The sequence below is a fragment of the Phalacrocorax carbo genome, chromosome 6 (genome assembly GCF_963921805.1).
Source record: "Phalacrocorax carbo chromosome 6, bPhaCar2.1, whole genome shotgun sequence".
In the NCBI taxonomy this organism is placed as follows: domain Eukaryota; kingdom Metazoa; phylum Chordata; class Aves; order Suliformes; family Phalacrocoracidae; genus Phalacrocorax; species Phalacrocorax carbo.
The window spans coordinates 49,698,021-49,769,865 of NC_087518.1; the positions used below are offsets into that span (position 1 = coordinate 49,698,021).

Sequence of the window (71,845 nt, forward strand, 5' to 3'; positions counted from 1 at the left end):
GGAAACTCTCCCAGGCTGCTCCATGAGAGGGACAGAAAACATCCCATTACCTCCACAACTCTCAGCCGAGCTCTTTTGAGCCCCTTTTACCTGCTACCGTTGTGTGGCTGTTTTGGGAAAGGCAGAGCCCCCATATTCAGGGCTGCATCCCCCAGGGTGTGTGACAATCACAGCTTTCCCAAAGGCCAAAGGGGAGAAGAGGCATATTGGAAAAAAAATCCAGTTATTGCCTTTCAAAAGCTTCGTCCCACCTGACACTTTATCTCCTGGACCTGGCTGTGGGCTGCTAGCCGGGACCCACTGGCTCATCCCTGTCCTGCACCATGGGGATGAGATGGGGGTGGGGGTGATGTTTGCTCTGGGGATGCTCTGGAGTTCAAAATACTAAAGTTTCCTGCTGATCATCCTTCTCCTCCACTAGGGATTCCTTATTTCAAGTCTGGTGTCAAATACACAACAAATCAGCAGATGACACAAGACAAGATGCTGTAAAATCAACCCGTTGCTGAGCGGTCTAATGCCATGCTGGCTGAACTAAAGGCTGCTTCTGAAAAATCCCAGCCCTGTGCCATGACACTTCTGAAGGGTCGTCGTTACCTGATGAAAAACCACCATTGCCTGGGTCTGCGGAGGTCTGTCCATCAAAGTCTCCTTGCATGAACCAGGGAAGGAGGCTCCATTCAGCATCTGCCATCTCTGCTGCATCCCCTTCCCCTCCACAGCGGCACGTCTGCTCTGAAGGGGATCATGAAAAGATCCCACCTCGCTTTGGAAGAAAGAAAAGAAAACAGCTTAGCTGTGGAGGGAAAGACAGCTACTATTTGCTATTCAAATCAGGAGTCACTTCTGGGCACAGGTCAATGAGAAAGGGAAACTTTCAGGCTGAAAGGATATGGACTTTGGAGATTTTCAACCAGAAATGGTGTTTACCAGCTTCATGCGCCCTCCGCGGGCAAACACACCCCTCAACGCCGGGCAGACTTCAAAAGGGCCTTTTCAGTGTGGCTGAGCAGAGCTGGGGGTCTTGGGGGAGCTTAGCCAAAGATTATACACATCTCTGCTTGAGGACAAAGCTCCCGTGCCTGGGCAGCTGGGGGACACAGAGAAACATGCTCCTTCTCACAGATGCACAGTGGGTCAGGTGTGCCCAGTGGGGTGTAATGCCAGCACAGGGTACCACCAGTTAGAGCATCTTGGAGGCCATCAGTGGGTTTCTTCAAAGGTGAAATGGGGTCCATGGCCATTGGTACAGGCTAGGATGAGCAGCAGCGAGGAGGGCTCTGTGGCATCCCTCATGAGCTGGGTCCATGCGGGATGCTCCAAATGCCTCAGGCAAAGCTGCTCCCCATCTGACTGTGATCAGCCAACACGTGGCAAAAACATGTCATGCTCGACAACCTTTCATAATGGGAAAACATCTAAAGAATCTGCCCAGAATCTCTCAGGGCGCTGAGCATCAAAAGTGCTTCATTTCAGCATGTTTCCATGGGGGTGGGGAGGAGTTTCCTTGCTTTATTTAACTTTTACTTTTATGTTATGTGAAGATATTCTTGCAGCTTCAGTTTTATTTAATATCATGTTCGTGCCCTATTCGTTATTTACTCATGTCCTTTGACGTCACAACCCCAAAATTATCCACATATAATTTTGACTTCCCAGTGAGATTTGCACCAAACTACATTTCAAAGTGCTGGAATTCCCCTGGGGACAGAAATACTTTTTTTGTTTTTTGCTGCTCCCCAGCCAGCTGGAAGGAAGGATCTGTGATGAGAAAAGGTCCCATCCCTGCTCTGGGGCAGGGTCACAGCATGGGACCAGAGGGGTGGGCACCCCTGTCCAGCCCTCCCTCCCTGCCCAGGTGTGTCGAGGGGACAAAGCCATGGTACTGTCCCCTTCCTTGCATCACCAAGGTGTTTAGGCTGTATCAGATCTGATGGAAAAATGTGGCTGCGGATTTCTCCTGCTACTACAGAAAAAAGCATGAGTAAGGATGAAACCATGATGCTGTAAGAACCTCACTTTTCATCCTCTCCATCCTCCAAGCAGATTGCTGGATGCCAGACCAGACACTGAAGGAAACCCCAAAATCCCCACCCTGCCAAGTGTAGAGATATAAACCAGAAGAAGAAACCAGTGGGTTTAACTGGTTTCCCACCACACCCAGGAAGAGGTGAGATGAGCACCTGCTCCCTGTTGAGACCCAGACCAGTGGGGTACCCAGGGGACCACAGCAGTTCCCTATGACTCCCCTGAGCCCAACATTTTCCCACATCTGAAGTGAGGCAGCGCTAAAAACACACACACACTGAAGCCCCCAAGCCAAACTGTAACACTTCTACCTCCTGCAAGAAAGAAAAAAGAAAAAAAAAGAAGAAAAAGTCAAAAATTGGTTAAGGTTTGGAATGAAAGCTTGGCCTGACTGTTTGAGAGCTCAATTACTCCTCACTACTATACTTACACACATCCATCCTTAAATTAATAAAGAACTATCTTTAACACAGCCAAAGTGGCTTCAGATGTGAGCCACTTCAGTAGCCCATTATCAGCATCATGTTTGTTTTTCCATATTGACTGTGTGTGTAATATAATCCTTGTTTATGATAATTGATTTTCCTTGGACTGCCTTCCTGGGAATAATATGCACACTTTTTAACTCTTTTTAAAGATCAAATGGCATTTAGGCCTGGTGATTTGAATCTGAGCTGGTCAGAACATTTAATACAATAAGACTGAGCTTAAAGGAAAGCAGTTAAACCCTGGATATTTTCCTTATTGCATAGCTTGAAAACCCTTGAATTGAGAGGAAAGTTTGCATCTATTTTCTTGTCGTCTATTTTAAAAGCTGTCAGAGTTGGTTAGTCTCTCTTAAAATTAGTCCTTTGGATCATCTTCTTACTAAAAACAAAATCTGAGCTTTTTTTTTTTTTAAAGCGATAGCGGATTAGGGCAAGAAGCTTTGTTTAGCTAAAGCGAGGGATTAGAGGAGATTTGCCCCCATAAAGTTGTGGTTTGATGGTGCTTTTATCCCTGGATGTTGCTAAAGCTGTGTTGCTTCAGGATTAGGAGCATACAAAGAGTCTCCTTGTGCTGTTTCACAGCCAAGAGAAAGACGGGGCGGGGGGGGGAGAGGGAGAGAGAGGGGAACACATGCAACAGAATTGGGAATTCCTTGGTCACACAAATCTAAAGTTTAAACCCTCTGACACAAACTTCGCTGGACACATTGTGAATGCGAGATGGCCAGACCTCTAGTGAGAGCAGTGGATGGTGGAGCAGAGGGGGTGAGACTGCCTGAACCGCCACCTCCCAGCCTCCCATCAGTGACTTACTTCCAAAATGAGCAAAATTCAGCTGGGGTGGCCAAGAGAGAGGCAAAGGGAAGGCAACACCTTGGCATGACTCAAGCAGCATTTCTCTGGGGTGAAACTTGGGCCATCATCAGCAAACACTAATGAAAAGGCCACAGCATTGCTCCAGTCATGCTCCAGGTAAAGCATCCAGCACTGGGAGACGAGGACATCTGATTTATTCAAACACCAGCCAACTACACAAGAGGCTGGCAGTCCTCAGCCTTCCCACCTTTGGAAAATGCTCAAATCTTGGCATGTGACATTGGGATGTCCCCACTGGCCAGAGCCAGGTCCTGGGCCAGCTCTGCCATGAGTCTGAGATGATAGAGAAAAAGTGGAAAAGCCCCAAGTAACAATGTCCTTGCAAAACAGCTTTAAGTAAAATAGAAAGAAATCAAGACCAGGCACTAAGTGGTGATAGCACATCATTTCTCCTGCCCGCAGACCTTCCAAGCGTTAGTGGACAGCCAGGTTTATTTGGCAGGAGGCAGAGAAAACCTGAGGTTTTATACATATGGGAAATTTACCCCTACCCAAATCAAAACACAAAGGGGCTTTGTTCTTGCCAACCCCTCCTGCATGACAAGATAGTTTCTTGTCAGGAGACAGTTAGAAGGCTAAGTAATATTAGTAGAACTGAGGCAGAGATAGATAGGCGGACTCAGAACCACGCTCCTGTAGCAGACACCACTGAGAAGGAGGAGGCACCTTGGACCTTGGTGACCTGCAAAAGCAGGGGTCTGCCTCAGCCCCCACCTCCCAGTATCACCACCAACAACAGATCTGTAGCTTTAGCGACTGCAGACACTCACGAGCAAGGTCCGCAAGGTGCAACCGTACCAGCAGCACAAAGTAGATACTGCAAAAAGAAGAGATGAGTGCTCGTAGGGGGTGACTCTCTGTTAAAAGGCACTGAGGCACCCATGTACCGCCCTGACAGGGAGTCACGAGAGGTTTGCTGTCTTCCGGGAGCTAAGATCCGAGACATTTCTGAGAGGGTGTCACAACTCATCAAAAGCGCTGATGACTATCCTCTGCTACTCTTCCATGTGGGCACAAATGACGCTGCAAGGCAGAGTCTGGGCAGAACTAAGCAAGACTATAAAGCTCTGGGAAAGCAAGTGAAAAATATTGGTGCCCCAGTTCTCTCCTCCTCCATACTACCTGTTGTAGAAAAATGGGCAACTAGAAATAGGCAAATAATACTAATCAATTCCTGGTTACGTGGCTGGTGTCAACACGAGGGTTTTGGTTTTTATGACAACATGATGTTCTTCAGCAACCATAGACTGCTAGGGAGGGATGGACTCCACCTGCCTGGAAGGGGCAAGGGAATCTTTGGCAGCAGGCTGGCCAGCTTGGTGAGGAGGGCTTTAAACAGAGGAACCTGTGGGGAGGGGGACAAATTGGCAATGCCAATGCCATCACACACAATGGGGGAATAAGAGAGGACAACATGAGCAGTGATAAAGGTGCTGTGGCAGCCTCATGCGATGGCAACCAGGAGACCAACCACCTCAAGGTTTGCATGGCTGTAGCAGGTCCTTGTACACCCCTCCGGGGAAACCTGTGTACTCAAGCACCTTTCTGAAATGCCTGTACACCAATGCATGAAGCATGGGGAATAAACAGGAGGAACTAGAGGTCTGCGTGCGTTGACAGGGCCATGATCTCACTGCAGTCACAGAGACATGGTGGGATGGCTCGCATGACTGGAATGTGGTCATGGATGGCTACAGGCTTTTCAGGAAAGAAAAGGCGAGGTGGGGGAGTTGCTCTTTATGTGAGGGAGCAACTGGAATTCATCGAGCTCTGCCTTGGAGCAGAAGGAAACAAGTTGAGAACTTGTGGGTAAAAATTAAAGGACAGCCAAACATGGGTGACACCGTTGTGGGTGTTTGCTACAGGCCACCCGATCAGGAAGAGGAAGTTGATGAAGCCTCCTGCAGACAGCTGGAAGTAGCCTCGCAGTCGCAGGCCCTGGTCCTCTTGGGGGACTTCAACCACCCTGATATTTGCTGGAAAAGCAACACGATGAGCCATGCACGATCCATAAGGTTCCTGCAGAGCATCGAGGACAACTTTTTGATGCAAGTGGTGGAGGAGCCAATGAGGCAAGATGTGCTGCTCGACCTTATCCTAATAAACAAGGAAGGGCTGGTTGAGGATGTGAGAGTTGGGGGTAGCCTTGGCTGCAGTGACCATGAGATGGTCGAGTTTAGAAAGCTGTGAGGTAGAAGCAGGGCTATGAGTTGGGTTACAACCTTGGACTTCAAGAGGGCCAACTTTGTCCTCTTCAAAGACCTGCTAGGAGGAATCCCATGGGCTAGGGCTCTCGAAGGCAGGGGGTCCAAGAGAGCTGGACAGTATTCAGGGACCACTTCCTCCGAGCTCAAGATTGGTGCATCCCCAGGAAGAAGAAGTCAGGCAGAGGAGCCAGGAGACTGTCATGGATGACCAAAGAGCTTCTAGAGAAACTCAAATGGAAGAAGGAGGTTCACAGTATGTGGAGAAAGGGACTGGCCACATGGGAAGAATATAGGAATGTTGTCAGGGTGTGCAGAGATGCAACAAGGAAGGCCAAGGCCCACTTGGAATTAAATCTGGCAAGGCACATCAAAGATAACAAGAAGGGCTTCTTTAAATACATCAGCAGCAAAAGGAAGACTGGGGATACAGTGGGCCCACTGCTGAACAAGGAAGGGGCCCTGGTGATACAGGCTGCAGAGAAGGCAGAGTTACTGAATGCCTTCTTTGCCTCAGTCTTTACTGCTAAGGCTGGCCCTCAGGCATCTCAGCCCCCAGAGAAAAGAGGACAAATAGGGACAAAGGAAGACTTACCATCAGTTGAGAAAGACTGGCTCAGAGATCACCTATGCAAACTGGATCCTCACAAATCCATGGGCCCCAGTGGGATGCACCCATGAGTGCTGAGGGAGCTGGCAGATGTTCTTGCTGAGCCACTCTCCATCATCTTTGAAAGGTCGTGGAGGACAGGAGAGGTGCCCGAGGACTGGAGGACAGCAAATGTCTCTCCAATCTTCAAAAAGGGCAAGAAGGAGGACCTGGGGAACTGTAGGCCAGTCAGCCTCACCTCCATCCCCAGAAAGGTGATGGAGCAGTTTGTCCTGGAGGTCATCTCCAGGCATGTAGAGGACAAGAAGGTTATCAGAAACAGTCAACATGGATCCACTAACGGAAGATCATGCTTGACCAACCTGATAGCCTTCTATGATGGTGAGACTGGCTGGGTCGATGAAGGGGGAGCAGTGGATGTTGTCTATCTTGACTTCAGTAAGGCATTCAACACTGTCTCCCATAGCATCCTCACAGGCAAGCTAAGGAAGTGTGGGTTGGATGAATGGACAGTGAGGTGGATTGAGAACTGGCTCAACAACAGAACTCAGAGGGTTGTGATCAATGGAGCAGAGTCTGGATGGAGGCCTGTCACTAGTGGTGTTCCCAAGGGGTCTGTGCTGGGTTCAGTCCTGATGGGATAGAGTGTAACCTCAGCAAGTTTGCTGAAGATACCAAGCTGGGAGGAGTGGCTGAGACACCAGAAGGCTGTGCTGCCATCCAGCGAGACCTGGACAGGCTGGAGAGCTGGGCCAAGGCAAACCTCATGAAATTCAACAAGAGCAAGTGCAAGGTCCTGCACCTGGGGAGGAACAACCCCAGGCACCAGTACAGGCTGGGGGCTGAACTACTGGAAAGCGGCTCTGCTGAGAAGGACCTGGGAGTGCTGCTGGACAACAAGCTGTCCATGAGCCAACAATGTGCCCTTGTGGCCAAGAAGGCCAACGGTATCCTGGGCTGCATTAAAAGGAGTGTGGCGATCAGACCGAGAGAGGTTATCCTCCCCCTCTACTCTGCCCTAGTGAGACCACATTTGGAGTACTGTGTCCAGTTTAAGAAGGACAGGGAACTGCTTGAGCAAGTCCAGCGGAGAGCTACAAAGATAATCAGGGGACTGGAGCATCTCCCTTATGAGGAAAGGCTGAGAGACTTGGGTTTGTTTAGCCTGGAGAAGAGAAGACTGAGGGGGGATTTCATAAATACCTATAAATATCTAAAGGGTGGGTGTCAGGATGATGGAACTAGGCTCTTTTCAATAGTGCCCAATGACAGGCCAAGGGGCGACGGGCACAAGCTGGAACACAGGAAGTTCCACCTAAGCATGAGAAAAAACTCCTTTCCTGTGAGGGTGCCAGAGCAGTGGCACAGGCTGCCTAGGGAGGATGTAGAGTCTCCTTCCCTGGAGACATTGAAAACCCACCTGGATGCGTTCCTGAGACACCTGCTCAAGCAGGGGGGGTTGAACAAGATGATCTCCAGAGCCCCCTTCCAACCCCTGCCATTCTGTGATTCTGTGAAAAGCAAGTGTGAGTGGCAGGAAAAAAAAAAAAACAAACAACTCAGATCCAACAAAACTCCCAAGAGGCAACTTATTTCCATCCTGTGGCAATTTATGTACATTTGTATTTATTTTGAGGGACACAGGGTCATGCCTCAATACCCTCAGCCCTTGTGGCAAAGCTGTGAGAATACACGAGGCATCACATCTGGCTGTAGGGTCTAGAGGCCACTTACCCTGTGAACCCCCATGCGTATGACCCTGCATAGCTGTGCCAGAAAGAAAGAAGCAGCATAGTTGCTTATATGGAGTGACAGAATCTGGCTCTTCTCTTCAAAACAGAAAATTAGATTTCATTAAAAGAGGTAATACCCATTAGAAAGAAACCTAAAAATCCTTCCTGTCAGTAGCAGACTACTATATCATTGTTTTCTGGAAAATCAGTTGAGTCTGTGACTTTATCAAAAGACATTCCAGATGATAAATAATATAGTCTGGACTTGTACATGTACAAGTACATGTACTTGTATATGTATTTGCACATACACTTGCTCTGCTGAGACCCCACCTGGAATACTGCGTCCAGCTCTGGAGTCCTCACCACAGGAAAGACATGGACATGTTGGAGCAGGTCTGAGGGATGGAGCGCCTCTCCTATGAGGAAAAGCTGGGAGAGTTGCGGGGTTGTTTAACTTGGAGAAGAGAAGGGTCCAGGGAGACCTTATTGTGTCCTTTCAATACTTAAAGGGGGCTTATAAGGAAGACGGGGACAGACTTTTTAGCAGGGCCTGTTGCGATAGGACAAGGGGTAATGATTTTAAACTAAAAGAGGGTAAATTTAGATTAGATATAAGGAAGACATTTTTTACAATGAGGGTGGTGAAACACCAGAAGATGCCCCATCCCTGGAAACATTCAAGGTCAGGTTGGACGGGGCTGTGAGCAACCTGATCTAGTTGAAGACGTCCCTGCTCACTGCAGGGGGCTTGGAGTAGGTGACCTTTAAATGTCCCTTCCAACCCAAACAATTCTATGATTCCATGATTCCATGAAATATGTGCATATGTATGTCTTTAAGCAAACATCTTTGCTCACTTGATTTGATAACCAATGGGTGATTGAGAAGTTTTGTTAAAACCAAAATGATACTGAGCCCATGCAGTAAAAATACCCGTGATGGCACATCAGCCAAATTATCTTTGTTTAAACCATTACGACTAATGGATACAGTCAACATTTGAGAGGAAAACCCAAAAACCAATATGAGAGTGGTGTTATATGAATAAAGCAATATTCCTCCAAGCCAGGGGAGATGCATCATGGGTTCTTGCTAGCCAGGCTCTGTCTGACCGGACACAGAAGCTAAGCCAAGGTCTGCCACCCACCAGTCCGCTCCAGCCATGCTCAGCCGATCTGTGAGCCTGCCCCATTACACAGCCGTGTCTTCATCTTCCTAACTCTTTGGATGGTCCCCTCACCATTTCATCTCTCAGGCTTAAAATAAAAAATAACAATAGCAGCTTGAGCCAAGTGAGATTCATAACACCCATCTAAGGGAAATCCAGCTGTTTTGACACTTCTCCAGTACAAAATAGAGTTAAAGAAACTGGAGATTTCATGTTTCCTTCAGAATAGCAATTGTGGAGGATGGAAGAAGTATACCTGGAAAAGTCAAAGCATTTAATTTTTTAGGGGAAAAGAATAACATTTCATTGCTCTGAAAATCTGTTCTGTTTTGTTTATTCCTTTGCTTTGTCATTAAAAAAATAAACATGAAGTTCCTTGTCTCCCTGATGAATTTAGGGATTTACTGCACAGTTTACATCATCTCCTGCAGCTCCTGCTTTCTAGCCAGGCTGCATTTCCAGTGCTGGACTACCTGTCAGGCAGGTTCCCTGGATGCACCAAAAAAAAGTCAGCTAGACTTAAATAACTTCTGGGACGTGTAGTCTCACATAAACACCAAACCAATGTGGGCCCACTTGGCAGAAACACACTTTTCTGACTGCAGTGCATTGTTGGGAAACACAATTTAATTTTCTTTTTCTTGACTTGTAAATACATGTTTTGCAACTGTTAAAAAAAAAGCCCAAATATTCAAATTCAAAGTGGACCAACCCAAAAACTGTTTCTTCTTTTTTTTCAGTGGTGATATATTTCAGTGCATATTTTCCCTCTGGAAGGTGGTCCATTCAGGGGACAGACACAAAAATTATTCATCAGTTTTCATAGCAAACCCTCCTGCTCCCTTTTCCTCCCTTCAGCTGTGCAAGCTGGCAAGATGCCCAAGGCTTTTCCTTCCTTCTTTTGGGGTGAAACAGGTACAAAATCTCAGCAGCAGTTCACAAACTGGGAGATGCAGATAATACCCTATGCGCTTGGAAGTTCCTTAAAGCTGGCATTCCGCTCCTGCTGCTGGAAGAGAGCATGAGATGGGGATGGGACCCTGGGTGAGCTGTCTGACCCCAAAGCGACCACATTACGGGGTGTAGTCTGACCAGCAGTTTGCAGAGTGGCTAGAGGTGGTGGGATGGATGGGAAATGCATGCTGGGGTGGGAAAAAGATGCTTGAAGAGCTGCTCTGCTGGAGGAAGGATTTTGCCCCTTGTGCTTGCCAGCACACAGCCGTTCCTCCCCACCACTGCCTGGGGGAATGCCCTTCCCCTCAGGTCACAGGAGGGTAGATAATGTTGTGGAGTACAGATGTCATCTATATCTGCCCACTTGTGAATCTGAAGGCTGAGTTTTCCTTCCCTCGTGGGGCACTCACTGCCAGCAGAGCGCTGTGACTTGGGGACAAACCTCCCTAAACAAGCATTTTCTGTCCGACATCTTTGCATCATATGACCTTCAAAACAAATCAGAAGGTAAAATAAACATATAAAAGCAGGCGGGGTATTTGGCCTGACTGAACTCCATCAGGGATGCGGAGCTGGAGGAATGCATTATCAGTTCCCAGCAATTTTTGATTTTTCCCCAGTGTGGGACTGCAGAAGTGGCCTTATTGAAAGGCCAAAATCTGCTTCCATTTCAACCAGTGACAGGTGCATTTATATTAAGTTGATTCTCCCTTGAAATTACCCAAGTTTAAAGAATTATCTGTCTGCAAGGGAAAAAAAAAAAAAGAAATAAAACCGTGCACCAGCAGTGCCTGTTCAGGATGTTGTTCTGGGTTTGGAAATTACCTATTTAAGTCAATAAATGGGTTAGGAGGGGAGAAGGAAAGGAAGGTAGAGTTTGTGGTTCTTAATCATAGCTTCGCAGGGTTTAGCTGCTCTCCCACTGTTGAAAAATGTTTCAAAAAGCAAAATAAATTATCTCCTAGTTACTAAAATATTGATTTTGCCTACATCCAGTAATAAAGAGCAAGTCACCTGTAGGTAAAACTCTTGTAAAATATATTTGATACTATAATAGTTTGGAGATAGTTACATACAGCTGAGAGAGGCAGAGGATGACAAATCATTTCTAATAAGGGGTTTGCCTAACATATTCCATGTCATGTGTTACCCAAAACTAAGAAGGGCTTGTTTTACTTTCCCCTCCTTTGTACCCACCTTGGAGAAACTCACTGCAGTGGTGGGCTGGCACAGGAGGCGGCATCACGGTGGGTCGGCTTGGTTGGTGCCTGCAGCCCATGCATCCCCACGACAGGGACCAGTGCAGGGAAATTGGATTGAAATGCTTCCTCCAGATGCTCAAAATGCAATGCAAGGGCTGGAGCCACTATTGCACAAGTGCTGGTGGAGGCGGCCGCTGGGCCACGCTCCTGATCTGGGAGGGAGAGTTGGTTTTCCCCAGCCCTCTTATGCCCTTGAAATTTCTCCTGCAGAAAACACAGCTAGCCTGGCTTTGTGCCTGGGAGATGGATTTTATCCCCCAGGAAACATATCTATCATTTTGCTCAGAGGTAGGTACAAAATAAATGCAGTCATGCATTTGAGTATCCGTTACCGAAGGACCGAACTTAGTGCTAAGTGATGTAAATCTAGATAAATATCATCGCTTCTGAATAAATTACTTTGGATTTACACCAGCGAAACAGAGCTGAACTGCACCCAGCCTTGCTGCCAGGACAGGCAGAGTTTGCACTGATGTCCATGAGACCAATATTTGGACTTATTTCCAAAAAAATTTGTTGGGGCAATCCAGTTCTGGGTCTGATGTGTCAGGTAAGGGCCAAATCTCTAGTCCTGATGGCAAAGCTCCTCAGTTGCAGGATGTTGGGAAAACCCAACATCTCGGTATACATTGGACCTGGGTCCACACTTAGATCAACCAAGCTGCAAGAGCAATCTCTCTACCAAGGATAAGCAGAATCAGTGCTCTGAAGGGTAAACCACACCAGACGGCGATATTGGATTCAGAGCATCCCACAGTGTAAAGGTAGACCTCAGCTAGGGAAACAGAAGACTATTAGAACAGCTTAAGGGTTCAGGAAAATCAGGGTCAGAAACTCCTTTTTTGCCTCAAACTTCTTACCCACACAGGTAGGTTCATCATGTCATTCCCAGAGAAAACAAGTCCTCTTATGGACTTTCCTTGTGTTCTTAAATACAATCAAAAATTCCACACAGCTAACAACAGCTGCCTGAATCATGAGGCACTTCAAAGACAAGCAAAGCAGAAACTGAGTTTCCTCTGCTACTTGCATGGGACAGGACTCTAGAAAAAGCAGAGTCTCTCCATGCCAAGCCAATAGGCAGTACCTGAATTTAAGCAACATTCTGGAGTTTCTGTTCTGCTTGGATAATATTTCTGGCACTCCAGGAGACAGAGGACTGATGGAGCTGTAACAACCCTATCGCAGCCTCCCTTCACACCCACATTTCTTTCCATGAGTCCCATCAGGGTGTAATAACAAACCGGAGCACAGTGGCCATGTGGAGAGCTCCCCACCTCTCAGAGAAGCAAGGAAAGGCATTTTTCTGGCAAGGAAATGCCTGTCATGGGAGAAGCAGCATCCCACTGTGCATCTGATGAGCATGGAGAATATTAAAATCGCAGGTGGACCTGGGACATAAAGGATGCCTGTGAAGATGGGTGGGTGGATTTGTTCATGCCAGGTGTTGGTATGACCATTGTAAAGTGCCTAGAGATTATTTCCCCCTAAACTAACCCACGGGAGAGACGGCCACCAAAAACAACAACAACAATAACAACAACAACAAAAAACCACCACATCGCCTACCCTTCACAAAGTGACTGGGCAGATCGGTCTTCCCCAGTGCCTCTGCCAGCAGAAGATGGGGTGAAGCTTCAGCCTGTGCAGAAGCCCTACTGAACCTTGGGCCTGCCTGAAGATTGGAGTGTTTTCAGCTGATTCATGGTATTTTTTCTGTAAAAATGATTCTCAGCAAAATACAAAGGCAAAGAGTCTGAAATGACATTAAATTGTCATTACTCAAGCGTCATGGGGGAGGAAGAACGATTTTTTCAGAAGATCTCAAAACCAAGGAGCTACCAGAGGTCTTTTTGGCCAGCTGGAGGTTGAAGGTCCAACCTCCCAGTCACACTGTCTCTCCCACGTGACCTGCGCTACAGCGCTACATCGTCAGAGGAGAAAGGACATCTCTTGCACCCAAACTAGAACTGCAACACATCACAGCGGCACAGTTGAATCAGAACCACCCACATTCCTTCCCTGGTTGGCATTATTTTCAGGCTATTTAGTTATTTTGGTGGTGGCTTCAAATTCCTGATCACAAACCAAATCTTCTGTAAGGGGGACATTTTTTTAAACAAACTCCACTCATTTAGATAACCATTTTTTAAGCAAATTATGACATTTCCCCTGTCTTTAGACTGATGGATAAAAATCGGATGAAGACAGGGGTAGCCTGGGCACTGGATGGTCCCAGACTAGAGGAAAGCCACGGAAAAAGGGCTCTGAATCCAACACACAGGGAGTTTTTGGCACACCAAGTTGGAAAAGGAAATAATATTTTAAATCAAATAGGAAATTTTCTGATATATTGCAAAATTTCTGTTTTGCTGATTCTTTCTAGACAGCCTGTGAAAAGAAAGGAAGAAAACCACCTGTGCCTTTGTGACAGAGCAGTCCAGATATTGGGTGTCCCCATGGGAAGCTGGACCCTTGAAGGCCATTGCTGCTGGGAGGGCAGGGCCACGGCCGAGCGAGGCCTCTCTTCCCAGCTCTGCCCCTGGCACTGGAGGCGGTGCTGGGCACATCACTCCTCTATTTATTTGCCTTTTCCCATCACCTTTCCCACTTATCTCTTTTGCCCTGGATGCCCTCCTGTTTCTCACTTCATCTGCAGCTCCCGGTCTAGAAAAGGCCCCTGTTCAGCAGGAGTCTCTGAACACAGCTGGGATTCGCCGAATATATAAATAAGTAGATCTGCCCATCATAACTATACTTTAAATTCCCTGCACGGGAGGGACTTCCCCTTTACATTCTTTCAGCTAACACTTTTACCAGGAACCAGAGGCTGAAAAAATTGATCTCTTTGGCTGTTTTCACCTAATACTCTTGGTAGATTTGATTCCTTACAGGTATTTTTTTTTAAATAGGCTAAACTAAGGAATGGCTTATTACAGTTACAAACTGAAGTTAATAGCAAAAAATGAAATTCCCTTGGCTACTTTTGAGAGAAGGATGAGGCCAATGAGGGAATAGGAAGCATTTTTACTCAAACACATAAAACTAGTTATTAACACAATTAAGGAAGAGCAGAAATGAGAGGAGATGCAGAGCTTGCTCTGTATTTTGTGATATTCAGCTCACCTTCTCCTTGATGGGCAAAATTATAAACCCTCATGCCTCTGCAATCACGGTATAAACTTTAGGTCTAAGACGGAAGAGATATCTAACTCTTGTCAGAGGAATGAAAGGATAGATGAAGAATTGGAGGAAGTGTAAGAAAGCAAGTGGGAGAGAGAAGGTGTTGGGTTCCCTTTAAAGCAGGTACCTAAATCTGAGGATTTTTTTTAAACCCTCTTTAAGATGAAGGCTCTGCTAATAACATGTCCAGAAGATGGCTCCTGGCAAATTGCTTTGTTATTCTTGTCAAAAAAAAGGTCCCTTGGAAGCAGTCAATTTTAAACCATATATCAAAATGATTAATTGCCCTTAAATGAGCAGATGTTGAAGTACCCTTGAATGGGGCTAACGCCTTTTTGGATTGCAAACATAATGTATTCATGGACTTGGAAAAATATCATTAGGGCTATTAATTAGCTATAAGCACCAAAAGCTTTGGTGACTCCAAGGTGTTCACTTTCTTTTTTTTTTTTTCTTCTTCTTCTTTTTAAGACTTAAGGGGGAACAACTGGTTTTGCTGGAATAAGGTTAGCAGGTATTTTTTTTAATGCTGTGCAGAAAACCTTGACAAGTAGCTCAAATTGGAAAAACTGTAAGAAATACTGGCTGACCCCTAAATATGGGTAGGAACTAGCCACAACAGCCAGGGCTTAAGGAGAAAGCACAAGTGTAGTGGGGCAAAGAGAAAGGAGGGAATAAAAGGAAGAAACTTGACATTGCAGGATGCTGCTTAGGATATAATTCTGCTCTCAGCCAAGGGAAAATGTGCTAAACTGCAAATGTTGGATGAGGGTCTGAGTCGATCTGGGGGGGAAAAGGTGCTTTGCATTCTCCTAATTTGGGGAGAAAGGATCTTTCATAGCATAGTTGACCCCGGAGGAAAAAAAATTCCTCTTCCCGCTAATCACGCTTTCCTCCAAACCTCCAAGAGCAAAAGGAGAAATGTAGCAAGCTGTGGCTTGAGGCTTTTTAGTAACAGAAAATCCTTAAAAGTGAGCCTGTTTTGGTCTCTTTTCAAATACTGCATCAAATATATTTTCAATGAATTCATGGAAAAAAAAGGAGGCAGGGAAGAGAAAAAAAAACTTTTTAAATCTGTTTAAGTTTATAAACAAGATTAAAGAAACAATGTCAAGGGTCTTATGGAAATGGTGATAGTGCCCCTTTAAATAAGAGCAAGTGGAGATTTTCTATATCACTGTGCAGTTTAAATCTTTCTTGATGGACCGGACACTAGTCCTCCTTAAATCCTTCAGAAAGCTGCTTTAAGGAAAAAGGCTGCGAGGAATTTCTTCTCGCTTTAATTGCTTAAGAAACGGTTCCCACAATGAGCTGTGGCCTAGATTTGCCTCTCATTTAAGTTCTGATTTTTAAAAGTTCACAAGTTAATCCCCTTTCGGTCTCACACGAATGCGGTTGGCGTCGGGGACAAAGTACTGGACAATGTCTGGAACATTTCAAACCCGCAAAAGATGCCCCATACAAAAAAGAAAAAAACCCACACCAAAAAAACACCATCACCAAACCCCAAAACAAAACCAAGCAAAGTGGCCTTGATTTAGTTAAGTAGCTATTTTAAGACCTTGTTGCCATTATAATTTGAGGCAAGTTGAACTCGTCTTGCACTGTATCTGCTGTAGATCCAGGAGTGAGGAGGTTTGTCAGCGTTTTGCATTTTTCTTCCTTGTCCATCTTCCAGGGATGAAGCTTTATTTCTCTTTATTCAACCTAAAATTAAATGTCCGCGTCGCTAGCACAGTTTACTGTCCTGGCAAGAGGTGTGATAAAATACACACAAAAAACCCAAAGAGGCAGAGGGGAGGGAGTTAATTCATTAGCTGTTTAAAACATAACCAGCTTGGCTTTGTATTTAGTTGTTCTGAAGGAAACAGCCACGATTTCTGTGCAAATGCAAACACGCAGTTCTGGGTGTATGGGGATGAGGGGGGGTGTAAAATACCCGAGCAGGGAAAGTATATGTGTTTCTAAATAAAATGAGGAAAGCACAATTTTCTTCCAACATTATGCCCTGATAGTCCCCCTGATTTCCACCCCCCCCAAAAAAAAAAAAAAAAAAAAAAAAAAGTAGTAATTTTCAAATTAAAAGTAGCAGGTGTCCTTCCCGTCATGCAGGTGAGGGTGCACAGAGCCTACATGGAAACCTGAAATTCCCGACTCACTTCGGAAAGACATAAAAAATGGTCTTTGAAGGGGATTTTTTGGTACATGTATAGACCCAGCCAGTTAGCCAAAATATTACCGTTAATATCACGGAAACTTGAAATGTCCTCTCTACTTGGCGAACTCACAAATTTCCCCCACCCCGTCTTGCAGCGCAGGATCAAGTCGCGGTGGCAGATTTATGTATTTTCATATTTCATTTTATTCTGCGATGCAAAACTTACAGAAAATTGTCCAATTTCTGCCTCCTTCTCCCCCATGTTTTTTTTTAGTGTTTATTATTATTATTATTGCTGCTGTTGTTGCTGCTGTTATTATTATTGTTATTATTTTTTTTGGCGGGGGCGGAAATAGCCCTTTCTCGCCCCGCCGAGCCGAGGTTTGGTGTCGGACCCGGTGCCGGCCGCAAGTTTGCGGAGCCCCGCGGTGGGACGGGGCGGCTCGGGAGGGAGGGTTGTGGGGGGACCCCGCCGCTGCAAACCGCCCCTTGCCGGGGCTGCCTTCCCTCCTGTTCAGCCGGCAACCCTCCCTCGGTTCCCCGCATTTTGGAGGAAAAAAACCCTGTAATCTCGTCACAACCCGTCCCGATTTCCCGCTGCTTTGCCCACATCGATACCTTGGGGCGGGGTGTAAACGTGATAAATCAGTTCTGCGGACAAACTGGGGTTACTTTTCCGACCTGCGCTAAATGCGCTATTTACTCGTTTCTGCGAAGAAGCGCTGAATTAAACACAATTATTTATTTATAGGGGCTGGTTAAACAGCAGAAATCCCGTCGTTGGAGAGCTCGGAAAGATTTTTCTGAAGACAGAGGGAAACTCTTATTAATTCTTGGGGGGGAGGAAGAATTAAAACTAAGGATTTTTCATCGAAGCAATCACAAAATCTCCCGTGCTTAATAGCTCAGCGAGCAGAAAGGCGAGACAATGGTGAAATCGCGGTCGGAGGGGTTGGGATTTCGTGCCTGGGCTGCAAGCGACAATTCAGAAACCCGAGAGGAGCGGCGCTGCCCCCACCCCGGCGGGCACAGCCCCCCCGGCACACGGGGACACCCGTCCCCGCTGCATTAAACAGAGGAGCCCTGCAAAGTTTGCCGGTCACTCGAGCAGATTTTTGCACCCCGGGGGTGCGGTTTGTGCCCCAGATCCTGCGAGCTACAGGTCCACAGGGCTGCTCCCAGCCAGGTTTTGGGGGGCGAGGAGTGGCTTCCAGGGGAGTCGCTGAATTTTGGGAAGCATCGCCTGGCTGCTCCCCGCCGCCCCCCGTATTAACTCGTTGTGATTAGCGGAGTCGGGAAGGTTCAGGCTGCAAACTCGGGGCGGGGGGGTGTCCCTTTGCCAGGGGTGGTGCCCAGGCCAGTCCGGGTTCGGCGCCCCGAAAAACGCCCCCGAAAAGCGATAACGGCAACCAAAGCGCCGAGTTTCGCCCCATCTGTCTCCCGGCCAAAGCGGGTGGTTATTAATTAGAGGGTGAGGGGGAACGGCAGTGCGAGGGGCTCCCCTCCTTCCCGGGGAGCAAGTGGGACTTTGGCGGACCGAGGGCTGGAATTGATTGGAATAGATTCACCCGCTCCTTCTCTTTCCCGGGACAATTACTTGGTACCCCATAACCTCGGGGGGGGGGGGGGGGGGGGGAGCGGGGGGAACCAACATAAAAATATAAAAGAAAATTAAATACAAGAAAGTGGCACCTGCAGGCGTCTGGTGTCCTGAGCCAGACCGACACCCTCTTTTTTTTTTTTTTGGTCAGAATTTGTACAAAATATCAAGCTCAAATTAAAAGGTCCTCTCTCTCTCTCATTCTTTCTTGTTTCCTTAATTCCTGTCTAAACGGTTTTGCTCTGGGAGAAGAAATCTTTTCTATAGGAGGTAGAGAGGGAAAAAAAACCTTCAAGAAGAGAAGGGTATTATTGTTTTAATCCTCTTACCCGCAGTCATTTTAAAACAGGGTGTTTTGGAGCCTGAAATGGCGTCTCGTCTCCCAATCCCATCCTAAATCCTCCTGGGCTGGGAGAGAATCTAAAGGGAAGGAGCTGGCATCTATTAGCAATCTCTCTAAAGGCTTTAAACTGCTCTTTCTGCTGCGAAGGCATGGCAAAGCTGAAAAGCAAACACAACCACCGCTCCAGTTAGTGAGCCCTGCCAGATAACCAGCCCGATCACTGGACGGGAAGGTACCTGCGAAAATGCCACAGTGAAAGAAAGAAAGAAGAGGAAAAGCAAAACTGATTTTCCCCCTTTTTTTACATCCCGGAAAAAAATAAAGAGTATTTCAGGGTAATGTATTAAAAAAAAAAAAAAAAAGCGAGGGGATGCGTTAACGGGTCGTTCCCGCTCCGCAGAAGCCCCATGGCCTCCCCTCCTCGCCCCTCTCTGCCTTCCCTGGCCACCCGTGGCCCCCGGAGCAGAGCTTCCCGGACGGGGCGGGCTGCGGACCCGCCTGCCCCAGCTCCTCCGGGCTTCTTCCACTATTCCTCATTTTATCTCTGAATGCCGTGTCCGTGTCCCCCCCTCCCCGTTTTAAAGAGCGGCCGAGGGGTACAGCAGGCTAAGGTGGGACAACGAGGGGTCCAAAAGGAGGATGGGGGGCCGCGGCGGCTCTGTAATTAAGGCTGGGAGATTATCCCCCACCAGCACCATCACACTAGGGCCATCAAGGGAGAGGGAAACTTCAGGGTCTGCTGCAGCGTGGTGCTAAGCGGGGGCGGGGGGGAGGGGGTAGGAAGGCACGGCTTCCCTTCCCTATGCCTTACGGACACCATCACCCCCCGCCCCGGGCCCAGCCCTCCTCCCTCCACCGGCATCCCATCCGCTCCCAGGGATTTAATTAGGCGTTTACACCTCGGCTTGGAGTAAATGACTAGTAAGAAGTGTTGGGGGTGGGGGGTGTATCAGCAGCCCCGTTTTGATTGACAGGGTGGAGGACCATTGAAAATCTTGCTGGGTAGCTCCCGGGTCGCTATGAAGCTCCTTTTAAAAATCCTTCTTCAATGCAGGCTCCCGGTAGATGGCAGCTCCGCCGGGCGCGGAGGCAGCGCGCAGGCAGCGCGGGTGGATGGAGTAGGGCGGGCCGGGGCGCGGCGCCGCGCCCGCTCCCACGCGTGTCACCGCTCCCACGGCGGGCGAAGAGGCTGCGTCGCCGCCTCAGGTAAGAATCCCCCCACGCTCCCGGGCAGCGCGGCTCCGGGTGGGGGAAATAAGGCGAGTTTGGGGTTTGTTTGAGAGGAGGGGGAATCTCTCCGGGGGGGGGCCCGCGCCCGGCGGAGGAGCCGCTCGCAGGGATGCGCACACCGCGGAGGGGGGAAGCCCAGCTCGGGCTCCAGCGCAAATCCCGTCTGCTCCGGCCCCTCTTTTTTGCTTTATTTGGAGTATACTGAGCTTTCTCAAAAAAAAAAAAACAAAAAAAAACAAAAAAAAACAAAACAAAACTAAAAACCCCAACTACCATCCCGGAGCCTCGCTCGCACGAAACGCGGCGTGGGCTGGGGCCTTGGGCCCGCTCCGGTGTGGGTTTAGGCAGCCGGCGGGGAAGAGTGGGGTGCAGCTCGGCTCAAGGGAAGGTGGGGGACGCGCATCCCTCTCCGTCTGCCGGGCTCCGAGGGGGGAGAGCGCAACTTTCCCTCCATTTACATAATGATGTTTTAATAAGCTGCGCAGCCTGGCGAGAGCTGGCCGAGGGCAGAAACCACCCCGAGCGGAGCCGGGAGAGAGTGGGAGGCCGGGCTACGACCCCCCTTGGGGGGGGGGGCTTTGGGGTCGGGGTCTTTTTTTCTGATGCGGCTGGAAGTTGAGTGCGGAAGGGACGGCGAGGGAGGGCAAGACTCCAGCAGCGCTAGGATATCCTTCTAGGGAAAATCACCCCCACACACAGTACCCCTTTGAGAGGTTAGACGGCAAAACGGAGGGGGACCCCCCTGCAAGGAGCTGGGCGGCCGGTCTGTGCCGCCGCCCCCCCTTCCCTGCTCTTACTTTAAGAGGTATATAAATCCCGGACCTGCGCTGTCAGGCTCGCTTGATAAATTAAGGGCTTCGCAGTCGAAACCTATTTACACCTCCATTATAGGGCTAACCAAATGGGGATCAGCATGCATATTTTTACCGCAAGAGATCTCATACATCTCCGCCAGAGTCGCCCCTCGGGCCACGGGATACAGATAGGGAAGGGGGGGCTCCGCTGCAGCCAACGCTTGAACGGAAAAAAGTCCGTGTCCCCGCCCGGTGCCGGCTGCCCGGGGCACCGGGGACCCGTCCCTCTTATGGGGACAAGGAGAGGACGAGAGTGACCTCCACGGGAGGGGGGTCCCGCCTTGGGGGGGGGACGGGACACGACACATTGGGACACGACACATTCGGACACGGGCTCCTCTAGTCCAAAGCAGGGCCCTCGGGTAAGTTTCTCCTCCGAGGGATATGGGGTTTGACTGCGACACGTCCCGTGGCTGCCCCCCCCTTTTTTCCTTTTTTTTTTTTAGGGAGAAGGGGCAAGAAACGCCCCGCACGGAGCCCTCCGGTCCCCGCAGCCGGCGGCTGATCCCGGCTGCTCTTTCCACTTATTTCCAGGCGGGGACCCCGGCCGGCCTGGGGGGGGGGCAGAGGTGAGCGCACCCCGGGACGACTCCTTGGTGTCCCCGAGGGTCGCCTCGGCGAGCCCGGCAGCAGAAAGGTGGGAGGGGGCAACGTCCCCCGTTTCCCGGAGGGATGCGCGTACCGAGCGCTGCCCGATCCTTTTGGAAACGAAACGCGGGCGGAGCGAAACAGCACCAAAGCCCGGGACCCGGGGAGGGCTCGGCCCCAATCCCCCGTCCCCCGAGAGGGGGGGGGGAATCTGCTGGACTCCCCCCGCACCCCCTCTCCAGCCGGCCGGGCTCCGGCTGCGTCCCGCGTTCCGGCTCGGCTTCCAGCGCCGGGGAAAAAGAATTCTCCCCCCCGCCCCATCCCGTCCCCTCCGGCGGCCCCCTCCAGTTCCACTTGGTTAGCTCAAGTTTTCCATGTAAATGACAGTAATAAATATCTAATCATGTCCCGCAGCTATCGGCGGCTCGCCGAGCAGCCGGCATTAATGAGACATCCAGGGGAAGTGGGGGAAAGGAGAGGAAAAAAAATTTAAAAGGAAAGTTTTTCTGCTCTCCCCAAAGTGGTTTCTAAAAGCAAGGCCGGGGTGGGGGGGAGCCCGCTTCTTCCGGAGCGATCGCACCTGTGGGTCGCGCTCGGGCTCAAACCCGTCTGCTCCAGTTAACCCCCTCCCCAAAACCAGAGCAATTCCCCGGGGGAGGGGGACGGGCAAGCGGCGGGGCCCCCGTCGCATCCCCGGCCCGGGGGCTGCCCTCCCGAAAGCCCCGCAGATCCGCGTGTTCCCGTCCCCGCCGTGATTCCCGAACAATTAATGGGGCTGCAAAGAGCTTTTAATGCTTATGGTGGGTCGGGGGCTAAGGCTGAAATTAAACCGTGAGAGTTGGATTTGTTCGCGTAACGCTAAACAAATGGAGTGATTACCTTCTTTCCAAACGCATCAGTCATACTACATTAAGTAGCAGAGAGCTAATTATCCCAATTAGGAGGCTGATTTATAATTAATGGCTTGGACCAAGTGATAATTGGATGTTAATGGATAACAGTTTTGTCTGAAGTAAGCCTCCTGCTTCCCCAAAGGCAGGACTGGAGGGTTTGGTTTGTTGTTTTTGGGGGTTTTTGTGGTTTCTTTAAAACTTTTAAAATTTCTTTTTATTATATATTTTTTAAATTTCTCTCACCTCTGCACGGAGCACCAAGCAAATGAGGAGCGAAATCTGCTCTTAGGTGGCAAGGGGGGGATGTGCTGGGGGGTTTGGCAGGTCCCGGGGATGGAGGGAGCCGCCGGATGCTTCCTTTCCTGGAACCTCCAGCACCCCCTTTCCCCAGCTTTTCAGGCAATCCCTGCTGCTTTTTTCCCTCCTCTCTCTGAGTTTCCAAGCCGTGGCCGCTGACCTGAAGCAGCCGGACTGTCCAACATCCTCAGTGGGTGCTCATCCACCCATGGGGCATGCGCTGTGTCCTCGATGGGGGGCAAAGGCTGAGCCCCCAGGGGTGCCCCAGTGTAGGCGAGGCTGTCCTCCTATCCTAGGGAGAGCAGGATGGGGCTGTCCTTGAGGAGGAGAGGTTTTACACCCTCCCTGGGCTGCTCAGGGCAGTGGGAGGCACTGGGTGAATCTGCAGTTTCTCACTGCTCCATGTTTCTCTTAACTGCACCTCAGAGCTGGCGCTTTGACTGTTTGAGCTCTTCCTTGCCGTGCTCGCTTCTCACCCATGAGTAAGTTGATACAAGTCAATCCCCGTTCCTCGTTTGCCCCAGCCAGAGAGGCTTGGACCTACAGCCAACCCTTTGGCTTTCAGATCATGTTTCTAAGTTCAGTTTTTCCATTCTAACCAAGAAGCATAAGGGCAGAAAATTCCTGAAAGGGTAAGAGTGACTTCGACTCTGAGTTACCTCATGACTGATGAGAGGTTGTATTAAATTACACCAGTGTATTCAATGCAAAAGCATGTCCAAAATCATACTGTCACTATACAGAAAGCCAATTTAGATTGGCTTTCCCCTCTAATTTAAAGAGATCTTCATGTCTAAACGGGACAGACTCCTTGTGCTCATGCGTATCAGCAGGCTCCTGCAGCGATCTTATTGCCGTCTCGGAAGACGCAGCTCTGACAGAGCTGGTACAGATGTTGCTTCTCCTTAGTGCTGGGGTCGCTACCTGCATCAAAGAAAGAGCCAGAGGAGCTTCCCGCAGCTCAGAGAAGGGCAGGCTGGCCAGGCAAGTTTTGCACAATATAGTTGAAGAGTGAGTGACTGCAGTGGGTTTTGTTCCCGGGGTCTTTATCCCTTAAAAGAACGCTTTGCTGAGAAAGAGGGAAATCAGATGAAAAGAAGCCGGCGTGAACAGAGTTTCTCTCCCCTCTGTCATTATCACAACCACCCTGCCAAAACAAAGGTGCTGCAGAGATGATCCAGGACCAAGCTCTTCTGATGTGGCTACCTACTGGTTTGGGTGGGTTGTTTTTTGTGTGGCTTTTTTTTTTTTTTTTTCAGGGCATCACAAAATTCTGCTTGTGAAGTTGGAATTGTTTCTGCTGCAGCACTGGCAAACGTCAGTCAGGTCTGAACGCTTTCAAAAGGTTCAGTGCTAATTTCCACTGCTCGTGTCCAAACAGAAATGTCTATAGCTACTTTGCTTCATTTGGCAAAAACACAGAAGCAGGGAGAATGCTGAAGAGCATGTGTTCAATAAAGTCCAAATTTTCCAGTGCTATGCAGCTACTGATAAATTAACCAACGCCCATCAGAATATGTTTGTCACAAAGAGGGTGGAGAATTCTGAAAAGCAGCTAAATATCCAGGAATTAATTCATGGTGCACTGGGGTTGGCCAAACCCTGGGTCTTTTCCTGCCAGTCTGTTCTAGTCCAAAAGCTAATGAAACTGAGTTTTATTTTTTTCCCTTTTGACTTCACCAGGTTTTGGATTAGGCCCTTTGATTTCTAAAGCATGTCTGGTACAGATATAGCTCCTGGGAAGGAGGAGAGAGTCTGGGACTGGGAGGGAGTAGCAGTTCTCCAAACAGTGGCAAACAGGTGTTTACAGCCAGGGGTTGTGGTTGGACCACAATACAAATGTGATTTCTTCCTGGTAGCTGCTGGCACAACTCTTTTAGGACCACCTGCAGCCTCTGCTTGGCCAGAGCAAGCATTGATTTGAGAAATCCAGCTTTAAACTGTCTGGATGCTAAAACTTACAGTATGGGGTGCAGTGTGTGCGATGCTTGGGAACTCCGCTAGGATCCTCCAAAAAAAAGCGAAACAGTTGGGCTGGGGGAGGTGAGCTGATGGATCTCAGAGGGGTAGAAAATGCTCCTGCCAAGGGAGCTGCAGAAACCCCATGTCTATGGCCGTCTGACACCAACTTGCACTGAGCACCGAGGGGAGTGAGCAGGCAGCAGCTCTGCATGCCCTTGGCATGCGTTAGCCTAAGCTGGGTAAAAGTGCTTCTGCTGAAGGACTGCACATCTACCCGCAAAACCCAGCGAGCATTTAGCTGTTCTGCCTGTTTTACAGCACACAGGTCTTTAAAGCTCGGATCACCTGCTGGTGGCCAAAACATATTGCTTACCTTGGCAACTGCGCTTGATTCGGTGTATGGATCCAAATGCTTACGGGAAAGGAAGCATTACATGCACTGGCGGTGCTCCCCAGGCCGGGGTGCCTCTGCTGCTAACTCCAGGTTGTGGCCCTGCTTTAAGGTGGCACAAGTCTTCCCCCCACCCCAGCCCCTCCTTGTAAAAGCCATTGAACTCAAATAGCTTTTTTTAGTGTTAGGAAGAGAATTAGTGGTTTATTCTTTCAAGGTATTAGAAGTGCCCCACGTTTGCATGGCTTGCTGGAGTTGCCTTTCAGGATTTTTTTTTTTTCTTTTTGACTAAGGTAGGACTTGTCTGTCATTTTGCGTGATAGCTGATCATAGTCTGAGCAGAAGCAATTGCCACCATGTTTTTGTGACTGTAGTTTTGAGTGCTATAAGCACCATCTGCAGGGGCAGACCCAGGGTCCAGCTGCACTCGCAGAAACATCCTGGGTTCAGGCTCTCGGCTTCTGTCTCCTTCAAAATTTGTTTGTTCTTTAAATCTCCCCAAAATCAGCTTCAAGCAACATTGCATTTCGTGTTACAGACTTGCAGCTTTTCAGCTAAGCAGCTGAAAGAGCACCTAGGAAAGTAATTTTGTACCAACTGGGTTAAAGCCCAACGATGCAGCACAAACCATTGCATTTCACAGAGATGTGTTCCTCTCTCCTCTTGTGTGAATATAACCGTGCTCAGTTTAACACCCAGCTTACATTTACTTGATGAATAGTGATGGTGTGTGGAGAAATTGCCCTCCCAGTTGCTGCCCTTGGAGCCCAGCATCTTGGCTTGGCTGAGGCATTGCACTGGGAGCAGTCGGAGCAAGCACGCATTCCAGCTGGCAGCACCTGAGAGCAGCAGGAGAGGAACTAGCAATGTCTTAAATCTGCCTCAACAAACCTTGACAGATAAGCCTTGTAAGGGCTGTCTTCTGCCTGCTCCTCTCAGTGACTGATCTTTCTTGTTAAGGCTGAGGGCCAGACTTGTAAGATCAGACTCGTGGTTGTGGTGCTCAGGACAGACAGAGGTCCGGGTCACCAAATGTTGTGGGCTTAAAAACATTTTGACACAGAACTGTAGACCCTGTAGGTCTTGTTAACAAGACCATGGCGTGGATAAAATTCTCCACGATATTGCTCCATCTCCCAGGGACAGTAGAGATTCCTCAACCCCCACCAGCAGCCCCAAGGAGCTGCCTTCAAGCCCGTCAGTTTGCTCATGCAAGCGGTCTGCAGTCAAATACGCCACAGACAAAACTGGTTTGGGGGCAGAGAGCAAGCAGTGAGCTCCCCCTCGTGCTGCCAGCAGCCCTGAAGAAGGGCAGAGTTTGGGAAGTCTGGACTTCTCCAACTTCCCCCATCACCCAGTTTGGAAAATTCCATTTGCCAACATTAAGGCAAACAAAATGATGCTTCTCAAGCAAAGCCATTTTCACAAAGTGAGAGGAAGGGCAGAGCCAGACAAACCATGTGCAGATACAACTAAGCCAGAAACATACATGTTTTGGAAGGGGTGAAAGTACTTTTTTTTATATAAACACCCACGTTAAACACTTTAAGCTGTTTGTGAATTCAGTAGTTTGATTGCACAGCGCTTTAAGATTACTCAGAGTCCTGAAGTAGGGGCCAGACGGGGGGCAGAGATGCTGTCAGGTCTTGAGATGTGAGAACAGACGGGCAGTGCAGGTATGTGAAAGCCTGGCTGCGCTGGGATGCTGCTGAATTTCACGTTCATGAACATGGAGCGTACGGCAGCAACGCTGGCAGAGCCAGGGCTGTAGGTACTCAAACTCCTTGGGGTCAGGCTGGGCTGCAGAGTTCAGTTTCCATTGTGATATTAATCTTAAGAAATCTAAAATGCATAGGGTTTGGGGTTTTTTGTTGTTTGTTTTTTTTTTTTTTTCTTTTGACTGAGCTCAAAACAGAATGAGATCCTGAAACTGGAGGCAAAGTGATGTTCATATTAAGAGCTTTTCTTATTTACCCAGAAAAATGTTTCTGCATTAATATAGATTACAAGAGCCTTTACTGAGGGTTGAGTACTGCTCTGAAGGGGAGAAGGGAGGTGCGTTTATACTGATTTGATCTGTAAGCACTGATTGCCATGTGTAAATTATGACAAGCAAGAGATTTAACACCACGGTGGTGGTTACTGATCCCAGTTCTGGCTCTGCACTGCAAATCGCTTGGCTCCAAGCCTTAAAACCTAGGTCTGGCTCAAAAGCAGAGACTTTGAGGGTGTCTTTATTTTATTTTATTTCAGACCTTGTGAGCCTGCCCTTTGAAGCATGCCTCTGCAAACAGAGGCGCTGGGAAGTCTTTTGCCGGGAACTGTCTAATCAATCACTCGGTTCTGTTATCTGGGGCTTTGAAACGATTTCACAAAAACCTTAAATAAAAATCACAGCAACTGATGAGAGTTACCTCTGTCAGCCAAGGCCTGTTATCTCAGCCGCTTGCAATCTGGTGTCTGAGTTTGTCGAGCCCTGCAATAAAAGTTCCCCATCTCAGCAGGATGCTCTGAGGTTTGTTTCATAAAACTCACAAACCCTCCCACATCCTATTATACTTCCGCTACAAATAAATGAGCATTACGAATACAGTTGCTGGGCTCTTCCGCAACACAGCCCTGGCAGAGGCAATTATTTGACAAGGTCTACCCAAAAACTGTGATGCTGTCCCTAACTGGAAGTATTTCCAAGCTGTAGCTGCTAGCAAGCCTCCTGGTTTTAAGAAAAAGATCTTTTTCGTTTATAAGATAAGGTCAATAGCAGTTGCTGAACACGAGCTGCAAGGTTTGGTGTAACCAGTCAGGGTTTGCTTTCAGTGTGTTGCGTCTTGTTCAACTAGACTAGGTCTAATTAAGATCTCACTCTGCAGTAAGAAATTAACTGTGTTTAAATCCAGGGATTTGCACAGGTGTAAAAATATTGCAGGAAGATTAGAAATGGGGAATCTTTTTTTTGAAAGCAGTTCTCAATTCCTTCATTTCAGTTATAAGAAAAGTCCTTTGGAAGCCTGTTTTTATGGTGCATGTTGCTCTCAGGCTTTGACGCTCAAATGAGAAAATATGATGTGTTGCAGTATTTCAAATTATTTATATTTCATCCACTACAAAGGCGAGATTGTTTCCTTAGACATTCAGCAATCTCACGTGAGGAACAAAACTGATTTATAATGTGCTGGTTATTATCTTATGTGAATTTGGACCTTTATATATCTTAAAGATTTAGGGATATAAAGAAAAAAGATTGAAGAAAACCTTCCGCAAGGATCATTTATTCAGAACCCCCCAGGTATGTAATTCATTTAGTACCAAATACATATAAACCTGATGTCTGTATATAGAGTGAGCCTATTTTCTTAGACTGTCAGATAAGCAGAGACAGAGATTCATCATTTATCTTGCCGATTTAAAGTGGTTCTGAATAAAGACTCAAAGCATAAAATCATAAAGCAGAACAGCTCGGGGAGGGGGGGAATACTTTGTTGTGATTTTATTTTTGAATGATGTTTATTGACAGCAGTAATAAGGGGGACTTTGTTAGCACAAACCTTTTGCCATTAGTCCCCGTTAGTAACGAACGGTGGGTTTTTGTGCTTTGCATAACCATGAGTAGCGATTTGTACCGCCCGAGCAGGCACTTGGGCTGGAGGATCGCAACTTTTCTTCTTACCTGACAGGGGTGCCCTTTTTTTTTCTTTTTTTCTGTCACCTGCAGGACCCAAACACCAGACAAGCACCAGACTTTTCCTTTGCAATTTTTTTTTCCCTGAATGATTTTCCCACGTTCAAGCCATGTCTTGCATCGGAGTGCAGACCTGAGCTCTTCCAAACTTCAGATGCATCTCTAGCAAATCTCTTTACATCAATAATGAACTATGGTGTTGAAATTCACTTCTACAAATGAGTTACCAAAGTCCAGACATAACTTTTTTTTAGTGCATCTTATTTCCACATAAAGAATGCTTCATACACCCCCACCAGCACCAGCCTTCCCAATTTTTGGACAGATTTAATGAAATTATAATGTAACACCCCACAATGCCCACCAATCAAAAGCAGGCTCTGACATCCTCTTCCTGACTTCTCTAGGAAAAAATAACTATTTTTAACTCATAGGTTTTTATTACTCCATTCTTTGTGATGGCATCTGTGCATCTTGCGTAGGTCAATGAATATAGACTTGGTACTTCCTTTGAGTTTGGGATGACTCAATATTTGGAGGGACCAACTGAAGGGAAGAGAAAATGGTCCAAAGCCCCTGCAAAGTTTCGAGTCCTACACCCAGCCTCAGACTCATCTTACTCAATGGCATTTGCTTGAGAAGGGCAAATGTCTTGTCCTAGGCATTTTATTTTCCTACATTTCTACCTGGGGAAACTGACCAGAATAAGATATGTGAAGAACATTCCTCCATCTTGACTCAGTTTAGATTTGGGAGGAAATGAGATGTGTTACTCTAGAATAACGCACTTGAGCAAAACCACTGTCTTGGTTTAAAGTTCCTTTCCTCCAGAGCAGTGTTGGCAGAGGGAGCTGCCATGGATGTCCTTATTCAGGACAGCTCAGCACAGGGACAAGCTCTCCAGTGCTGACATGAGCTCTGTGGCCAGTGCAAGTGACGTTTGAGTTTGCAGGCTGCAGGGATTGATACATTTCTCCCCTAATGAGTTTTGTCAGTTCTGTGTTTTTTGTTAAAGGTCTTGTGTGTGGCTGGCAGGTGAAGTCAGGTACAGACTGAAGGCATTTTGATGGGGGGAGTAAGGGGATGAAATGAGGAGACAAGCAAGCAGAAAATGTCCCTGATACCAAATTCTTGGGTGCAGTTAATATAGCTCCAGCATGGGTTTTGTGGTTTTTTTTTTCCCTGATAGAAGGGAAAATATGGATGTTTTGTTACAAGGTACTTTTCAGAAAACACCAATATATCATTTTTTAAAAGATGTTTTATTGTTCCCAGTTTCAATTCCACACATACACAAACACAAGCTGCTAGGAACAGAAATTTTCACCTGGCAACGAAATGCATAGTCCTCTCCTCTTTGCATCTTGTCTCAGGACAGAATTATGTGCCTGGATACAAAATTAGTTACCAATTAAATAGGCACACTTAAATCCTTTTACAAAAGTTGGAAATCCAAAGCTGATAATATTAAAGCCCAAGGCCAAATTTCCCCTGTATGCTACACTGGTGTACAATAGAAATTGCACCACTCTTGCGCTATATGACTTCATGGGAACCTGAGGTTTTCGAGGCCGGTGTTGGGAAGAGGTGGATGGGAACTGTGCTGTGGCGGGAGCAATGCAGCTTTGCTCCAGGATAATGGGGTTTCTGTTCCCAGCTGGTAAATGTGCAAATTGTTTTGCATCAGATTGAACAGCAGCAGCTGAATAGTGGTCAGCTCTCTGGATTAGTCTGGGATGGACAGAAACCTACGTCACCTGGCCTCTAAGCAATGCAGAGGAAGGAGAAACCTGGGTTTCTCATAGCCAGCAGCAGTCAAAGCTAAGGGGAACCCCTCGTTCTCCCTGTGAGTCTGGATCCTGGCAGGACACAGCCCCTGCAGCCTGAAGGGTCTAGAAGGCTTGGGAAGAAAAATAGGTAGAGTATCCATGAGACTTCTATGGTGAAAACTTAAGTGAGAGGTAAAAGCTGTAGGAGAGATTTTGGGACTGAGGTAGTAATGCCAGGATTGCAAAGGCAGAAGGAGCAGGAACCCTGGCAGGAGGTGGAGACCTTACAGCCTGGTGCTGCAAAATATGGGTAGCTGGGACAGAGCAAGTCTTTTGGTGCTGGGATGGGAGAGTCACTGATGTGGCACTGAGTGACCATGTGGAAGGTAACCACCTGCCCCAGGAGGTACCTGCCCCAGGCACTGCACAGAGGCATCCATCCCCCTGTGCTGAGCAAATACTTCAGGATAGTATTTGCTGAGAGTGGATGCAGGTTCTCAGCAGGGGCAAAACCAGGCTAGCCTCACCCTGCAGAGAGATTTTCCTCTCACCTATTGTTTTCCTGTACATTTCCTCAGCGCCATCTCCTTTCTCCACCACTCCCAACTCTTCAATGATCTCTGATGCACAAAATCAGGGTGAGGCATCCCCTTTCTTTCAGGATGGATGCTATGTAACCCTCCCAGCTGTATTGACAACTGCTCAAGCCTGTACACTTCTACAAAGCAGGAGCTCAAACTTTGCTCTCATCCTCCCGGCTGCATCTGTTCCTGAGGCCCTCTAGCCACCCAGAGACATAAAAGATGCATTTGCAGATTTTGAAAATTAAAACCATCTATACAGCCAGTGGGGAGGGATCAGCTTATTTGGTTGCTTAATGAAATATAAAGATTATTTTAACCAGTGTAAGCACTATTCGACAGCTTGTGAAACACAGTGGTGGCTTGATGAATGACTTTCTCCATTAAAAAAAATTGCTGCATGATGTCTTTTAAATATTTAATTTATTGGGGTTGGAGTGTGCTCGGAGCTGACAGTTAAACAGGAGCTGCTTGCGGTCTCAGTTAACTTTGCTTATTAGGCTGAACAGTCTCTCTCAGTAAATGCAAGATATCTCCTTTTCCCTCATTTTTTATACTCAGTATGGGATGATACATTTGCTGCACAAGTGGGTAGGAAGTTCTGTCTGTTGTCTGCACTGCAGCATGCCAGGCTGTCATCACTAAACCTGTGATGGGTATTGACTCCCATTCTGAGTCTATCATTATTAAGTCCCCTGCTTTTTACTTCATTTTTTATTTCGTGCACTTTCTTCTAGGCCATCCAGAAGAATTTGGTCAGACACACATGTACACGTAAAAGCATCCTTTAACAATCAAATAAACTGAAATCTTCCTGGAGTAGGTGTTTCAGTGGAAACACTGGGCTCCAGACACAACATCACTGGAAGCATCCACAGAAGACTGTACAATACGGGAGAATTCCATCCCCCCCTCCCCCTTCATTTTTCCCTTAATGTGCCATCTTGGTACACAACCAATGGCATGCAAGGGGGATTCAAAAAGAAACAGGCATTTCTGTGAGCTGGGAGTCAAAGGCACTTGGCCTCCCACGTATCTCCTGGCAAGGCTGAGCCCCAGTGTGGATTCTCCAGTGTCTGTAAAGGATGGAGGTCTGGCAGCAGCCCAGGGCAGTTAATAGGTTCTGTGTCCTCAAAAGGTTTTCAGGAAACACGCAGGAACTTAATAAGCTTTGAGACTTCCACCCCACCAGCCAAAGCGGGTAAGGAAGGGAGGAGGCAGAATGAAGATGCAAACCTCTGTTTCCCTGCCTGCATTGGCCAGAAACACCAGTCCTGCTCTTGGACAGTGAAAGTGAAGCTACGAATAACTCTTCAGCTGGCACCAGCAGTCTCACTGCCGAGGGGGACCGTCTGAGCACTGCTGCCTGCTAAGCAGCTTGACACGTGCTGGACGCTGTCCTGCCGCAGGCTGGGGTGGGATGATGCTCTTTGGAAACGAACCGCACCAAGGACGGGGTGAGGCAACACCGCAGGTGCTACCAGAATCATCCAGTGTAGCGTCCAGGTCAGGGAATTGCAGGTCCTCCCCAGGTGATGGGAGATGTCCTTTGTGGCCACGTCAATGGCGTGTGTCAGTGGGACATGCTCCTGTCCCTTAGCACGTGTCACCAGCAGCAAAGCTGCGCAGTCCAGCAATGCATGCTGCAATTCTGCTGTGTACGCATCGGGGGAAAATACAAATGCCGAAAATCTGTTGGCTTGTGAAGTCCTTGCTTTGATCAGAGAACCAGCAAACAATGTTTGCATTGCTTAGGTCTTCCTTAAGCTTGATTAGAGCAGAGCTATGGCATTCTTGTGTTTAGGGCAGCATCTGAACCAAAAATATCCATTTTCACAGTGGTTCAACTTAGAATAGCACTGGCTTTCTCTCCTGTTGGAGTGAATAAAACCTTGATAGGGTATAGATGAAGGTTATTATTTTGTTTTGTGGATGTCTTTCCTTTCTAAAAATTAAGCTTGGATAAATTTTGAAAGGAAACATTTTGAAAATGGACTCAAAATTAGTTGTCTGGGTACCATAAAACAAAGCAGATCTGATTTCCCCCTGCTATCCAGAGCTGGCTAAAAAAATACATCTCAGGCACCCTTAAATACATTTTTCACTGCATTTCAATAAATCAGCTATTCATATAAAAATTGTCTGCCTATATTTTGAAGTAGGAGGTAGGGGTATTTTTCTTATACTCTTATATAGGATGTGATAGGAAAGGATGTGACCAGTAACATTCTCTATGGGCTGTAAGGATGTGTCTGGCATTTCCTAGAGTGGGGTGGGATGCAGGTGCCTTCCAGCTTGAGATATTCTATGATTCTAGGTGCTGGATAGCCACCAAGTTTTTTGTGTTGGTTTTTTTGTTTGTTTGTTTTAAAGTCTAAAACTAAAGAATAATTGGGGAGTGAATCTAGAGTGGGTGAACAGGAAGACACAAAGCAGATGAAGGTGGCATTGGGGTCTGCATTGGATCTTCGTGTTGTCACAACACTTGGATCTGTCACCCTCCACCAGCGCTCTTGGCACTGAAATAGTGTGGTGGCAGAGCAGAAGTGACACGGGGAAACAGGAATGAGGCTGAGTGCTAGATTTCCAAATTTATGATTACTGCAGCCTCTTTGAGAAGACAATCCCAAATGCAGCACTCAGTCATGACACAAAATCCCTCAGCCAAAAAATCCCCATCCCAGAGCAAGGAGGGCCATCCCTCAGCTGGCAGGGCATTTGAACAAACTCTAGCTGCATGGCTTCCCTCCATTCCTGGGCACCGTGACAGAGACATGCTTGTGAGGGTGAAGCCAGAAGATGCCCCACGTCATTGCTAGACCCTACAACATAGAATTCAGCTGCTTTTCCCAGGAATTACAGCTTGGTCTCTGCATGTTAAACAAGGTCACTCCATGTTTGTGCTTCCTACATCAAGATGGTTTGGGAGAGAATGGGAATTCAGAGCAGGGCAGGTAGCGGGACCAACTCGTTTCCATGCCTCCCTCTTCACTTGAATCTGTTTTCCATGGTATAAATCCACTACAGGCAAAAAATGAAGGTCTTTCCTCAGTACAGAAAAACCAACAGATGATTCTTCATCCAAATTTTTGCTGTTCAATGCATCAGGTTTCTCCTAAAATCATGGGAGTTGAACCACCCCCCTCCAGTGATCAAAACTGTTTTCTAAGAGATTTCCTAGATAACCTGTCTGCTTTCCTTAGGTTAGTCCAGCTGGACTTCTTTCTCTGAATGGTCTGACTTCCCTGACTTTCCAGATGATGACTTGCTTATGTAAATGGTGTTTTGAAAATTTTCTTTTGTGGCAAATGTTTCACAACTTCCTTTCCAATGTCTTACAAACCACAGAAACGGCATCCTGGAGGCCCTCAGTCATTTGTAACATGGATGAATGAAGCATCACTCCGCTTTTGAGATCAATATTAGCTCAGTTTTACAGATGGTCTGTAAGGAAAAACAGCTTGAAGTTTCATGCAGAGCCCACAGTAGAAGAAAAGCCATTAGTTTTTTGAAATAATTTCCTTGCTATTGAGCTATGAAATGTCAGTATTTATTGCAAACCTTAATTCCCTCTTTAGCCATAACATTTTTGTTCTTATTACACTACAGATTTATTTTCTTCTACACCACATGGGTTTTTTTACCTTTTTTCTGTATCATTTGTGTTTTGTTAAGAAGAACCTTAAGAAAAATGAATGGAAATAAAATACACATAAGTGGGTTCAGATAAGAAAGATTATTTGACATTATAGCAATGGGATTATTGAACAGCTTATTGTAGGCAATGACACGGACAAAATCCCAGCTAGTTCTGGGAAAGAGCTAGGTTGGTTCCTTAGAAGTAACAATAATATGATATATTTTATTATGGTATGTAAAAACAAATAATTTCTCATCTTTTTTTCAGTGTATCATGAGTGGGATATAGTCAGATGCTGATCTTTAAGCTTGGAAGCCAGACTGGTGTCACTGGCGCTTTAGGTCTACAGGAGGTATTTTGATTCCTGTCCCAGAACCTGTTGGAGGAGATGTTGGAAGTGACCCTTGCATGTGGAAGCTTAAGTTTGAGCTCAACATTTCCAACGTTCTGCTGAGACACCAGGACGCTGGAATACCATGTTCCTAAGCACCTTTCTCCTCCGGCTGCTGTTTTTTCAGGTTTATGTCGCCATGCAGCACTATGGAGTGAACGGTTACTCCCTCCACGCCATGAATTCACTGAGTGCCATGTACAACCTCCACCAGCAGGCAGCTCAGCAAGCCCAGCATGCCCCTGACTACAGGCCCTCGGTGCATGCCCTCACCCTGGCAGAGAGACTGGCTGGTAAGAACAACTCATGGCTTTTGCCATTCCCTGGGGAAAAAAAAACAAAACAAACAAACAAAAAACCCCAACCGATCCTTGTTGCTTGCACTGAGTGAAACTCTTCTTTGGGAGTTGGACTGTGACATAGCCAACTGGCATGGTGTGCTCCTGAATACTGGCCCTGTGGCCATGCACTGCAGGTGACACATGCTCTCCAGTGTTCGCTGCCAGTGGACTGCTCACCTTGCTGAAGATGCCTCTGACAGCTGGGGAGCCCAGGGGTGAGAAGGGACACAGCCCCACTATATGGGACTGAAAAGAGAGAATTAAAAAGATACTCAAATATGTTTTAATAAGTGAACAAAAAGTAGCAGAAAAATTTATTTTATTGTTAGTAAATAACAATTCAAATGAATGTGAGCACTCAGTGAATTGGATTGCCCCTGAGGGGCCTAGGACTTGCATCCCCTAACAGCCATCTCCTGCCACCCCAGGGCATAGCTTGTTCTTTCACGTTGCCCCTTCTTACAACTATTTTCCATCCCTTTTCCTATCAAGCATTCTTTCCCTCTGGAAAATTATCTTCATTTGGATCTTCTTTGGGTCTCACCTTGACCTATTTCTTCCTGGGGATCCTAGACCTCGTCTTGGGTGACACTTTCTTGCAGGTCCTGCTGGCTCCCTCTCTGTTGCTGTTGTATTTTCCTTCCATAAAGGAGCTTTTTTAGGCTTAAAGAAAGTCACATGTGACTTCACCCAGAGGGTGTTATTTACACAGCATTATTGATAGTGGGACAGCAGGACAGGAGCTGCTGCTCCGCAGTATCTGATCTGTTTTCCTGTGTTCAGCCACAAGTGTAACAGCATTACATTGATACTGTCATTAGAAGGAAGTGCAAAGTCCAGACAGTATTTTATGAGTTAGTAGGGGGAACTGTTAAAAAATAATTGATGGAGACCTGAGAATATTTAGTATGGTAGGGCAAATATATCTGCTCCACATTTCAACCTACCATAAAACACCTAGATCTGGCTGAGATCATCAAAGGCTACTGCAATGCCAATGGTCAACAGCTGCAACATCACCATTTTGGTCAGGGCTCAGATGCAGTGTGATAGAGCAGAACTGACAACCAGTATACTGAAGCTAAAGCAGAAAGTTACCATAGATGTGATTCTAGCGTCCTTTTCAGAAAGGAACAATCTTCCCTGACTATCTGAAAATTATACATCTGCTTTAAGATAGCCTTCTAGTTGTCTGATATTAAAGGGGAAAAAATGTGGAGTGACCCCTTCCAGCCTAGAGCAGGTAGAAAAATTATCTACTCAGACAACTTTAGTAGGCTAAATTTAAGAGACATAGGCTTAAGACAAAATAATGGTGCAGAAGTTTCAGGAAGCTCCTCATAGGTGGGTTGTCCATGAAGGCATGCTAGTTAAGGTCTCAGACTCTATGGATCGGTGAACCATACCTGACTCTCAAATCTTCATGCCAGCAATGTTCCCTTATCCAGCTGCTAGCAGTGACCTCCTTAACAACGTTCCTCAGACCACTCACTGTGGTCTGTGGGATCCCTGGGGAAGCGTAGGGCAGAGCTGAGAGTCACTGCCCTCATTGAAAAAGAACCAAAGCGGGATCAAGGAGACCTGGACTGTAATCCTAGCTCTACTGCTGGGCTGCAGAATGATGACGGGTGGGCACTTCCTTTGTCCTGGTCATCCATTCCCTCCTTCCCTCACCTTTTCGGAGTGTAGGTGGTCAGACAGGAGCAGATGGTCCTGAACTCTGCAATGTGCCTTGCGGACCTTGGGTCTCAAGGTGCCTCTTTCCTAGATGCAAGGATCTCTTTGAAAGATTTTTGTGATCACCTGTATCTTTTACAGTAGAGCATGGAGGACTTAATGTCTTTGACCCTAACTAGGGTAAAAGCAGAGGAAGATTAAAAAAAAAAAAAAGAAAAAGCTATTCTCATATTCCTGACCGGGAGCTTCAATTGGTTTTCTGACCTCTTATCTTTAAAATTAATAACCCACCTGGAAGACTTTCCAAATTAAATCCCACGGTCCCCTTGTCTGATTATCATTGGTGGGGTAGGCATTATATACCGATGAGCTGGTTCCTTTGCAGTTCCTTCACATTCTGTTAGTTCTAAATATCTTTCAGTGCAGGTTATAGATCTCATTTGCCTTCCAGGGACAGTCAGAATAAAGCAGCACAAAAGCAAATGACCTTAAGTCAGAAAACAGAGGTTTCTGATTGTAACTGCAAAGCTTCACCTGCAATTTATATTGTCCTTCCTGCACAAAGCCTGAAAACATAGTTAAGACATTAAAATAATTGCTGGTTGGCTCTCGGCATGGCCAAACAATGCATGAGCTGCTGCCTCTGGGGAGCTGGTAGGTCTAACCTCTACTCTAGAAACTCAGGAATATTCCAGCCTGCAGGTAGGGTGTTTAACCAGTGTCCTTTCTTCTGATTTCTTGTACTTGAAACACAATGTTAGCTTTGTAAAATATTTCGGGATAACTTCAATTTCTTGTCCTGGAACATCCCTTCTTCTCACCTGGCTGCACTGTGAGCTGTGACTGAATACATCAAGGACAGTCACTTTGCCTCCAAAGTGGAAGCTATTACCAGTGTTTTAACTCTCTGAGGAGCTCCGATACCTTGAACAGAAAAGTCTCTTGTATGCAACCAACACTATATTGTATTTGGCCAAAGACCTTTAGCGTGATCATGTCTTTTCCAGGTTGCCAAAACCACGTGGCTTTGGCAATCGCCCAGAAAAGCACTGCAAGTGCTGACCTAGAATAAAACAGCTGGAAGTTTGGAAGAGGAATGCTTGAGCAGTACAAAGCTGATTTTGCCATGCTCATTAGCCAACATATTAGGAACCTGGCTGTGTGGTTCTGGAGCTGGCCTGACAACAGGTTTTGTTTTATTGTTTACATTAATGCCACGATGCTCACAACAAAAGCACAAATAAACAGCAGCAAGAGCCTTCATCTGGCTCCGCGCACTGATAATGCCAACTTTTTCCCCGTTAGGTTGTTTTCCTCCCTTCTACTGGAAGTCACATTCTTAACTGAATTAAAAATTATACCAGACACAGCTCTTTCTGCGTTTCTTCTCTGAGAGCAAACCTCTCGCCAGACTATTTCATTCCAATGCTGTAGCACAGCATGACCCAACTTGCACAATAAAGGGTTTTTTTTTATTTTAAAGTAACTTATTTTCATTGACTTAAGATCTTTCTACTCCCACTAGCTGTTGTGCAATAATTACGCCTCTGGTAAAATAATAAGCCTTTTACTGTTGGCCTCAGATTTTACCCAGTCTGAATTTCTCCTCTGCCCTCAATTTTGCAAGCACAGTTTGCAAAGTCAGACCTTCTGAATAGCTGCTCTACAGACAAGAGCTCGTCACATGAGCTCTGGGCTTGCAATCAGTGGGGCTGTGCTTGGTTCCTGGCTGGTGTTTCCACCCCAGATGCTGGAGAGTGTGCTCAGTAATGCGCATGCTTTCAAGCTAAACACACATAAGCACATGAGCTTAAGTGCCTTCCTGAACTGGAGCCCAGAACAGGCGCTCCGTTATCATGCCTTGAAGACTACAGTGAGCTACATACGAGATACTAAAGAGGCAGCTCAGCCTGGTTTCTGGGAAGATGCATGTCTTCTAATGCAGCTGCAGCCAACAAAATGAGCTAGAAGCAGCTGTGTTTGAGCTGCATGGACTATTCCCACTGACCAGTGCAGTACATCATGGCAGTGTTTAAGCCTGCTGAAGCTCTGCTCTTGACTTCAAGGAGAATGTGACACATAATGGTGGGCTCCTCTCCTGATTACAACAGTGAATCTCCCCACCTTGTTTTTGTGTTTCTTAATGAAAGAGGCTTATGCTACAGCGGGGTCTGGGCATCCGTGTGTCCTGCCCCACCAATGTTGGAGCAGATTGGCTTATTTCAACTAAATTTAGCATTGGAGTCTCAACAATTTCCACAGCTGTCATAGAAAGAGATTCCCTCTCCACAACAGGCTTTTTAGTCAGAGGTTTTATCTCCTCGGACACCTCAGTTAACCAGCAAAATGTGTGTATGTGTTACATTAGATCTAGAGCCATGAAAAAAACATTTTGTAGGTTCCTCTGGTGTTAGCAAGTGCTTTATTTGACTGTCAGCATACAAATTCCAATAATTAAATTGGCCACTTTTCTTGTCTTCCAACGGCTGTACATTTCAAGACATCATTTTGGAGGCACGTTATGGATCCCAGCACCGCAAACAAAGGCGAAGTCGCACGGCCTTCACTGCCCAACAGCTGGAAGCACTGGAGAAGACCTTTCAGAAGACTCACTACCCAGATGTGGTGATGAGAGAGCGGCTGGCTATGTGCACAAACCTACCTGAAGCCAGAGTCCAGGTACTGATATCTTGTGGGTTTGTGAGTGGAGATGTTTAAAAGGATATAGTGGGGTTCCCAGATGGTTGACAGCTCCCTTGACCTTACAGGATTCTTCCACCTATTAACATGTGGCTCAGAGGCTGTTGCCATCAGTAGAATTTGGGGGTTTTTTTATCATGGGGAAGTTTACATGGCACCGGGCCTGCTGGTGACAGGGTTCAGCTATCTCAAAGGGTTCTCACTCATGAGTCGGTGGGGCTCATTGAGAGGGTTGTAAACTAGGTTGGAAGAGGGAAGGAGATATAACCAGGTTCACTGGAGAGAAGCCTAGGGGTGGCATGCCAATGTTAAGTGTGAAATCAATAGCCCAGCTGAAGTGCATCTACACCAATGCACGCAGCATGGGTGACAGGAGGAGCTGGAAGCCATTGTGCAGCAGAACAGCTATGACTTAGTTACCATCACAAAAACATGGTGGGATGACTTGCATGACTGGAGTGCTGCAGTAGATGGCTGTAAGTTCTTCAGAAGGGATAGGCGAGGAAGGAGAGGTGGTGGGGTAACTGTATGTTAGGGAGTGTTTCAATTGTATAGAGCTCAACAATTGTGATGATAAGGTCAAGTGCTTATGGGCAAGGATGACGGGGAAGGCCAACAAGGCAGACATCCTGCTGGGAGTCTGTATAGACCACCCAACCAGGATGAAGAAGTAGATGAAACATTCTGCAAGCAGCTGGCAGAAGTCTCACAATCACTAGCCCTTGTTCTCATGGGGGACTTCAACGTACCAGTCTGCTGGAAATACAACACAGCAGAAAGGAAACAGTCTAGGAGGTTCCTGGAGTGTGTGGAATATAACTTCCTGACACAGCTAGTAAGTGAACCTACCAGGGGAGGTGCCTCACTTGACCTGCTGTTTACAAACAGAGGAGGACTGGTGGGAGATGTGGTGGTCAGAAGCCATCTTGGGCTTAGTGACCATGAAACAATAGAGTTCTTGATCCTTGGCAAAGGATGGGGGTCAGCAAAACAACTACCCTGGGCTTCTGGAGGGCAGGTTTTGGCCTGTTCAGGACACTGGTTGAGAAAGTCCCTTGGGACTGAAGGGCAAAGGGGTCCAGGAAGACTGGGCATTCTTCAAGAAGGAAGTCTTGAAGGTGCAGGAGCAGGCTGTCCCCATGTGTCGTAAGATGAACCAGCAGGGAGACAACTGGCCTGGCTGAGCAAGGAGATTTTGCTGGGACTCAGGTAAAAAAGAAGAGTTTACCACTTTTGGAAGAAGGGGCAGGCAACTCAAGAAGAGTTTGGGGATCTTGTTAGGTCATTCAGAGAGAAAATTAGAAAGGCAAAAGCCCAGCTAGAACTCCATCTGTTGTAAGGGTTAACAAAAAAATATTTTTACAAACACATCAACAACAAAAAGAGAATCAAAGAGAATCTCCATCCTTTATCGAACGCGGGGGGAACATTGCCACCAAGGATGAGGGAAAAGCTGAGGTACTTAATGACTTCTTTGCCTCAGTCTTTAATACTCAGACCAGTTATCCCCATGGTATTCAGCCCCCTGAGCTGGAAGGCAGGGATGGATCGCAGAACAAAACCCCCAGAATCCACAAGGAAGCAGTTTACGACCTGCTGCTCCACCTGGATGCTCACAAGTCTATGGGGCCGGATGGGATCCACCCGAAAGTACTGAGGGAGCTGGCAGAGGACCTCACCAAGCATCATCATTTATCAACAGTCCTGGTTAACAGGGGAGGTCCTACATGACTGGAAGCTTGCCAATGTGATGGCCATCTACAAGAAGGGCCAGAAGGAGGATCCAGGGAACTACAGTCCAGTCTGCCTGACCTCAGTACTGGGGAAGGTTATGGAGCAGTTCATCTTGAGTGAGATCACCAAGCATGTGCAGGACCACCAGGGGATCAGGCCCAGCTGGCATGGCTTCATGAAAGGCAGGTCCTGCCTGACCAACCTGATCTCCTTCTATGACAGGGTGACCCGCCTAGTGGACGAGGTAAAGGCTGTGGATGTTTCTACCTGGGCTTTAGTAAAGCCTTTGACACTGTCTCCCACAGCATCTTCCTAGAGAAGCTGGCGGCTCATGGCTTGGATGGGTGTACTCTTCGCTGGGTAAAAAACTGGCTGGATGGCCGAGCCCAGAGAGTTGTGGTGAACAGAGCAAATCCAGGTGGTGGCCAGTCACAAGTGGGGTTCCCCATGGCTCAGTGCTGGGGCCAGTTTTGTTTAATATCTTTATCCATGATCTGGATGAGGGGATTGAGTGCACCCTCAGTAAGTTTGCAGATGACACCAAGCTGGGTGGGAGTGTTGATCTGCTCGAGGGTAAGAAAGTTCTACCTTCCTACAGGCTGGATAGATGGGCTGAGGTCAGTTGTATGAGGTTGAACAAGCCAAGTGGTGAGACCTGCACATCGGTCACGACAACCCCAGGCAACAGTACAGGCTTGGGGAGGAGTGGCTGGAAAGCTGCCTAGTGGAAAAGGACCTGGAGGTGCTGGTTGACAGCCAGCTGAACATGAGCCAGCAGTGTGCCCAGGTGGCCAAGAAGGCCAACAGCATCCTGGCTTGTATTAGGAATAGTGTGGCCAGCAGGAGTAGGGATGTGATGTTGCCCCTGTGCTCAGCACTGGTGAGGCTGCACCTTGAATATTGTGTTCAGTTTTGGTCCCCTCAGTACAAGAAGGACACTGAGTTGCTGAAGCTTGTCCAGAGAAGGGCAACGAAGCTGGTGAAGGGTCTGGAGAGCAGGTCTTATGAGGAACGGCTGAGGGAACTGGGGTTGTTTAGTCTGGAGAAGAGGAGGCTGAGGGGAGACCTTATTGCTCTCTACAACTACCTGAAAGGAGGTTGTAGTGAGGTGGGTGTTGGTCTCTTCTCCCAAGTAACAAGTGATAGGATGAGACAAAATGGCTGAGGGGAGGTTTAGATTGGGTATTAGGAAAAATTTATTTACTGAAAGAGTGATCAATCATTGGAACAGGCTGCCCAGAGACGTGGTAGATTCACTATCCCTGGAGGTGCTCAGAAAACATGTAGACGTGGCGCTTCGGGTGGTATGGTGGTGTTGGGTTGACGGTTGGACTTAATGATCTTAGAGGTCTTTTCCAACGTTAATGATTCTATGATTCAGTGTAACCAAATATTTTGGGGCAGTGAAGCTGTCAAAGGCAGGGGTGGGGAGGGGAATAAAATAATCCAAATTCACACATCTGCTAAAGAAATTCTTAATCTACACACACATTTTTTAAATTTAGAATTGTCTGAAGTGTACACTGGTTTTCATTTGTTCTTTCACATTTCTTTGGAGGAAAATTTAGAAACATCAACAGAAGTCTACTTATTTATTTATTTGCAAGGCTTTTCTGGCTTTCTCAGAAGACCAGAAAACCAAGTAATTCCAGCTGCTCTTTTCCACCAGTGTCAATATTTGTAACATCTCAGGCCAAGGTTTGGTTTTGTTTTCTTTTTTCTTTTTTTTTTCTTTTTTTTTAGTTTCAACTAGCACAATGTGCTTCATAACCTGCTGGTGGGGAGGTTCTTGCATTGCTGGGCTTTAAAAAACTAAATAGCAAGTTCTTCAGTGTGAAGTGGATACGTAATAAGAAAACACAGTTCTTTCATATGAATATCAAGGCATTTTGATCTACAAAATTTTTGCTTCTTCATCTAACTAACCAAACAACACTAAAAAGGTTTGCGAATATTATTCTTCCAATCCATGTGTACTGTTTTAGGTTAAAAAAATATGGATTCTCTCCTCCTTCCCTAAGTTTGGTTCCCAGATAACAGCTTATGCCTGTAATGACTTATTTTAAGTGTTGCTGCCATAGCTGTGGTACACTTACAGCCGAATGGTTTTAGAAAATAACAGAGCACTGTACTGCAAACCAATGTAATGTTATCAGACTCAGCGATCAGACGTTCTGGTTGGACACCACTGCCTTTCCAATTTAGGAAAAAAAAGAGAAGGCAGAAACCGCCAGTGGAGTGGCTTAAAGAATCAACATAAAGGCTGGACATTTTTCAAAATATATTTGTTGTGCTATTTGTAGAAGCACTGAAAACAGGTAGAGTTCTAAGAGCCATCAAAGTGGAATGACATTTGGGCACAGTGGCCGTGCAGTACCTCATTACTTTGGGTTCCCCTGAAGTTCCCAGGCTGAATGATTCTGAATTTAGCACTAAGCAGGATTCTCACCAGTTTCCCCCTTGCTGTTTATGGCATTGAAGGTTTGGTTCAAGAACCGGAGAGCCAAATTCCGTAAGAAGCAGCGTAGCCTGCAGAAGGAGCAGCTGCAGAAGCAGAAGGACTGTGAAGGGAGCCACAGTGAGGGAAAGACGGAGCCACCCATACTGGAGACCCAGGCCACCACCCCGGATACTGAGAAGGTCCAAAGCCTGCCGAGTGAGGTAGGCACAGACCTCAACCTAACCCTGTCGGAGCAGTCAGCCAGCGAGTCAGCACCTGAGGACCAGACCGACAGAGAGGAGGAGTTTAAGAGCACCTTGGATGAGGCTAAAGTGGACAAGAGCCCTGGTGTGGAAAGCAAGGCTCTGAACTGCAAGAGAGCGAGCCCAAAAGCAGGTGAGTGGCACCATCTTGATGGGGGTTGGTGTCAGAACCTAACATTTCCAAGGGGGATGCTGGTGGTTAATAGTCCCTTATTCCCTATGGCATGGGTGCGTGCAGGTAGGCTGCCCAGGCTTGTCTTCTTGTCCCTAGCACTAAATGGGACCCAGAGGGGGCATGATATCTGTTGTAGCAGGAGCACAGGAAAAGCAAAGACCTTCTGCTCAGGTTAGACCTTGAGGAGAACAGTGCCCAGCAGCAGCAGGAAAGCCGTAACAAAGAGGTCAGCTCCATTTCTATGTTGTAAGATGTTAAGTATGGAACTGACACATATTTAGGTCTCCCAAGCTAATACAACCCCTCTCATTTGCCCTCCTGATGCAAAAGAGAAGCCCATGCTGCAGTCTGAACCCTACCAGGATGCGGATCAGCACTTGCATCCAGCCTGTAGAAATAACTCCTATCCCCTCTGTCTCCTACTACAGAGTCCCCTATCAGCGCGACTGTGACACCTTCATCCAGCAGTGGCCTGGCTCAGACTCACTCCTACTCCTCCTCACCCCTGAGCCTCTTCCGTCTACAGGAGCAATTCCGTCAGCACATGGCAGCCACCAACAACTTGGTCCATTACTCCTCCTTCGAAATGGGGACACCGTCTGCCATGCCCTACTTGGGCATGAACGTCAACATGGCACCGCTGAGCTCCCTGCACTGTCAGTCGTACTACCAGTCGCTCTCCCATGCTCAGCAGGTCTGGTCCTCACCCATCCTGCAGGCCTCCAGCTCCCTTCCAAGCCTGAACAGTAAAACGACGAGTATTGAGAACCTAAGGCTCCGGGCGAAGCAGCATGCGGCATCCCTTGGGCTTGACACCCTACCCAACTGACTGCCAGATGAGCTACCACTGCCCACCAGAAGATGCACCAGAGGTTGGCACTAGACATGTCACCCCTTGAACCCCCACCCACCCTCATCTCTTCCTGGAGTAAGGTGCTCCCTTTCAGGGAAAACTTTGCATTTATTAACCTCTTATTAGCACCACAGTTGCATCAGACATTGTTACTGGCCTGGTCTTCATTAAATATTTAAGGAGGAAGGGGGAGAGGATGTATATTTAGACAGATGAACTGTCCTCTGGACTGCCACGTGTTAAGCCTGTAACGTTCAGGAGAAGCCCCCTATCCTCATCCCCGCGATAATGTGCCAACTGTGTTATATACGCCTTTTTTGTTGTTGTTGCGTTCTTTGGGAAAAGAAAGAGTCCTGCTTTGTCTTGTATATAGTTTATAATGTTGACAGCACCCATCACCTGTGTGTTACTGTCAGTGTTACAGAACTGTGACCTCTTTTGCTTTTATTCCCCCTTCCTTCTCAATTTTAGTAGCTAGTATCAAAGTTACAGATCAGCCATCCTCCTGACCTCAGCTCGTAGCTAGTTGCTCTTCTTGGGTCAGCATCCTAAAGGTGTTTATGATGAAGAGAAATGATTGTGCACTTCACTGCTCCACTTCTCCCTTCTCTGCTAAAGCTAATTTATAACAGCCAGGAAATGATACGAACGTGAATTTCCTGTTTAAGCACTTCCTATAAGGCAAGCATTTTTTGTTTACTTTTTAATAGCACTTGTTCAAAGACAGAGGACAAAATATTGGCTAAATGCTGCTGGCTGGGCAGAAAAATGAAAGCCAAATTCACAGGATTATTTTTGATCTAGATTGTTTCCTCTTTGATCTTCAGTGAATTGTAAACTTCTCTATTTATGAATTACGGGGTTTTCTTTTTGGAGAGCATTTTGGTCTAACTTTGACAACAGAGAATAATAAAGACTTTGTATGAACTCCTGGTGTGTTCATACACCATGAATTATATGGTTCTTTGACAAAATCTTGATTAATGCAAGCTGTGTCTAGAAAAAAGCTCTGATCACCAAATCTACCCTCAAGCCCTGCAGCTTCAGAGACTGGTTAGCAAGTGAAAATGTAACAAGTGAAATATGCTGAAATGCTGGAGGCAAAGCAGATGATAAGCAGGGGCTTTATATTCTCTTTATATTCTCTGGAGCTGAGGGGGAGTAGATAAACTTTCCACAAATACAGGGTTTGCAAGTACCCAAAATTCACCAGCTTCAAAATAATTTCAGTGAACAGTTTCAGCCTTGTTTCATTGGAATGACCCATCATTCGACCTGGGGTAGTTTTCCCTGTTGAGAAGCAACGTTTCTGCCAACTCAAATCATGGGGTTTTTCCTCCAAACTACATAAATCCTTTGAGCCCACTGCTGTTACCCTGATCATTAAGGGAGGGAGGATATCCAGATCTAATCTATAATATTGCCTAGAGCCGAAAAATCCAGACTGACTCTGTGGCAGGTGCTAGGTTTGAATCCTAAGTGTGTCAGCCACATCTGCCACTAACACACTGAGCAGGGCTGTGCTAATTCACTGCAGATGATCAGCTGGTCCAAATTTGATTTAAGCATGAAGTGTAGACCAATAGTTTACGGCCCCTCTCGCTCCCACCTTGCTTCACACCAGGGCAGAAGCCAGGGGTCAAACTACCTCCTAAAACATGGGGGGAAAGAGTGTTTTTAAATCCACAAATGCCTCTTGAAAAAGCATCTAACTCCTGCAAATAGAGACATAAGAATAACCAAGTTTGGTGGGAAATAAAGTTGTAGCAAAAGCAGACCTCCAAAGAGGGCAGCTCATCAAGGACACCAGCTTCTAAGGAAAATGGAGCATCTTCCTTAAATATTTCCCTTGTGTTGAACACTTCAGTCTTGGGGTTTTCTCTCCTGCTTTAGTTTTCCTGACTTTGCCAAATCAGCCTCTATGACCAGCAGAATTCTCCACTTTTTCAACACCAAATGTATTCATAGAAAGTAGATTTTTGGCTGCCACTTTCAAAGGAGCCTGGTTAAGTTAAAACTACCAAAGTGCATTTAATGTCTCCAAAAAGATCCTTTGAAAGTCTCAGCTTTCACTTTTTGTAGCCTGTCACCCAAACCATGGACACCAAAACAAAGCTTTAATTCTTCCCCTCCTCTTCCTCAAAAAGCTATATTCAGCTTTATTTTTTATGCCTCTTGCTAACCTCTGCACATTCGTAGGCTGTGGAGTTGCTTTGCCAGAGCAGAGCAACTGCAAATTCGATTAACACCCCTTCTTATGTTGTTCCCTGGTGCCAGTCTAGACTGAGCTGATGAAGCAAACATGGGTGGTAACTGGCAGTGATCTGGACTTCAGCTCCTCTTTAAGCAATAAAAGATGCACATGAAACTGCAACTCATGTCAGTGGGTGTTTCAGGCAGAGAATAGAGGGTTGAAGTCACTCTTGTGCCATCCAAGGTAAGACGGACCTGTCTCCCCTGCCTGGGTTCCGTGGGGCTGGAAAGGGTGATGTCAGCTCCAATCAGGGCAGATACAGCCTTCCTGTAGGTCATGATGGATACCACAGCATCCACCATAGGAAGGTCAAAACATGTGGATTTATGCCCTGCTTCTGCAAGGCACGGACATGGAGCGCAGGAGATAAGCTTGTTTGATCCAGCACTAGATTTGCTGTGATCCTCTAGAGGCAGAAGAGATCTTCCCCACCAAGCCATGGAGGGAAACTCTTCCCTGGGTCTTGGTGAAAAAATTCATTTTAACATTCACTGCTTTTGCACATCTTGACCAGCCCTGGTGCCTGACCCACTTCATCTCCCGTGGTCATCGCTGAAATCCTCACAGCAGGCTTGGAGCGGCTACCGGGAACTTCCCAGATGGAGCACCTAGCACGCCATTAAAACCACAGGCATCAGATGAGGCCAACATAGCTCAGAAAGCAAACTGGGAGAGGAGACATCCAGATCTCCATCACTTACTAGGGCTGTCTGGTCAGTGTCATCCTTGTCTGCCTCTGTGTGGTGCAGCAGCTGATCGAGGTGCAGCTGGTCCTGGACCAGGGCATGAGAATATTTCTTATGTGGAGATTATTCCTCCCATTCTGACGTAGGATGACATATCTAAAATTTAAAAATAAACAAAAGAAAAAAACATATTGCTTTAAATATATATGAGCCCCTGAAGTATTTTATGCCAAGTTTGAGTTTTATCTTCTGATGGTCAAAATCAAACATACGCAGTAGGAGTAAGCTGACATGTAAAGCAAAACTGATTTGGAAATGCAAAAAACCCCAAAAATTTAGGCTCCTGGCTTGCAAAAGTTTAATAATGAATTAGCTGTCAAGACTTACTTTTTCCTGCAAATTGTTTTAATGCCTCTGAGCTTTTGGGCCTTTTCTGACCATAAAAAAGAAAAACTAACCCAAAAGACACACAGGGAGAAACTCCCCATCCAATTCAAGCCTGTGTATGTAGTGAGAAGGCTGAAGGGAGAGATTCCGCATCATTCCCCTTTGAACTTTACAAACCTGAAATTTTTTTCAGGTGGGAAGAACTCCAGCAAATATCCCTTGATTTGCGACAGAGAAGGTGAGGTCTGCTTGGTCCCTTTCCTTCCACCAGCCCCAGCTATTTAGGAAAATGAGGTTGTTAATGGAGTCAGAAACAAAATGGAATGAGGTTTCCTGCCCGTCATGGTCCAGGAAGAGACCTGATGCATTTTAGTAAGCATTGCAGTTGGATATAACACAGTTTCTTCTACCACTGGTGTAGAATGCCTGGAGTGTAACCCAGAGATCCCACCCTGTCAGATAGAACAACTGTTGTGGGGGGGAAAAAATCGATCTGTCTGCTCTGGATGCTGCGCCAACCTGGCACCAGGGCAGGGCATCCCTGGTACAGTTTCAGCTGCAGCTGCAGGGACATAAACGTAAAAAGAGAAGCAACATTTTGTGTTCCATAATGGAGATGATCAAGTTTTTTTATGCATGAAAGGAATGCCAAATAAATGCACAGCATGGCATGGAGTCTGGGAAAAGGATATGCTTGGTCCTTTAAAAACAGTGATGGAGAGACTGGGAAAAAAAATCTCCCTAATTCCTATTTTGAAACAGGTTATGGATCTGGGAATTTCCTCTGCTGGTCTTTTCCCCTTCCTATGTCTTTGCTTACATTGCCTGTCCTTGGTGAACCAGCTACAGCTCCAAACCCTACTTACCAAATTGTTAAAGGTTTTAGCCATGGTCCTTGCAGAATCAAGGCCCAGGACAAAACAGGTCACAATATTCAGTAAGAGTTTGCAGTTAAATTTCTTCTACTCTGCAAGAGAATTCTGATAGTTATTAAATAAAGAGGCATTTAAACAGTGCAGGAGAAACACTAAATACTCATTGACAGTGAGAAAAGACGCAGTAATGATGCTGGGAGGCAGAAAAGCAACCTCTTTTTTATCTTTTTTCTTATTTGTTATTTTTTGGCAAACAAATTGAAATATCCTTGATGGTGAATAGGGGAATAAAAAGAGAGAGAAGTTTTACCTATATTTAACCCCCACCAAAAATCATCATTTGCTGTGTAGGAAACACAAAAACACTCCCAAACATGAAAATAACCATCAACAAGCAGATTCCCCCACATCTCATTTCTCATTTAGGTATTTCACCATATGAAGAATTTTAACCACCTCTAGGTTTCTGTTGCCACCACAGCCAGCCAAAGGGATGCTCATCTTTGCTGAGGAACGCCAAAGTGGGTGGACACAGAGGAGGGAACTGGAGCTGTTTCTGTCCCTGTGTGCTTCCATTGACACGACAATTTTGAGCAAATTCAGGACACTTCTGAAGAGTTCATACGTAAGGGATTAAATAAACCTCTGTAGAAAGGAAATGCAAATTCAAATCCAACATATTTTATTAGTTTAATTACAGTAGCTATGAAACATAACTCAATTAAGCTTGAAAAAAGCCAATTACAGAACTTTCCTGCTGGTTTTTACGAGCTGTGTTGATTTTTCTTTTCCTCCCTCCTTACCCCTCCATATGCCCCTTGCTGATTTTTTATGATCTGTTCTAGAGCAACACAATACATCTCCTGTGTTTTCTATCGAGTGAAAAAAAGCTATTTCTCTGATTAGGTCTGCTCTCACTCCAAATCCATAGCAGAGGGGTAAGAAAAAGTTGGTGCAATAAGCAAGCAAACAAAAACCTAAACAAAAAAATTTCCAGCAAAGCGAGATCAAACAAAAATTCCCCCACTCTGATGTGTGTGTTCGACTTTCCCACCGTGTTACAAAACAGCCCAGTAATGATTAATGTCCTCTGTTTTCCACAGACTTTGCAGACATGTTTCGTTCCCAGCTGCACAGATAGCAGCATCCATGTTGTCCCCTGCTTTCTCAGACTGCGTGGGGAAGAGACACAAAAGCTGAGATCCTAATGTCACCTCTTCTGTATATGGGTGCCTCTCATTGATGAAGCTCCCATTAATGCCAACACACTGCTCTGAACTGCTGTGATGCCATAGTGGGATAATTGCACCGATTTCAGCAGAGCAATGCCACAGCTAAGGAAAAAAATTTAGCCCCAGAATTAAATTGCAAAGAATATAAGATTTGTCACATACTAACAAAAACATACTATTTTTTTTAATACTCTGGGCTCCAAGCTAAAAGCCGTCAGCAAAAGCTGTCTGAGAAAGACACACATTAAACCCACAGCAAGTTAAATAGTGCATCATGTGCCCTATGAAGGGCCAAAGCCCCTTCTAACTGCTCTAGCAATTGAGCAGGGCCATCTCATACTGGAGAAGTTTAGATGTGTCTGTGCAATGGAAAATAACTTTCTGGTTTATTTTCTCATGCCAAGAGGCAATCAATTTATTTTTTTTCCCAGCTTCTGACCCAAGGCGTACAGTTAGCTCCAAAGTATAACCGTTTTTGTGTGTCAAACCTATCTTGCAAAGGAACAAAGGCTTTTAAAGGAGAACAAAAAGGAAATCAAAGTAATATACTGTACAGATTGCTGTAAAAATGAGCTGTAGTGTAAGACCTTGTGCTTTAGAATTCACTATCGAGGAACTCAAATGTGTATCATATTTATTTATTCTGGTAGGTAAAAGGAAAAAAAAAGAGTTTATATTCATTTCCAAAAAGCTGCAGCATGATGCTATGTACCAATTGTGCCAGTCCTGCTTTCTGTAAAATTATTGCCTGTTTTCATACTCCACTAATAAAAAAGAAAAAAAAAAAAGGAAAGTTAATTTTGCAAATCCTTCATTTACAGCTACTGAAGCTGATTGGCAGCGGTGCCAGGGCAAGCAGACTGACATGTTTTGTGCCTGAGTCATGTCACTGGTGGGCATGTTCTAGTGCAGAAAACCTGGACACAGGGTGTGGGTCAGGTAACGTTGCTCACATCGTGCTCCTCTGCCTGGCCCCATGGCACCGCCACGTCCCCGCCGATGGTGGTGAGTGCCATTGCCTCTCAGCCAGGGGAGGCTGGGACTGCATGGAAAGGTCTGCACCAGAAGGTGCAGGATAATCAGCTTCTTGCTGCTGGGGGTCACTGTCTCCAGATGGGGTGGCAGGCGAAAAGGCCCCTTTGGCTGCAAGACACCAAAACAATTGTTGCAGCACCTTGTGCAAGGGAAGCACAAGAGGGTCACTCTCTCATCATCTTCTAGCACAAACCAGGAGATAAATCCTTGCCTGACTGGGTGGTGATGGGAAAGACCTGACCAGTGATATTGTCGTTAAAGACAGTGATGCAGGACAAATTTGGTCATTCTCAAACAATTGGGGCTTTCCTGCAGTTTTGGACATGTTTCTATTCTTTTGATGGAAGACTTGTTCCCCTTTCTAGGGCGAGCAAGCCAGGGTGGGCTGTGCTCGAGAAGATGGAAGAGATGCTTTTACAAAGTGTGTTCCTCTACATTGCTGCTCCCTCAGGGTTAGTTTGAATATAACCTACATGGCAAAACTTCTGTTTGGGCAAGAAGTTGCTAGTGATGTTAAGGGTTTTCTATCTTGGCTACAGGCCTAATGTGACATCTGAGCAAGTTGATGGGAAAAAATAATATTCTTCTGATTTTATTGGGATTTTCCTGAAGTCATCTAATAATGAAGTTCTTGAAAAAGAATCCAATTATTCAATTTCAGAATGTCATCCTCCACCAATATGACTTCCTAGTTTCTCTTCCCAACTGTAGAAATATTGTAGAGGAACAAACATAGTAAGGAAAAAGTCAGCAAGAAAGAAAAGCAAGTGCATTTGTGATAATGATTAACAACTTTTCTCATGTTCTCAAAAAAAAAGTTACTTTCTCTTAAACCAGGAAGAGCGCCAGGAAGAATGGGACTATGGCAGGGCATGGGAATACCCCTGCCTGCAATATTTTTAGCTCTAATTTTTTTTTGACCCAGTTCCATCAATGTCTTCGAGGACCGTTTGACCACATGCACCCAAAATATCAGCCAGCCACAATTGTCCTAGACTGCAACCATTGCTATTTGTTTCCACAATAAGGGGAATATTAATCACTAGATTTCCTTTTTCACTGCAGTTACAGGTTTGCTCTGAATATTAAAAACCCTGTGGATAAGGAGAATCTGTGACCTTCAAGGCCACCAAATAGCTCGGTCAATTCCTGCCTCTGCAAAGAGGGAAACGAACAGATGAACTATGATCGTGTCCTTGCACATGCTTATCTGCAATTAACAATAACATCTGATTTTGCCACACACACAAGGTCAATGAGGTAAAGTCAGCCACCAGCTAAAACCAGAACCCAAACTTGCAGGGAGTTCAAGGTGATGTTTTGGCCTTAAAAACCATGTCCGAAAGTTATCAGGAGGTTTGTTCCAGAAAAACACAATGTGAGGGGAAAAATAAGATTTGAAAGAGCTCCAGAGCTCAGTATTAACTGCACATGTGGCATTTTGATCCATTTCCATAAAGCATAACATAATATTTGCTAAAGAAGGAGGTGGAGGAAGGGGAAAAAAAAGACCACAGTTAATATTCTCCTTCGGATCCCCCATTTGCTGATTACTCTGCAAGCTGTGTAATTGGGTGTCTCTGGCAATATGATGAAATGTGCCACAAACATCAAAAAATGGTGCTGTATTAAATCTGCTTTTCATAATCTCTTCTCATTTCCCAGACCTGAGACATTTTATTCAATTTTTCCTGACTAAGTTGATATGTAAAGCCATATAAACAGATCAATGCAAATAAATACATATATGTTTTTCAAATGCTCATCGAAATGCACTCATTACAAAGATTTGCACTGAGGCTGCCTCACACCGCTGTTAGCCAAAGAAACTCATTTTTTAAAATGTTGCATTAATTTTAAGAATAGTTTATGGAGCTACAGGCTACTTCTTTGTATTTCGTTAACAAGCCCAACTCTATCTATCATGTTTCAGCCTTATCTTACCTGATTAGGAAATCATTTCCCTATTTGCATTAAGGGCAAAAATCTATGCAAAGTCACCATAATGTTATTCAAGCCCCAGAGTAGCAGTGAAGATCCTATTACACACCAGGCTAGCTCTGTTTTCAGGCGCTGCAAGTCCAGAAGGGACCATGCTGGTCTTTTATTTTAACCTGCTGCAAGGCACATGTCAGAGAAACCTATCTCGCCTTTGACAAAGCAAATATTAATAACGCCTAAGTGACTTAAATACCTGCAACTTTTGTCTGTATTTCACCTGAGGCTTTTCCATACATTTTACTTGGTCTCTTCAGGATTTGTAGCCCCCTTTTTCTCATGAAGGCTGGCTTTTTGCTCAGCCCTGGGAAATTCTTCAGCTCCATTCCTCTGGTCTCTCCCACCGCCAGTCCAGCATCCCCAGGCAAGCGTGACTGCTCGGTGGAGTGAAGCCCAGCCTCCCTGCTGTCAGACTGCAGCCAATCCTTTGCCTTTTGCAGTTGATGGAGGAAAATACTTTAGTTCCTGTTGTGGCAGGATAGTGTCCAAGTGCAGAAGTGGTAGGACTGCACCTTACCAACACCAGGCTTCCCAGATTAGACCCAGAGCCTGAAAGGTGTTTAGCTGTCTGACTTCCATGAAATCAATGAAATAGTTTGATTGACAGAAGTCAATGTAATAGTTTTCTCCAAGCCCTGATTCACCAAGGACTCATCTGGGCAGTTCAACCAGGATCTGCAATTGTCTCACCTCCATATTGCAGGACTGGGAGCAGGGTGTCTGTATTGCGCCCTTGTAGCCCTAATACTGCTTCTTTTTCACAAACCTGTGCCCCAAGTTGTTTTCCTGCTGGGAGCAGGGCAGTGCTGGGACAAGCCAAGACCATTTCTCAGCTTTTCTTTTCCTGGAAGCCACCAGACCAGAGGCCGTGCTTGCCGACCTTTGAGCTTTCAGCAGCATCCACTCTGCGGTTTTGCAAATCACCTTCCCGACAAGTACTGAGCAGGCAATGCAGGGACCTAAAGCAAAGTTAATTCACTGACACACAGAGGCAAAAACAATATCCAGTCCACCAGCAAGGTACAGATTTCCTTCAGCTTGGCTTTCGTCAAACACATTCTCTCTGCATTAGTAAAGCACAATATCAGAGTGTTGGATTGCACTGTATCCACAAGAAAACACATGGGCGAACTGGTAAACAGCGGTGCAAGGTTATTTCAATAAACAAAGTGAAAGGTCCACTAAAAGATGTTGTTGGTAGGATTTTTCATCTCCTTGGAGATCAAACTTCCTCCTCACGTTTTTTTTAATAGGAATCATAAAGGAAAAACACATCACAGAATGAGTGGTCCACTCTAGGACACAACTGAGAAATCTGGGTAGGTTTATAACAGCCAGCATAAAATGATACAAACTGACATAAAGTGCTCCATGTTGGTGACACTGTGCGACACTGTTTTCCACTCCACCTCACGCTGAGACCATTCAGCTCCCAGCAGAGCTCACCACAGTTTGCAGAGCCCCAAACTGTGGGGTTGTTCCTCTTGCACTGGCCAGAACTGGGGCACTGAGTGAACAAACCCAGTATCGCTCTGCCACCTGCAAAGCAAACTAAGGAGGTCCCATTTGACAAAGTGCACCATTATCTGGGGGAGCTCCTTTCCACAGGACATTGGGAGGCTAAAAGTTACACGTTATTGAACATGGGGATGGGATCTGACTGGAGCGATTCCATATGAAAAGATGCCCATGGGGTGGCCCATGGGATCACACCACCATCAGGAAGCTCAGATGAAGCACCTGCTATTCCTAGACTGACTTTGGAGCTATAATTTTTGAACAGCAAGCTTTAAGCCACCCCTTACTACAAAGGCACCTGCAAGCACAGTTTAAACCCAAATGCAATATTTACGCTAATTTCCCCATTATTTCTTTCTTGTAGAGTCAATTAATAGGTCGCAACCACCACAAAAGCTCTGTGAGTTAAGCCAAGTGGCCCATCTCAGCAGATCGGTGGCCATGGCCAGGGTGGATGTCAAAGACAGGAGACCATGTCTCCAAGGACTCCCTGAAAAGGAGCAGACAAAAACAAAGCAGTTCTGAAGCTGGCTTAAAATCTCCATGCGGGTCTCCTACAGCTGCCCTGGGAAACACATGGGAAAAACTGAAATCCACTGTGTTACCCTGGAAAAACCTTTGCTGATGGATTTTCATGTGTACAGACTCGTTGTTCTTTAGTTAAAAAAATGAACTTTCCTGTAACAAGATAAATCACTCGCCTTGTGGAAGCGGCTCAGCTCCCTTCAGCTTGTGGTTGCTGAGGCAAAAAAAACCACTCAAAACTTATGTGTCAGCTTCAGTTTTGCTTCATGTCATCAAAAAAAAGTAATCTGACACGTCCTGTAGTCCAGCCTCCTCCTTTCCCCAAGTAAAATTGGGATTCATCTATTAAAAAGTTCTTGTGATTGCCCTGTGGAGACCACCAAAGATGAAGCTCTTCCCCTGAGAGATTATCAGCTGTAGACAGACCCACATGTGGAATTAAGGACATATTTACCGCTGTGTCAAGAGAGAAGCATCACAGCTTCCTGAAGACTAGCCCTGCTCCACCCCAGCCCTCTCCCAGCAGCTAAGCCATCCAATGAGTTTGCCTCACCTCCCCATAACAGGCACCTTAAAGGAAAAAAAGCCTCCTGATCTACTCTGACACATGAGATATCTCTCAAACCCTCCATAATGTCTTAATTTCCTCTCCTTGCTCTCCGTGTAGGAGACAAATACTCAGGCAGGAATGTTTCTGAAGTAAGACAAAAAAAATTACATTAGCAGGGAACAATGGAGGGGAGACCTGATGGAGCAGAATTGAATTAGTTTTGCCTTTGGAGACACCCACAGAGAAAAGAAAGGTGTCTGAGTTGCCTCAAAGTAATTCCTCTTTGCACAGAACTCCTCTAACCGGCTTAAACAAAGAGAGATGAGAGATATGCTTTTGATTTCAGCCCCATTTCCCTAATTTTGTTTATTTGCTTTGCTTCCACCTGCATTTTTTAAGCCCCTCCACCTCCCAGGACGTTTGTAGGGCTATGTTACCTGCAGGAATGTGTCACGTCTCCATCAGGTCTCAGCACAAGAGTCGGGGCTGGGAGGAGGCTTCACATCTGCCCAGGTCCTGCAGCTTTCAGCAAGGGTGAGGGGGAAGGGGGGAAAGAAAAGAAAAGCATCAACGAAGATGGAGCTGTTGCATTTTCAGAATCGAAATTTAAGGGCAAATTAACCTGGAGCACCCAATACCAGCACAGGGGGCTGCAGGGATAAGCAAGGGGAAATGGGAAAGAAGGGCAATGGGAAGAGATTTTCATGTAGGGAATCTGGAAGGGCTGATATCCCAAACAGCTAGAATTCTATCTAAATACTTTTTAGGTCGAAACAGATTATTACATATTTTCCCCCACTTCATTTTTAACTGAAAAAACCCAAATGTTTCTTTTTAGCACTAAATGGAACTTTGTTAGTGGACCAATTTCTTTATCTTTTCATTTCCCAACAATACCTGAAAAAATCACTGCCAAAACAAAATAACCCACTTTTCATTCACCTTTACTTAAAAAAAAAAAAGTTAAAGTTAAGCCCTTAAACCCTGAATTGGGACCTCAGCTCAGCCCCTCCAGTTGGCCTTTAAAACACTGCTTTTTGGCATGTCTCTGGGGGGGACAAGGGGCTCCTATCTGCTGAACTCTCAGACTGTCAGGCCAAACAAAAGCGAGCACAGCTGTCTTTTTCTTGAGGATGAAGTGGAACACACACCAGCCAGGACGTCTTGTACATTGAAAAATTCCTGTGCTGTCACGCTTAACTAATAAATTGTCAAGCTATGTAAACAGGGCCGGGGATGCTATTTATTTATTTATTTATTTAAAAGGGGGTGGGGGGAAGGTGGCTTGTCTGCAGGTTGCTTGCCAAATGCGTGTCAAGCAGTGGGGGGAAGGAAAAATCAACAACAAAGGAGTTTAAAGACAAAATATTAAGAACCCCAAATTGGGTGAAAATTGCTTTCTGACAGATATCACCTATTGCAAATGAGACAGAAATACAAGTAATCTTGTAAAATGAAAGCCAAGGACAGACTTGTACCTGCCTTAGATGAATAAGTATCCCATTATCTTGAAGAATGAGGGCCCCAGGCTGTGATTATGCCACTATTGTATTCTAAACAGCATGGTTTGTCAAATGGAATAAATCCTAGCAAAATCAAATAAAAAAGGGATCCAATTTGAAGCCCAGCATACAATTTATTATTTTGTTTAATGTCGCCCTCTCGATGTTACTGATTATTGGGCAAATAGTGCCGTGTTTAAGCATGTGTTTAGAGTCGCCTGTCCCCCTCACAGGCTCCCAGCTGTCACCCTGACTGTCACCCAGTGCTGGCGAGCTGTTTGCTGACGCTGGTAGCCATCACTGAGCTCATTGGCCTTAGCAAGGCTAGCCATGGTATAGGCCAGCACCATGGGGAAAGAAATTCAATATTTGGGTTTCTACTTGGACAAATCTTGAGGTTACTTTGAGTCATGCAATGAAGAGCATTTTGCACCATATTGGGAGTGCCAAACCAACCAGGAGCTAATGGCAGACAGTTGCATCATGAATTTATGACGTAGAAGGAAATTTCTCACCAATCATCTCTTTTATGGTTTTGGGGTAACAGCCCATTTCCTAGTGATTCTTGAAACAGTTTCTCCTCTTTCAAAGGTACCATCCTTGTTTTATGATGTCTCAACCTTGTTTAAAAAAAGAAAGGAGATGAAAAGGGCCAAATAGATTATAACAGTTATTAGGTTTTTTAGAATAAATATTTGATTTTGCTTTCTCTGCTTAGGTCACAGGGTGGGACAGGACATGAGGCTGCCTTTGCACAAGGTGGAGGCATTGCTGCAACATTGGAATTATGAGTATTAAAGAGCTAGATCTAGTCTTGTTTTGCATTAATTTGGCTTCCAAAAGCTGTGTTGCTGTCCTGGAAAATTCCTCAGAGAACTGCCGCCGACATCTCCCAGTTACGCTCGGCCGTGGGCGAGTTCAGGAGAAGCTAGTACAACCACAAATGCAAAACAGAGGGAAAGAGCAGGCTCGCTGGTCTCGGGCATGTCCTTGGGGAGCAGTTTGCCGGGGAAGGAGCATTAATGTGTTCCCTATACCCTGCCTCACCTCGGTGGAGTTACTGCAATTTCTTGACATGGCTTTGAAGGTGCACTTTGTTCCCCAGCTGTGAGAGCAAGCTAATAACACCGCCTTTAACTGGCATAATCTATTCATCATGTTTTCATTTGTATAAACCCTCGAGTTACATAAAAAACACTGATCTAGAGCAGAATGGGAGAAGGAGTATATGACTGATACATGTGGATGTTGACCACAGAGCATCTTTTGCCCAAACATCCCTTGTGATTCTCCCTTCTGTTCCCATAACCCTGTCTCCTTGTGCTCACCTTGAATGAAGAGCGGTTGTTCATATTCTGGTACTTTAAATGACTGAGGAATATTGGAAGCATGAGTTTTAAGTGTGAAAATACAGCAATTTGTCAGCTCCTTTGGGCAGGAGCTCTTATGCATGCAAGTAGATTACCCTCACCCAACAAGGGCTGATCGTAGTGGGGAACGACATGACAAAGTCTAGGAGTAGTAGCAAGGAATGATGGATTTAAAGAGTCAAAAAAAAAAAGCGGGCACATTTTATTTAGGCAAGGTTCCAACTGAAATCAATAAGAACTACAGAATGTAGCCTCATAGTTTGACTTGAAAGCATAATTTGTTAAGGACTATGAAAAAAACAGAGGAATTTTAAAAAAATCTGATTTATTTTACATCATTTTGTGTGGGCTATTTAAGTTTCCCGAACCTCATTGCTTTTGGACATGGGAATATCATTTGCTTCCTGTTTCATTCAAGTTTCACAGTATTGCCAACCATGAGCATCAAGAAAGTTACCCTTGAGTCCCCAAAATAGTTAATGAGATTTTGTCATGTAGATAAAGGACTCCTTGACTTCAGTATTTGGCTGTCAAATTTCTGTAAACCACACAGAAGAAACTCATTTAAAAGCTGAGATGCCTTCATATTCACAGGGCTCCAGAAGCTGCAGTTTAACATGTTTGGCTTTCACCCTCCTCACTCTCCAAATATTGCAAACTCTGGGGAAACAGTTCCTTTTGCTAGATTTCTATTGCTTCTGCTGAGCACTTGTTAGTCAACAGGTCTCTTGACAAAGTTTTCCTGATACTTTAAAACAGGCAAGGGCTACAGAAAAATGGAATAGCTACATGTAGTCATGACCCAGAAAGCTAATTTGTTCCTTTCCCCAGCTGTTTTGATCAGCCCAGAAATTGTATTACCTGCAAGACTTCCTTTTCCAACACAAACCAGAAATGATGGCAAGGTTTCTGTTTGCTTTGTGGGGAACAAGTGAAAAACATTCCACGCCCACATAGTCTAAATACATTAGTCAAACGAAACCCAGATTTCCCTACATGAATCTGAATAGCTTACCAGAAACATTTATTTTCTACTGGAACATACGCATTGGTCCATCTGTTGTGTCACAGGTTGGGAAAGGTGAGGACACTGGCCCCTTCAAGATCTTCTCTATTATAACGTCCTAACCTGTAAAAAAGACATAAGTATCTTTCAGGTGGAAAAGTCAAAAACCTGTATGCCCGTAGCTTTCTGAAATGAGCACACGACTATTTCCCTGCGGAATTCAATACTACTTGACTCCATTGCCCAGGCAAGCAAAATGTGTTTGTATTTTTGTTTTATACGAAAGTAACTTCAAAAGTTTCCAAAATATCTTCTCTTTCAGAAGTATTTTGCCTCCATTGGTTTTCAGAATACACTTCCCCCCTTCCCCTCCCCCCGCATTATTTTCAAATTCTTCTGCTTTTCTGGAACTTCTGTTTCCTATCATCTGGAACATTCAGAAGCAAGCCCCAAATATTTCCAATTAAGTTCCCACCAGGATGCCAATCCCACCTAAAAAAAGGAGAATCCCCCCAATAACAACAAGAATGCCCAGTGAAAGCCATGAAATCCCATGGGAAAAAAAAAAAAAGAAAAAGAGAATAGTCTCTCCCTAATATAGCGGTTTGCACCTTAAAATCCTCCAGCAACTTCAGCATTAACCACGATTGCCTTTTTTTTTTTTATTTTTCCCAAGCAACCGGGCTGCCTGCCCACGACACCCGCAGCAACCCCCTGACCCCCTCTCCCAGCCTCTGTGCCATGGGGTGAAGCTTGCAAGGGCCCACCTCCCCATTCAGGGCGACGATTATGCTTCCCCCGCCACGCTGAAAGCCCTGTGCGGAGGGGCGGGAAAGAGGGGAGAAGAATCCAAAGGCATTCTGGCACCCCGGCCCGATAAGAAACTTTAGCCCTATTCAGTGGCTGACAACCGCTTGTAGAATATGATCTTAATCCTGTTTCTAACATTCTTTCGCCCTTCGGCCGCCCTATTCCTGGCTGTATTCTTCTAACCGTCGCTTTAGCAAATCCCCCAAATAGAATTACTGGGGGGAGATAAACATCAAAGGGAAATTCAAGAAATCTACAGTAGGTTCACACAGTAGGGGGAAGAGGGGCAGGTGGGGGCCGGTGGAAAGGGCTGTCTCTCCCCTTGCCCTGCATCCTTTTCTGGTTGCATTCCTAAGGGCTGCCTCGCCGGCTCTCCACAGAGCGGCCCCACAATCCTGCTCAGCAGCGTGCTATTTTTAGTATTTATTTTTTATCCTGCTTGAGACTTTTTTCCTTGGGAGGACGAGAGCAAAGCACATAGCCATTGTGTGTGAAAATAACCATTTCCTCAGAGAAGTGCATCACCTAAATGGAGAGATGGAGGTAGGAGAAGGAGAGGACATTTTCCTGGTAGGAAGCAGAAACAGGGACACACTGAGGGACTTGCCCTGCAGCATGCAAAAAGTCTGCTGTAGAAATTAAATGAGTGAAGATAATTTGGGAGCTTCCAGTTATTCCCAGCCGAAGCAGGAACCTTCAGCACTCAGAGACATATAAGTCCCATGGCCTTCCCTGAAGAGCTTCCCAACATAGGTTACCAACTCCTGCGTGAGAGGAGCCTCCATCTGAGCCCATGAGAAGCATTCATATTTGTCACACAACTGTGAGCCTCCTCTGAGTGTAATTAAAACAGCACCATGTGCTATGCCTCTGGGGTCAAGGAAAATATGGGACTCTGAGGACAATGCCAGTCTGCCCATCCTGTCTCACTTCAGTCCTCTAGAAACCGGGGACCTGCTTTCTGCTTACTGTACAGTTGATGAAGTATGAGCTCCTACCAACCCCAACTTCAGATCACAGAATCAGAGAATCATAGAATCATTAACGTTGGAAAAGACCTCTAGGATCATCAAGTCCAACCGGCAACCCAACACTACTGTGTCTCCTAAACCATGCCCTGAAGTGCCACATCCACATGTCTTTTAAATACCTCCAGGGATGGTGACTCCACCACCTCTCTGGGCAGCCTGTTCCAATGTCTGACCACTCTTTCAGTAAATAAATTTTTCCTAATACCCAATCTAAACTTCCCCTCCTGCAGCTTGAAGCCGTTTCCTCTCGTTCCATTGCTAGTGACCTCACTACAACCTCCTTTCAGGTAGTTGTAGAGAGCGATAAGGTCTCCCCTCAGCCTCCTCTTGTCCAGACTAAACAACCCCAGTTCTCTCAACCTCTCCTCATAAGACCTGCTCTCTAGACCCTTCGCCAGCTTCGTTGCCCTTTTTCTAGCATGGCCAAGGTGAGGTATGGACCAGATGTCCTCAAAAGACCACTTCCAACCCAAATCGTTGCTTTAAATACTGTGATTCAAGAGGAACTGCCTTACAACAAGGCACAGAAAATTTGGGTCATTAAAGAGAGTGCAGGTAATTGAGAGAGCTAAGATATCGCCAGCATTGCAAAAGCAACCCCTTACCAACTCTACCAGGATCACCATCTTTCTTGTTGGGTCTGGTTCATAGTTGCGTTCACACTAGCTCCATCAGCACTTTCTTCCTAGCAGCTGCAGCTGACAGCTGCTCTAAGAAGGGCACAAAGACTATGGAGCCAAATTTTTCTTGTATAAGATGATGGTATGACAAGGGACAAAAGCCACCATTTGCGTCTTGGGAGATTTGGACTGAACATTAGGAGTTCCTGATAGTGATGGTAATATAGCCCTGGAGCAGGACACCAGACGTGGGGGTTCTCCATCCTTGGAGGATTTCAAAATTTGGGTAGGTGCCACCATGTCCAACCTGACCTGGTGTTGGCAACAGACTTGCTCCAGGAAGGAAGTGAGTCTGAAGAGTCCAGAGATGCCCCAGCACCACCCAAGCATGGTCCTCAGCTGCCAAATATTTAAAAAGCAGTTTTATTCTGAAAAAAAGCTGTTGCAAGAAGAGCACTGTGAGACTGTGTAGCAGCTCCCAGGAGGTAAAAATCTGATCAGCTATAAAGAATAGAGAGACCTAAAAATAGAGCTCCCACTACCCACGCTAAAAGATTAATAAACAGGGCAGTCTTGACCTTGAGCAAGTGAAACATGCCTGTCTCACTGCTGTTGTATCCACTGCCCCATTACATGTGGTTTGGAGAAAAGGCTTCACATTCTTGGTTCTGGTTTTCCTGTTTGTCAAAGGAGGCTGACTATCCTTGTACATTCATTGATGCTCTAGATTCGCAGCTTGTCAGATTTACCCCAGACCTCAAGAGCCCAGATGGATTGCAATGGATCATCACCCACTATCAGGGTATGAGTTATGGTAGAGTCTCTACAGCTATTTCTCTTGCAGTTATACGTCAAAACTTTTTTTATTCAATGCAGAAAACCTTTGAATATAGCACACTGATGAAGAGGTCCACCTTACAACAGTTATTTTGCTTTCTTTTAACTCATTTATGGTTTTGGCATCTCACCTATGCAGAGAAAGTTCATGGGGGGAGGAGACATGTTCCACATTTTCATCACATTCAAAAAGAGGGAAAAAAATCACAAAAGAGTGCCATTTTCAGCCCACACAACTGCTGTTACAGATTTTTGGTATAAATGCTTGATTTAAGCCATACAATACCCATGATGCACTTTTGTAACCACAGACAGCCCTGATAGACCCCATAGGACATGGGGATACATCTTCTCTCTACTCATCTCTGGTTAGACCTGGTTAGAAGGAAAAGCATGTCTGGCTTTGAGCACCACTTCAAGAAAGATGTGTGTTAGCTGGAGAGATCCCAGAGAAAAGTAATGAGAATAACTGGAAAACAGCGACCATAGAGAAAAATTAAGACTATTGATGTTGTGTAACCTGGAGAGAGAAAAGCAAAGGGAGTTTCAGATATATGCCTGTTTTAACTACATAAAGAGCTGTTATAGAGCAGGAACTAGTCCCTTCACTATGTCTTCAGAAAAGAGGGCAAGCCCCAGGCTTAGAAATATATTCTTTGAATTTTGCTGATCAGAGTATATCTGGGGTTTTATGCCTTGTGAGAAGGTCCGAGGTCTCTTACCTCTTTGGGATACTCTCTCTCCCATGTCATTTGATATGTTGGGAATAGTTATTTACTTCTCACACTTTGTGTGGCCTGAGGACTCAGCTATTGCTAGACTGGTCCCCAAACCTCTGATCCAGACTAGATTCATAATCTAGTCTGTCACCCTGCACATCGCAAGCCAAAGGACTTCGGTGAATTAACTCCCCCTTGAAAAAGGGAATCCATCCTGCAGTCTAAAGTCTGCCAACAAGGAGGTACCCCCCACCTTACCTTCAGCAAAGTGTTACTGTGGTTAATTACCCTCACAGTCCATGTTAATCTCGCTATGAGACCCTGTCTCATCCTAAGGCTCATACCTCCTTCTCGGATTGCTTGAGATTTCACCCCTGATTGCTGATGGCATCCATGGTCCTGCTGGTTATGAAAAGCTCAGCTAGATCAGTTGCACAGGGAGGCTTAAGTGTTTCCAAGACCATAATGAAAATTCCTTTCTGTAGAAACTGTGACCCAGACATGAAACCCAACTCTCAGTGGGAGACTTCTAATTTCATAGGAGACAAAAGCCAAGCACACTAAAAAAATTTGTCACTCTCTTGGAGAATGGGGATTTATCACTCAGGTGTGAAGTGCTCCATCAGCCTCCACACATTGGTTTACTTAGGAATGTTTTTCTTGGGATTTATTTTAAATCAACAGAATGGGTTTGGGAACACTTTGTGTCTGCCTTGTCTGGACGATGGGACAACCAAAATGTTGGGCAGTTTTCAGCATCCCAGGCTCCTTTCTTATTTCATCCTGAAAGTGTTTATTTGGACTTAAGGACTAGTGTGTTGAAGATTTGGGAGATGACCACACACCACTCACCTAGATGGTGCCTCTAGGCACAGAAAACAACTGAGGGGACCACATCCTACCCATAGAAATGAGGAATTCAGCCACCTCAACCATTAACTCCATTTGCTGTTTATCTGATGGCAACTGCATTCTCCAGAGACTGCTCTGTATGTCCGAGAAGCACCTCCATGCCTGGCTTGATGTCAGGATGTATGAGCCCAGCATCAAAGCTTCCATCACATGGAAAAGAGTAAAGATATCCGGGTACAAATTGTCATTTAATTTCACCCCTGAAAATGTTAGCTCTGATTTACATTTAAGTAAAAAAACACTCTGACAAAGTCTGTGCCTAAAGAAAAAACACAGTGCGTAGAAATAATCATCTCTACCCCCGTGGGTCACCATGAGCTTATCAGAGAGCAGGAGAAATCAGGGAAGGGACATGGTGGTACAGTCTTCATATTGATATCACAGCTTTGTGTTCTAAAGTCCCAGTTCACCTTTTTCCCATGAATTTGCCTAGCGATCTCTCTGCTCTACCCCTTCTCAAGCAGGCCAAGCAAGAATGTGTCCGTATTCAAAACGCTGTAGAAATGGGTTACAAATTTGGTCATCCACTGTGTCCAGCACAAGACATGTTTTTGTATGGCCAGGCTCAGGACTGATCCTGCGTGTTCATGCTCAGTACTTTCAGGCTGAGCACCGCTTCCATGTCCGGATGAGCCCCAGGATCCCATCATATTCCCACTCCCCTTTCCCCAGGAGAACAAGTTGAAGAGGAGAGTAGGAGGAGCAGGATTTGTGGGCTGCACAGCGCCCACATGCTGCACAATGTGATCACAGCAGCAAGGACGTCCTCATGCCGGGGAGGCCCTCGCCCTTTCTCAATGCCAGACCATTGCAAAAGCAGCTTCTGGTAGGACTCTGGTTCTCATTTATTTCTCCTGGGCCTGTCCATGCTTCCGCCCATTAACCTTGCCAAATTTTAATTCGTTCTTAAACCAGTTCCAATTAAATGGCTTTTCAATCAGTTTGATCGCAAGTGCTCTTGCCAGAAGTGTGGCACACCCGTGAAATCAGGAATTTCCTGCAGGACAGCTACTTTCTGAAAAAAAAATTGGATTTTCTCTTGGAAAACGATCAGCTCAAAACCAGAACTACTTGGCCTCATAGCCAACATTTTCCTTTTTATTTCTTCCAGAGTTTGGAGTAGATTCTTCCCCTCCCACTAAAATTTTGTTCTCAACAAAATATTTCATGGATAAAAAAGCAAACCAAAAGCACTCTGCCCTGGCCCGGAGTTCAAACAGGCGGGAATTTTCGCACAGCTGAGACCTGGGGCTTGGAAAGGCTCTGGCTTCTTGGCAAAGCCTGTTTAGTAAAGTTGCTCAGAGCGCCCACGTTTGCCAAGGCACACCTCAACCAGTTTAACACTGGGGAGGCTAACCCAGTTTAAATAATTTCTAATATAGATCTGCTAAGGCTTTCCTTTCCAGTAAATATTTATTTTTTTGTTAGCAGCAACTATCTGGGAGACATACTTTCAGGGTTGGCTCTTTTCCCCTTAGCCTCTTGAGGACCAAGTCCCGATTTTATGTGCATCACATTTTTTCCCTCATTCGACACTCACCAGTCCGGAGGATCGCTGTCATTTATTTGAGCAACAAGGGTGCACCCGGTGTTTATTCACCAGATCAGATTGCTGTGAGATAGAAGAGCTAGGCTGCGCTCCCCCCTGCTCCTGATGCTGAGAGATTAGATGGGGAAGCCAGATAGCCTGGCTCTGGAAGCAAGCAAATGAGCAACCCTGAATACCTTCCTAGACCCGGTGACCGTAAGTCCTTGGCGGTGACTGGTCCTTGTGGGATAATGCCAGGAATAGGCATATTAAGCACATGAATGTCAAGTCCTAATTCATCTCTTTAATGTTGTACAGTAGCAGGACTGTACCCCCCTGCTGTGGTGTAATTTCACGCTGAGGAGTCTGATGGGGCTTCCTGCAGACTGATCCTTTATGGATCAGAAAACTCACTTTCTCTTTGTGTTAGAGGGCTCAGAGATTATCTTATTAACCACCTCCGTCCCAGAGCAGATTAAACACTAGGCTCTGCCTCTTCTGAGGACTCCTTTTAGCGCTTCTTTCCCCCTCCTATTGGTTCATGTCGCAGAGGTGAAGAACAGTAAACATCCAAGCCTCTACCAGAAGGTTTCACGCTTACGTGAGCAGATGGGCTATTTTGCATTTTCTTGTCTCAGATGCAACACTGGCCTTGCTTGAACCCTAAATGAGTTTAAGCAGCTTGGTGCATCCACATTAGGGCTCCTGTATCCCCTTTCCAGGTTCTTTTCTCCTGTCCCCAAAAGAGGCAATGTTTAAACTACTTCAGAGTGATACCTTACAGATACCATCAGCCCCAGAGCTACAAGCTTGACTGCAGGAGCAGGCCCACCTCAAGCACTAGACTCTGTAGAACCTGGCCAGCTGGAGGGAGGGCTTATTATTATCCACCATCTCAGTCCACCAGACTGTCACTCATGCATTGACTTAACAAACGTCTCCAGATGACACCATGGGGACAGCAGGATGTGGCAGTGACTGTTCAGGATGTTCCTGTGGCCTCTAAAGGTGTCAGGCACTGCACATAGGTCAGGAAAGGGCTGCAGTAGGGAAGGCAGAAACCAAACGTATTCTCAGACACTCCTCAGGATGGGGGTTTTCCAGTCTGAGAAGACAAAAGCCTTCTGCTTTCACCACCAGACCATGGCTGCCTACCCGAATGATGCCAGAGGCCACCCTGTAGACATGTCCCAGCATGTAACAGGGGATGATAGTTTATAATCTCATTTTCTGGGCTGGATGCCCTTCTGGTGCCCCTCATGCTCCATGTAAATCATCTGGAGATCGATTTCTTTGGCTCGCAGGGCTGTTCTTCCCTCAGCTGCTTCTAAGAGGCTCCTGCCGAGCAGGGAGCTTGTCAGTGAAGACAGTCCCAGGACAGTCCCACCAAAAAAACTGCAATTTAGTCTTGATTGAACAAAATGCTGCATCCCAGGCCAGGCTCCCATCCACATGCAATTTCGGCAGATTGGGAGCAGCTCTGGTATGCTCGCATCTCCCATTCAATGCGTATGCACTTCCCCATCCATCAGCACCATTTCCTGAATCAGGGTCATCCCATCCCTTTGTTACTTCACCTGATGCACTTTAAAAAAGCAGTTCAACACAGCCCTCAGTGGATTTCAATTATTTTTAGGATATTGCTCATATCTGCTCATGTTGTGTCAAGCTACAGACCCAGTGGCAAGTTTCACTGCCACCAACAGCCTTTTTGAAGCTAATGAAAAATAACATACTTTTTCTCTGCAGAAAATAGCATCGCCCGGGTCTTATCATGGCAAATTATTTAATGGCTCTCCAAGCATTAAATAGTCCTTCCTTGTCTATAGGGCTGTGTAAATCTCTTTCCAGCTGCTCTCCTGCTATATTGCTGAGCACCCCAACTTGCAAAGCAGTGCCACAAAATACAGCCGTAGCTGTCCCATCCGTCCAAGCAGGGAACTGGAGTGGTCCCTCACATTGCTGGAGGCAGAGGGCATCATGACCCCTCTCCCAGGTTCCCAGTTCTTCTCCCCCTACACAGGTTCTTGGGAGGATGCAGGATAGCAGGATTCTGGCTCAGGAAAAAAGTCCTGTAGTCCTGCCTGAGGACACAAGAGCATCCCAGCGGGATCCGAGGAGGACAGGCAGGTGCTGAGCCTGCAGCCCACCCCTGCTGGGAAATGGTGCAGCACAGAAAACACCGAGCCCCCAGATTTCCAGGTATCTGGTCCCCTCTTGTTTGCAGAAGAGGGAAAGCCACTGATCCCATTTGCATTACAGCCTCCCTAGGAAAGGGGCAGAGCTGGGACCCAGCACCCGCAGGACAGCCCAGGTCAGGAGCCCAGCTTGCAGCTGTCTCTCCCGCAGCCACTGTCAGGGCCACAGAGACATGGTCAGAAAAACGGACCTAGCAGAGGGAAACTGCTAAGTCAAGGGCCATTTTTAAGAATTTGATCATTAATAGGGCAGTTGGGTCTTCTTTTCTGATGCAGGAAAAATAGTGAAGGTTTTGTTCTCTTAATTGCAATAGTATTCTTGTTCTTATTTTATTTTTCCATAAGGGAAGAAACAAATCCCTCTGTACTACCCCAGCTTTGCTTAGAGTACAGCAATATGGCAAATGGACAGCAGTGAGAAACCTCTTCTCAAATTCTTCAGGAGAAACTGAACTTTTTTTTTCTCTTTTTTGCAACCAACATACTTAAGAAACCCCTGGAGTAAATGTGTAACTTGAACACTTCATTTCTGCATTTACAATCTGACAACTCTGTCCTTTGCCCACGTGAGCTGGCTCAGGTTTGGCTTGGGCTTGGGCTTTCAAGCTGTCTTTCCGGCCAAGCCTATGAAGGTGATGGGAGAAGGCTTATGCAGGTGATTGAGGAAGGTTTCTGAGGCTGAGCAGGTCCTGAGATCCCACTGGATGGGAAGTACAGCTTGCAGCCATGAGGCAGGCTCGCCAGCCACAGAAGCAGAGCTGAAACCATCAATAGCAGAGGTCACTGCAGGTTACGGGTGAAGCAAACCAGAAGGCAGCTCCCCCAAGGACGTGTTAGAGTGACCCAGTATATGCAGAGCTGCTCACTTGCTGTGGGACTGGAGCAAAAGCCATTGGAGAGCTTTTGCCTCCCTGCACAGCAGGAGTGGAGCTGCAGGTCCCCGTGCAGCTACTGCCCATGCAGCAGCAGGCAGAGTTAAGGGGACAAGTGGGGAAGGCAGCATCCCTGCAGCACAGTCTGGGAAGCGCCTTCATCCTGCAAAGGGGAAGATTTTCAGCCTGAATAAATGCAAAGCCCCCTATACTGCCTGGCACAGTGGGTTTCCCTGAGACTCAGCCCATGCCTTAACGAAGGACCCTTTCCAATCCATGAGCCGTCAGATCCCAGAGCAGAAGGGAGGACTGTTTGTTTAGACCTATGTGGGTTAGGCAGCTCAGACTTTATTCTTGCACTTTGATAGGTTCCTAAATGAAAATCCAATAATATTTTAAGCAGAACGAGTTCCCATGAAAGTCATTTCTAAATCACCCAGCTCATCCTACCTGTCGGCTGGATTCTCCATCCCCACTGGCCTAAGCCTGGTGTAACGTCACTGCTCCCAGTAGTGTTACTCCTGGGAGCCGAGTCCGGCCCTGCCACAGAGAGCACCCGCTGCCGCCTGCCTTTAATGAACATGTAAATAGACGGGAGGCTTCAGAGCGGAGTAACCCTGCAGTCAGGAAGTTCTCCAAAGCAGCTCGGGAGAAATAATACTTTATTCCTGGCGGTGCAAATAACTGATAGGGACTGGCTAAGAAGGGTTCATGCAAATACTCCTGAATTAAGCTCCGTCTGAAGTTAGAAAGGAAAGATGATAAACACACCCGGCTTTAAAACTGCAAAATATGCTTTGCAGGCATGAAACCGGAGGAGTAACAAAACTATCTGACATCATATTAAACAGCAATGCATTTCTTATTCTCAGGGCTGCAGTTACCTAAAACCAGAGACCCATTAAACAGTCCTAACTATTATTTACATTTCTAAATCTTAAAACCATTAACAAAAGCCACTTAATTCAATTACTTTCCCTGGGCGCCGATGTTATTACATTATTGTCACGAAGCCGAGTTTGGCTCTGGGTTTCTCCTTTTTTTCTTTCTTTAAATTCATTCCTCTTTTCTCTGCACTGAGTGCCTCCCCCCACCTCCCTGTCTTCCTCTCCCCCGATGTCATTGTGTAGAACTAATGGGGTAAACTGAAATGGTATCTGTCCTCATTGACAGGTTTATGAGAATTTAATAAAGCGTGGCGCGGATAAAATGAGATATTACAAGGCCACACAAAGCTGATTGACTTCTCCACGTCAGCATTTTTATTTGGTTATTTATTTATTTCTTTTCAACGCAGGGGTGATCTCACCAGTCCTTTGGTAGTACCGGCCCAGGAGAGATGAGGGGGCAAGGGAAAACGCGGGCAGCGGGAGGGACCGATCGATCCATCAACTTGTTTGCTGTGAGTAGGGGCCGCAATGCTTTACAGCTTTCCAGTCACCCTGGGAAGATGACATGGCAGGAGTCAGCGAGGGCCCCCGCACTGCTGCCTGTGCGTGTTCATGCTGGGGCGAGCTCTCCAACAGCATGCCCACAGGTGGGGGTCCCCACCGCTCCGCCATCGGGGGTCTGAACCAGGGACCAGCTGCAGTTGTGCAAGACCCTGAACAGACACAGCATGGATGGGGTGGGAGGCACATCGGCATCATATGAGTTGTGTGTCCCTATGGGGGGTGACATCTAGGGTCATGATAAAATGGCCCCTCATAGTCCACCTTGTGGGCTCACCCCAGACCCAGAGCACACAGGGGTTTACAATGACTGACACAGAGCTATCACAACCTTCGATAGGACCCAGGAGGTCCTTAAGAAGAAGGATGCCACCAACAAGCTCCACCATGGCATGGGCCTGCTCTATGCCTCAGTTTCTCCTCCTGCCCAATGTCCATCCTGCTTGTGTAAATGTAAATTGCAGGTCACCCAGGGGCCTGCACAGATCAAACCTTCCCTCTGGGAAAATCAATGTGTCTATTTAAGTGTTTGCTCCCATCCCACTGCAAACAGGGACAGCTGGAAATCTGGGCTGTGCCATAACTGGCTGGCTATCTCCCTCTCCTGGCCTGCTCAGAAATCAGGGCTCTCAGGGAAAAAAAAGAAAATTCAGGGTTTGTGTGGTTTTTTACAGATAAGGAAAACCACAGTACCAGTATCCAAGGAGGTCTGGATTCAGCCCATTCACACTCAGAGATGGATGAGGGCTTAGGACCCTGCTATGACTCAGGGCCACACTTAAATTTGACCCCAACCTATGCAATAACATTGCTTTGGGGGAAGACTGTCAGGATTGAATTTGGGGCTGCCCCAGTTAGCCT

General features: G+C 46.2%; 1 protein-coding gene and 1 long non-coding RNA gene across 2 annotated transcripts; one reads left to right on the plus strand and one right to left on the minus strand.

Annotated features, from left to right (window-relative positions):
- Positions 1–19,658: 19,658 nt before the first annotated feature.
- Positions 19,659–45,044, plus strand: DMBX1 (diencephalon/mesencephalon homeobox 1). Its single transcript, XM_064455748.1, is given in 6 exon segments — positions 19,659–19,758; positions 19,761–19,816; positions 35,013–35,178; positions 39,404–39,582; positions 43,819–44,173; positions 44,644–45,044. Coding segments are annotated over 6 exon segments (1,257 nt in total).
- Positions 45,045–51,124: 6,080 nt separating this feature from the next.
- LOC135314099 (uncharacterized) lies at positions 51,125–53,893 on the minus strand. Its single transcript, XR_010373575.1, has 2 exons — positions 53,732–53,893; positions 51,125–51,645 (listed from the first exon to the last, which is right to left on the minus strand). It is a non-coding gene; the product is annotated as an uncharacterized LOC135314099 (long non-coding RNA).
- Positions 53,894–71,845: the final 17,952 nt, after the last annotated feature.